Source organism: Phalaenopsis equestris, unplaced genomic scaffold (assembly GCF_001263595.1).
Source record: "Phalaenopsis equestris unplaced genomic scaffold, ASM126359v1 Scaffold001146, whole genome shotgun sequence".
Lineage (NCBI taxonomy): Eukaryota > Viridiplantae > Streptophyta > Magnoliopsida > Asparagales > Orchidaceae > Phalaenopsis > Phalaenopsis equestris.
In genome coordinates this window covers 304,385-376,473 of record NW_018165585.1, presented here as the reverse complement: position 1 = coordinate 376,473, position 72,089 = coordinate 304,385, and the positions used below count along the sequence as shown (strand labels likewise).

General features: G+C 32.8%; 1 protein-coding gene across 7 annotated transcripts; it reads right to left on the bottom strand.

Annotated features, from left to right (window-relative positions):
- Positions 1-37,012: 37,012 nt before the first annotated feature.
- Positions 37,013-61,489, bottom strand: LOC110033357 (splicing factor U2af small subunit B-like). 7 transcript variants are annotated; one of them, XR_002294935.1, is made up of 8 exons: positions 61,097-61,489; positions 50,512-50,598; positions 50,345-50,426; positions 50,070-50,196; positions 49,575-49,993; positions 49,447-49,457; positions 42,461-42,558; positions 37,013-37,344 (listed from the first exon to the last, which is right to left on the bottom strand). XR_002294935.1 is itself a non-coding variant. In XM_020737299.1 (7 exons), the coding sequence occupies exons 1-5, from the start codon at positions 61,331-61,333 to the stop codon at positions 49,591-49,593; spliced, it is 936 nt and encodes a 311-aa protein (XP_020592958.1). In that variant the 5' UTR covers positions 61,334-61,489; the 3' UTR covers positions 37,013-37,344; positions 49,444-49,457; positions 49,575-49,590. The 7 variants fall into 7 exon arrangements, 6 of the variants coding, with proteins under 6 accessions (XP_020592958.1, XP_020592956.1, XP_020592954.1 ...); XM_020737299.1 differs by lacking the exon at positions 42,461-42,558 and having other exon boundaries at positions 49,444-49,457; XM_020737297.1 differs by lacking the exon at positions 42,461-42,558.
- Positions 61,490-72,089: the final 10,600 nt, after the last annotated feature.

Below are 72,089 nucleotides of genomic sequence, written 5' to 3'. Positions count from 1 at the left end.
AAGTGTAATAAAGGTCCTTCCTTAAGTTGATTCAAGTGAAGCCAATTTTTTATTAGGCATCTCCATAAGCTTCTCCTCACCCATTTTTTTTATTTTTCTTTTCTTCTTTTTTTCCTTTTAGGATCTTCTTAATCATTTTTTTTTTTCAGGTGAGGATTACTATATCTGGATAGCCTTTAATAGTTTTGAACTTCACTATCCTTTTCTTAAAGTCAAAACTCCACACCTCTCCTTACTTAATAAAGTCATACTAGTTTATGATTTTTTATAAAGCCTCATTCCTTTCTTTTTACATAAAATTATAAATTCTTAACACCTCAAAAATACAATTTTCCTTTAATTAAAATAGAAAAACATAGTCTTATCCTATCATACCAAATATCTTTTAACTTTAGAATTAACCTTCATTATTAAAAACTTTTTACCTAAATTTACTATAATATTTATAAACATAAGTATAGTCATTTAAAGTTAAATCTTAATATCCCAGGTCATGTTAAATTAATTTTGAGAAATATAGTTACTTAAGGACAAATAAAATTTAGTTTTCTCTATTTCCAAGGAAATTTTTCTTTTCCCCCAAACTTAAATTTTTAAATGAAATTTTTAAATGATTTTAAAAATTAAATGATTTTAAAAATATTTTAGTACAATTTTTTTGTTGGTGAAAGAAAACAGTAAATGCATGAAAATAAAAACTAACCTGTAGAGGATTTCTGAACATAAAATCCATTTAGTATACTGCAAGTACTAACTGTAAAATTACAGATAGGCTTTAAAGCATTAAATAAAAAATAATATATTCTAAAGAACTTGGTGGTAATTAGAATAGAAATACTAAAACTGAAAAACAAAAACAAAAAAATTCTACACATTCAATAAGCTCAAACTGAAAATACTAAAATAAAAATTAAAAAGTAAAAGGTCTACTTTTATTATTACAAATTACAGGTCCACAACACAACATAAAAATCTTAAATCCAAAAAGTCTCAAATAAAAGTGCTCATCCAAAAAGTCTCAAATAAAAGTGCAACACAGTACAAACAAATATACAAACAACACATAATATCAAATCAAACTTAAACTAAACTATCAGTACTCATCTCCTTCCTCACCATCATTATCATCATCTTCTTCTTCTCCTTCTCTTGCCTCTTCATCTTCATCATGAATGGGAGTAAAGGGAACAAAGCTGGGGCAAGCAGGAAATTTCACATTAGGTTCACCCATGAAGTGTCTAACCATAGCATTTTGAAAATCTATATCATGATGAACTCTCCTATGCTGATATTCATCATTATATGCATTCCTTGCTTCTATCTCTCCCAATTGAGTCTGTATATTAATGATATCATATTTTTGAATCATGAGTTGGTCCATAATACCTTCCAATGATGCAGAACTAGAAGTAGATGCCCCTACAGCGGCCCATCCCTTCTTCCACTTCTAGACTCAACAAACGATTATACACTTTGAATCATGTGCCTCCCAATTGGATTCTAAGGTTGTAGTCTCTCTTCATTTCTATGGGATTCAACTCCTGATTGTTCACATAGAGTGAAAATCAGGGCAGGATATCCTAAGCCTCCAACAGTAACACTACCAGCAATACTCCGAGCGTGATGAACTATAAGCACACCAACGTCTATTGCCTTCATGTTCTGAATGCAATAGTTCAACACAGCTCCATCCTTTGTAACATCAGCAAGATGATTTGTAGGTAAAATTCTTGTAGAGATGAAGTGATGCCATACTTTGGACTGAATTGTCAACATGGAAGCAGGGAAGTTAACTATTTTGTTATTCTTTATCTTCCACTCCCCTCTATCATCAGTCAGAAAGGCAATGACTTCTTTTAGTGATGAATCAGTGATAACAAAAGCGACATATTCATCATGGAAGACATTCCTCAGCCCATATAATGTTTTAATCCTTTCAGTGGTAAACTCAAATTGCGTACCTCTCACCAGAATATGATCTCCTGCAGTGAACCTTAGGTTGGCATAGAACTCCCAAACCATTGGGACGATTGCTACAGTAGTGAAGTAGCAAAATTTCTCCCAATTTCTAGAAAGAATTAACATTTCAACCTCGCCTCCCTGGTTTTCAAACGCCCTTTCCTGGATCAATCTCTGGGCCTCAATTTGTGTATTGTAATAGTGTTGAGCCTTGAAATTAACAAACTTTTGAAAATTAACAAACTTTTGAGCATACAAACTTTTGAGCATCAAATTTGCCTGATGTTCTTCCTCTTTTTTTTTTTGTGGAGAGCCATCTAAGATTCTAGGAAAATCTAAATAAATTCCAAAATAAATTACTAAATCACAAATCTAACTCTCTGAGCAAGATTATTTGGTAAGAAACTTTTCAACATCAGTTTTCTTCAAGCATTTTCTTCAAAAATCCCATTTTTTGGATCTCCCAAAATCCATGGTGAAATTCAAAAATTTCTAAGTTAAAGTGAAGCTCAAGTGAAGCTCTTACCAAAGTGAAGCTCTTACCAAGACAAGATGAAATCTATGATTTTTGGCCTCCAAATCCTTTTCCTTAGCCTGCAATGTGATGCCCTAGACTATAAGTTGGAGGTGGAAGACGACCAAGCGGCAAAATGGAGGTTTTTCGTGCGATTTTGCAGTTTTTTTAGGCAATCTGGCGTCTTCGGACCTTTGGCGCACCACGCGCCAAATCTGGTGCATCATGCGCCAAGGCTCTGTAAGTTGGCATTTCACGCGCTAAAGCGTATTTTTGCCAGACCTCAGTTTCTGTGGAAATTTTCTCCGTATCACTTTATGTTGACCTCTATTTGACTCAAATAAACCTTTCTAAGCATAATTAAACATCAAACTAACACCAAATTTTTACAAACAACACAATACTCATATTTATATATGACATCCATGTTATTACAAACTAACATTTTTCAAGCCAACACATAACAAATTCAGTGTTCTAAAGCAAACCAACATCCTAACCTTGAAATCTAAACATTAAAATTCAAGGCAATAAACATAGATAGTGCAACAATAGAAAGTAAAGTTAAGTAAAGGTAATCAAATAGAAAGTAAAGTTAATCAAACATAACAAACTAAAACAAATAATACTAGACAAAATGTTTCGTGTTTAACTCAACTCTTCACTCTCACTTCACTCTCATCCTTCTGGATATCTCCCATAGACTGGTAGTGCACATACAAATTGTAGAAGGGCCTAAATGGAAATTCAACAGTTAAGTTTTTCTCCTCAATCCACGCATGCTTCTTGAACATACGTATCAGACCATCTTCAATACGCCTTGTATGTTCAATATGTTCCTTAAGTCTCCAATCCAAGTGATCTAGCATTTTAGAAATATTCTCAATTGCATGCTTAAGATTACGCACCTCTTTCTCTATCTTCTTGATTCTCTTTGAAAGTCCACTTGAGATGTAGTAGGGCTGAAAAAATGATGAATTTTGGGATCCTTGATTCATTAGTACATTCATATCATTTTCATCTCTCATTCCAATGCAACAGCAGAATCTATCAGCTTCCAAGGTAGTAGTACTTTCTCCCAACTTTCATAACGCACTTGCAATTGACTGCAGAGTTGGAAAATAGTAGATGGATGTCCCAATCCAGTTGCAGATCCATTCACAATCAAAATCAAAACTAACTTTACAATTATGGCTCGAATATCACCAGGTTTTTTAGTTCGAATACAATAGTTCAGGACAACACTCTCCTTAGTGACCTTACTAATTTTCATCGTAGGCAGTAATTTCGAGGAAATGAAGAAATGCCATTCCTTTGAAGTAGGATTTAACAATGATGAAGAAAAACTTACATTCCCATCATCTCAGGCTTCCCAATTAGCATCTTCATTTGTAAGGTAATGTAGAGTCGATCCATGTTGTCTCTTGTAGAGGTAAAATTTACATAGTGGCAGACAGACATGTTCTCGATCATAAGCATTTTGTTGACTCTTGAAGGAGTCAACTGCACAAACCTGCCTCGCACGTAGATCATTCCTTGGTTGATCCCATGAAGATTTTCATAAAATTCTTTCACCATATGGATGACTACAGTGACAGTAGTGTAGCAAAGCACTTCCAAATGCCTCTGCGCAATAACTTCTTTGACTCGAGTATTTAGTGTGTTGAATCCTCGATTCATAAATTCTCTCTCTTTGATAAGCCTCTTCTTCACTAAAACTCAATCATGCAACTTCTGTGCGTTGAAACTGATGAACTTTCTTTGGTTGAAAATTCCAAATATAGCAGAGTCTCTAGAGTGGGAAGCCATAGAAATTGAAAAGTGGTGACTCTTCCCTTGTTTCCCCCCCTAAAATATGTCTTGGAGTCGGTTTTTAGGAGTTATTTGAAGGTTTCCCAGCCAAAAATTGCCCAAATCTGCCATTTGAAACGTTTAAGTCACTTTTGTCTTCGTGACATTCGTGACACATCGTGCGCCGTTCTGGCGCATCATGCGCCGATCTGGCGCATCATGCGTCAGCTCCCTGAAATTCAGCGCATCATGTGCTAGTTCCAAAATTTTGGTCGTTTCGATTTTGATCAAATAAATTCTTAGTCTTTCCACAACATTAAGCAACCAAATATTTTTCTAAACATTTTTTGCTCAAATACACAGATTACATAAAGACATAAACATAAACTTACATATAAGATTTTAAACAAAAGCTCAAAAATCAACGTAAACAATGATATATATGGGTTGCCTCCCATCAAACGTTTGGTTTAATGTACGGTTGGTTTAATGGCGTCAGCCCAACATTCCCAGTCTCATTCTGGGTGATCCAACATGATAGTCTCTTTAACATTTTGTCTTTGACCATCAAAATAAGGTTTCAATTCTGCCCATTCACTTTAAATATTCTTCCAATCTTGGGTTCTTTAATATTGACTGCTGCATAGCGATAGACTTTTATAATTTCGAATAGCCCTTTTCACCTAAACTTCAATTTTCCAGGAAATAATTTCAATCTTGTATTATATAATAAAACATCCTGTCCAGGTTCAAATTCTCTTTTCACTATCTTATGATCATGTCATTCTTTCGTTTTTTTCCTTATAAATCATCGCATTATCATAAGATTCATTCTTAATTTCCTCAAGCTCATTCAATTGCAATAATATTTTCTCACCAGCTTTTTTCAAATTGAAATTAAATTAATTTATTACCTAATAAGCTTTATGTTCCAATTCAACTGTCAAGTGACAACTCTTCCCAAAATTAACCTACATGGGGAAATTCCTATAGGTGTCTTATATGTTGTCATGTATGCCCATAATGTAGTATCTAATCTAATAGACCAATCCATTTTGTTAGGATTAATACTCTACTCCAAAATTATTTTAATTTCACAATTAGATACTTTCATTAAACCACTAGTCTAGGGATGATAAGCAGTTGTAATTTTATGTATTATATTATATTTTTGCACCATCAATAATGATTATTCTTGGCATTCCATATCTTGTAAAAATATTTTTAATTAAAAATTTTCAAACACTCCGAGTACCACATCTAGGTAAAGCGATTGCTTCCATCTATTTTGAAACATAATCAATATTATGCAAAAAAAATCCATATTGTAATTTTTTTCGAGCAGTTCTATCATTCCCAAAATGTCCTTCAAATTCACAATCATGACATTTTTGAATAATCTCCTGAATTTCTTTGCAAAGCACACATTAAATTTACATTGTTTATACAAATGAGGATCATCCAAAAAATAAGATTTTGCATCAAAAATGAATTTCTTTTCCTGTTTTTTTGTCAGTCCATATGGTAAAATACCACTCAAAATATAATTCACAATGTCAGCATACCAAGGTATTTCTCATCCTTTTGCAGCATAAAGTTGTTCATCAGGAAAAGTATCTTTAATCTCTCTCTCCAAATCAAATATTTCTTCATGTTCTAACCTTGATAGATGATCAGTTATTTGAACATCAGTCCCCTTGCTATCAACTACTACAAAATCAAACTCTTGCATCAGAAGTATCCATCTAATTAATCTTAGTTTTGTATCCTTCTTTGCATCAAATATTTAATAGCAGAATGGTTAGTATGCACAACATATTCAGTTCCAATCAAATATGATCTAAACTTAAGCATCAGAAGTATCCATCTAATTAATCTTAGTTTTGTATCCTTCTTTTGCATCAAATACAATGACTAATAACTCTCTTTCAGTGGTGGTATATTAATATGAGCAATTATTAAGAGTCTTGCTAGCATAATATATGACCTTGAAAATCTTATCTTATTCCTGCCCTAAAACAACTCCAATTGCATAATCACTAGCATCACACATTAATTCAAAAGGTTTCTCCCAGTCTATTGAAACAATTATAGGTGCAGTGATCAATTTTTTTCTTTAAAGTTTCAAATGCTTTAAGGCAATCTTGGTTAAAGTTAAACTTGCTTCTTTTTCTAGAAGTTGGCATAAAGGCTTAGTAAATTGTGAAAAAATTTTGATATATCGCCTGTAAAATCAAATGGTTAGAATCACATATTGATTTTATGAATGAGAATGTATGTCATGGGGTTGAGTGCAAATAAATAGGAAAATAAACTTTTTAAGGGTGTAGAATTTGAGAGCTTTAGTGTGATAGACTAAAGGCCTCAATTTGATTTATAGTTTTAGGTTTTGATACGAGATGTTAGACCCCAAGTGGAGGGAGAAGAGGGAACTCTAGAGTGAGAGCTAGTATCTTCCCTACCTAACCAGTCTTTAGGACTATTCAAACTATAGATTAGCCAATGTTCTTTATAGCATCTCTAGTAAGGTAAAAGTATATTATTGCTCCTGTTTGACACAACACATTTAGCATACTTTCACAACAGAATTTTTATACTTATTACTGATTCATGAAAATAAAAAAGATATTCTATTTATATAACATTCATCTTGCAAATATTTATTTACGTTAATTAGTCGTTAATTAGTTGGTTACTTTATTTTCATAAATCAAAAATTATAAAAAGAATCAAATTTTAATTCCTATTATAGTCTCTTAAATTTAAGTAAGAATATTTTGCTAAGTAGATTTTTGTCACTAAATTTTCTAGCTTTCTTAAGTGCATATTGTTAGTCTGCCCTGTGGGTTTGATATTCGGGGTTAATCAAAAAGTCCTATATTACTTGATAATGATAATACTTGATAATATATTACTTGATAATGATAAGTATACTTGCATAGTATCCCATATTTAAATATTATAATTGTATTCTTATTTGTTTCATAGTGGAAGACTTACTTAGCTTTTGCTTTGAATCAAGTTTTTGACTAAATCAAATTTTTGACTTTATTGCAAATTAAGAATAATTATTAAGGAAATTAAGCATATAATCACATACATCGCAATTTCAATCACATACATCGCATTTTACATCTATATAGAAAGTCAGGATCAAGTTTTTGGCACTGTTGCTGGGGAGTTAAGTAACAGAAATTTGCAAAATTTTCAAAAGAATTTTTAGAAAGCAAAAATTTCTATTTTCATAAAGTTTTATTAAAACTTTAAGATTTATTATAGGAATATTTTTGTGTTATTTTTATATATTAAGTTCATGTTCGTGTGTTTTATTTTATTTTATTTTATTTTATTTTATTTATATGTATTTTATAGTAATGTATGCGTAGTTCAGGTTCCACAGGACTTGTGCCTTACGATTCTAAATTAGAAAGAACTATTATAAAAATTAAAAAATTAAAATTACTGAAAATTTTCAAGAAATGACAAATCAAAATAATCAAAATGTTGAAGAATTTAGACCTTTAAGAGACTATGCAAACCCTATGATGGATGAACTTCATTGTAGTATTCAAAAACCCAGTATAATAGCTAATTCATTGGAACTTAAATCTATTATTATCCAAATGGTACCAAATAATCAATTTGGGAGAGCACCAACTGAAGATCCAAATTTACATCTTGCCAATTTTCTAGAATTGTGTGCTACATTTAAATATAATGGTGTATCAGATGATGCTATTAGAGTTAGATTATTTCCTTTCTCTTTGAGGGAAAAAACTAAGATATGGTTATATTCGTTATCACCTGGATCTATCAAAACTTGGAGTGATTTAGCGCAGAAATTCCTTGCTAAATATTTTCTACCATCAAAAACTCTGGAGCTTAGAAATGATATTACATCCTTTTGCCTGTTTGAAGGGGAATCTATTTATGAAGCATGGGAATGATTTAAAGAACTCTTAAGAAAGTGTAGAACTCTTAAGAAAGCTCTTAAGAAAGCGTCCACACCATGTTATACAAGATTGGTTAATAATTCAAACATTTTACAAGGGATTAGTTGGATCTCTTAGATTTATTATCGATGTTGCTGCTGATGGTTCATTGATGTCAAAACCATTTCATGATGCTTATGCTTTAATTGAAAAAATGGCTACAAATAATTTTCAATGGCCTTCTGAAAGGGTAAATCTTAAGAAAGTAGCAAATATTAATGAAACTGATGTTTTTGCCATGTTAGCAAATCAAGTTGCTGCAATATCAAAGAAGTTAGACCAATTTGGAATGATATTTTCTCAACCAATTTCCATGATTAAAGAGAATTCATTAAGCCAAATGGTAGATTCTCAAGCATCATTAGAGACTTTAAATGTCATAAACAACAAGTAGAATAACTGGGACAAATGGCAAATTCATTAAGTAACAGATCCCAAGGAAAATTTCCTAATAATACAGAAGTAAATCTGAAAAAGCAGAATAAAGAGCAAGTAAAAGCGGTTCAACTCACAAGCAAAAGAGAATTGGAAGATAGAGTTCAAAAAGAGACTGATGTAGAGAGATAAGAGATTGAAGAACCAAAAGAGGATGCTCATAAAGGTTTAGAAAGACCTGTTTTTCCACTTAAAGTTGACTTGGAAAAACCACCACCTCCATTTCCTCATAGGCTTCGACAACAAAAGTTGGATAAGCAATTTTCAATTTTTTTCAAAATTTATGGAAATATTTAAGGAGCTTACAATTAATATTCCATTTGCTCAAGCCTTAGAACAAATGTCAAGCTATATAAAGTTCATGAAGGATATTCTTAACAGAAATAGAAAGCTCAACAGAAAAGGAAGTTTGAATATAATAAGATTGTTGCACTTAGTGAGGAGTGCAGTGCTAAAACTAGTGCAGTGCTAAAGCTGAGAAAAAGCTTCCTGAAAAGCTTAAAGATCCTGGTAGCCTTACAATTTCATGTGCAATAGGAGACAAATTTCATGGGAGAGCTTTATGTGATTTAGGAGCAAGCATCAACCTTATGTCATTATCAATATTTAAAATATTGGATTAGGAGAAATATCCCCTACTAATGTAACTCTGCATCTAGCAGATCGTTCAATAACATATCCTAAGGGAGTTATAGAAGATGTCCTAGTGAAAGTGGGTCCATTTATCTTTCCTATTGATTTCATTATGCTAGATATGGAGGAAGATAAGGAGATACCTATCATTTTGGAGAGACCTTTTCTAGCCACTGGAAGGGCAATGATAGATGCGCAGAAACAAGAATTAACTATGCGCATCAATGATCAAACCATTACATTTAATACTTCTAAAACAATGAAATACCCTGCAAAAGGTAAAGATAATGAATGTTATAGAATGGATGTGATAAGATATTTAAGTGAATGACATTTCAAAGCAACTATTGAAGAAAAATCTAAAGTTAAAGAATTGGAACACGAACAAGAAGAGGAATTAGATCAATATAAAGATTTATATAAGGAAGATTCAAAATATAGTTCGAGAAAGTTTTGAAGTTTTAGACATGACAGAAAAAGATAAATCTTTTTGTCCATCAATTGAAATTTCTCCTGAGCTTGAGTTGAAGTTGCTTTCTGAACATTTAAAGTATACCTTTTTAGTTGATTTCTCTACATTACCTATTATAATTTCCTTAAAATTAACTCTAGAAGAAGAAGAGAGTTTTATGAAAACTTTAAGGAGTTATAAGAAAGCTATAAGAAAGCTTGAACAATTGCTGATATAAAAGGAATCAGTCCTTCAATTTGTATGCATAGAATTCATATGGAAGAGAACTATAAACCCAGGGCTGATCATCAAAAGAGATTGAATCCTATTATGAAAGAAGTTGTTAAGAAATAAATTCTAAAGTTGTTAGATGCTAGAATTATCTACCCTATTTTAGATAGTGCATGGGCTAATCTAATTCATTGTGTTCCTAAGAAAGGAGGAGTGAATGTGACTTTGAATGAACATGTTGAGTTAATACCAAAAATACAAGTCACAAGATGGTGAATATGCATTGATTATAGAAAATTAAATCTCACCACTAGAAAAGATCATTTTCCACTACCCTTTCTAGATCAAATGCTTGATAGACTAGTTGAGCATAAATACTTTTATTTTCTGGATGGATATACTGGTTATCACCAAATACAAATAGTACCTGAGGATAAAGAGAAAACAACTTTTACCAGTCCTTATGGTACATTTGCTTTTAGAAGAATGCCCTTTGATTTATGTAATGCACCTATTAAATTTCAAAAATGCATGACGGCTATTTTTTGTGATTTAATTGAAAAAGGGATTGAAGTTTTTATGGATAATTTTTCAGTGTTTGGAACTTTATTTGAATAATGTTTAGAACATTAATCAAAAGTTTTATGCCTGTGAAGAAACAAATTTAGTTCTTAATTGGACAAAATGTCAATTTATGGTAGTAGGAGGAATAGTTTTGGGACATCAAATTCCAGAAAATGGTATGAAAGTAGACCCTGCAAAAATTCAAGTGATCACTAATTTACCTCACTCAACAAGTGTGAAGGAAATTAGGAGTTTTTTAGGACATGCTGGATTCTACAGGTGGTATATTAAACACTTTCATAAATTGTTAAGCCTCTATGTCATTTACTTGAAAAAGACGTAATTGTTAATTTTGATAAAGAGGGCCTAAAAGCTTTTGAATTGTTAAAAGAAAAATTAGTAACTACACCTATTATTGTTTCACCGTAGTGGGAAAACCTTTTGAATTGATGTGTTATGCTAGTGATTATGCAATTAGAGTTGTTTTAGGACAAAAGCATGATAAGATTTTCAACGTTATCTACTATGCTAGTAGAACTCTTAATGAAGCTCAAATTAATTGTACCACAACTAAGAAAGAGTTATTAGCAGTAGTATATACTTTTGATAAATTTAGATCATACTTAATTGGAATTAAATGTGTTGTGCATATAAATCATTCTGCTATTAAATATATAATGAAAAAGAAGGATGCAAAACCAAGATTGATAAGATGGGTTCTTCTTTTGCAATAATTTGACTTTGAAATAGTAGATAGGAATGGAGCTGAGAATCAAATTGCTAACCATTTGTCCAGACTTGAATTAGAGAAACCATTCAGTTTTGAAAAAGAGATTAATGAACATTTTCTAGTTCTAGATGAAGAATTGTTCAATGTTAATGAGTGGGGTGTTCCATGGTATGCCGACATTGTGAATTTTATTGTTAGTGATATTATACCTATGGAATGACCTACCAATAGAAGAGGAATTTTTTATCTGAAGCTAAGACTTGTTTTTAAGATGACCTGTTTTTATATAAATAAGAAAATAATATAATTATTAGAAGATGTGTGCCTTTAGAATAAACTAATGAAATTATCTAAAAATGTGAAATTATCTAATAAACTAATGAAATTATCTAAAAATGTCATAATTCTAATTTTTTAGGACATTTTGGTGTTAATAAAATAGCATACAAAATTTTACAATCTGAATTTTATTGGCCTACAATCCTTACAGATGTGATCCCTGAGAAAATATAGTTGTGTAAAATTTATAAAGTTGACCACGCTTTACAACGGTGCCAAAAACTCGATGTGGTATTTAATGAATAATAACATTCATCACTTAATATTGGGATTATATGCAAGTATACATATCATTATCAAGTAATATAAGACTTTCTAGTTAAGTCCCAAATATCAATCCCATGAGGAAGGTTTAAATTTGAAATGATAAATTAACTAGAAAATTCATAGAAATAAAACGAATTTACTATCACTAATTTTGAATGTTTGAGATACTATCTAATCTAAATTGTTAACTACTGGCAAAATTTTAATGCAAAGTTTAAAACATTAACTACTAAACTATGTTTATGTGATGAAGTTTTCTAATATGAAAAAGCATCTTTTCCACTACAATGAGTTTTTGGTGAAATGAGATGAGATAAATGGTTTAAATATGTATTGTGCCAAACAGGAGCAATTTTAATTCTCTACCCTGATTCAGTGTTATAGAAAATCATTGGCTAATCAAAGGTTTAGTCCCTAAATGCATGGCTAGGTTAGGAGGATACTAGCTCCCACTCCAGAGCTCTCACTTCCCTTCCCCTCAAGGATAACTTTTGCTTTAGTTATTAAACACTAAGATCGAATTTGGGATTCTAGTCTGTCACCCTAAAATCTCCAATTCTACACCCAACAATGTATATTTCCATATTTATTTGCACTTAATTTTATGAACAAAATACTCCTTCATGGACTTAAATGTGATTCTCACTCTGTTGTAGAACACATACTCCATTTCCCGGATCATATGTTTCACAACATATTTTAACAATTCAATTGGCTAGATCAAAAAGTAATTTAAGATCGGAGTTAAAAAACCGTCACAATTTATTTTATATTTTAACATTTGGCACATCCAAATTATCTTTTCATTTCACCATATCTCAAAGTAGAAAGAAAGATAAAGGAAACTACTCAAATTTCATGACAAAGATACAACTAAACAAAAATTTCATATATAAAAGGAAGTTTATACAACAATAATAAACAAACAACACTTATCTGGAACTCTTTCTCAAAACAAATCCCTTGAGCCTCTCTTAGGAAATGTAGGAAAAAGAAATCTCTCACTTCTCTCCTTCTCCGACACTCTTAGAGAGTAATTCACACTTAAACTCACCAAAAAAACTCAAAACTATATAGAAAATAAATCACTAATGGTGTAGAATGGAGTGGAAGGATGTAAAGTGGCACGAAGGGGGGTGAAGAAATGTGAAGAGCGAGCGGAAAAGTGCGAAGAGATATGAAGGGGGTCTTTTTTGATCAATTTTGGCTCTAAGTAGAGCCTATGGTCGGTTTTCCAATAGGTGCATCCAAAAAACTCTTCAAAAATCGTCCAAATTCGTCGAATCTTTTAGAAACAGGGCCTGCACCAACACTGGCACCATTGGCGTCCATTCTGGTGCTGTTGGCACCAATGACCATTTAATTTAATTTGTGTTCTCTGTCAAATGGCATTGTCAGCACACAGTTTGGCACCGTTGGTGCCGAAAAATTTTTCAAAAACTCCATTTTCACTCCAAATTTCATTTTTTGTTTCCTTTTTGCTCCAAGTCCTAAAAATCAAAAACCTGCAAAAAACATGAAAAATATCTTCATTTAAAGTGTAATATCACAAAAAATGAGTATAAAATATGGGTCTAAAATTGCATATATTTTTGGTGTATCAAAATCCTCCAAACTTAAATGTTACTTGTCCTCAAGTAACTCTTTTACTACATAAAAATTTGACTAATGGCAAAGATTTTAACTTCTAGATTTCTATATTTTAGTCCACTAAATACAATAGCATAAATTAAGAAAAATGTAAAATAACTCCAGTTAATACTAAAGGTATAAGAATATCTAGCAGTCAAGTCTAAGATTTATGATTCTCCACTCTTATCAAGGAAAATAACAAATTATTCATATTAAAGCCACTTAGAATATCCATATGAAAAAGAACTTCATGAAACTTTACTAGTAAATATGCTAATATTGAATTATAAGTTTAGAAAATGTATCCAAGTCTTCTTCTTTGAGTTGATTCAAGTGAAGTGTGAATCCAGTTTTAATTAGGCATCTCCTCAAGCTTCTCCCCACACATTTTCTTTTAACTTTTCTTTTTATTTTCTTTTTCTTTTATTTTTTCAATCCTTTTTCTTTTCTTTTTTTTATGTGAATATTACTATATCTAGATAGCCTTGAATGATTTTGAACTTCACTATCCTCTACTTAAAGTTAAAAACTTTTTATATTCCTTCACTTTATAAATTTATATTAGCTTTATAAATTTTTCATAAAGTGTTAGTCTTTTCTTCTTATATGAATCTCTAAGATTTTAATACTTCAAAAATACAAATTCATTTACTTACAATAGCAAAACATGGTCTCATGTTATCATGCCAAATATCTTATTCTTTAAAATTAACCTTTATTATTAAAATTTTTTACTTAATTTTACTATATATTTAGAAACATAAATATAGTTATCAAAAGTTACCCACTAATGCCAAAGGTCATGTTAAATTTTAAAATATTTTGAAAATATAACTAATTGAGGACAAATTAAATTAACTTTCTTTCAATTAAATTAACTTTCTTTCTTTTAAAAAGGAATTTTTCTTCCCCCCAAACTTAAATTTTTAAAAGATTTATTATGAAGAACTGAAAAAATAAAGGGTGAAAGAAAACATTTAATGGATAAAGAAAAGATTTACCTGTTGAAGGTTCTAATTTGAAACTTAACTCTGAAATATTGCAGTTGCTAATATGAAAAGCTACAAGACTTAAAACATTAAATAACACATAATACATATAAAAATTTGCTGAGAAAGGGTTAACTACAAATACATTCAACAAAGTACTAAAAACTATCAATAGTACTAAAAAGGTTCCCAATTTAAAAACAGTCTCACAAATCTACAATTCACAATTCAACATAACATTTAAAATAAAGTGTTTCACTCTAAAAACAAACAGTCTAAATAATAAAGTACAATCAAACATAAACTAAAAAAAAAATCTAACTAAAGCATCACCAATCATCGTCTTCTTCTTCTTCTTCGTCCACATCCAAATTTTGCTGCTGATATGGGGAAAAAACAGGGTGAGTAGGAAACCGAACTGAGTGATCACCCCTCATGTATCTGACCAACGCGTCATCATAAGCAGCATCATATTCAAACTTTTGTCTTGTCAAATCATCATTGTGAGCAAATTTGTTGTGAGAATTTCTGGCCTCCATATTTTCCATTCTACTATCCAATCTCAAGATATCTCCCTGTTGGATCATCATCTACTCCATATGTTCCTAGATAGTAGGGGTACTAGAAGTAGTACTTGAAGTAGAAGGAATATCCCTGGTCCTACTTCCAAATCTCCATCTAACATGAGATTCATAATGAGATTCTAACATGAGATTCATAAGTCTTTATATTGGCAAGCCCAATAGGTTTTAGAGGTTCAATTCTCTCCTCGTTCACTTTAAAGTCAACTCCTGTTTGTTCACATAGTGTGAAGATTAGAGGTGAAGATTAGAGCAGGACAGGATGTGCTAAACCACCAGTAGTCTCTCCCAAAGCAATAGATCGAGTATTCCTATAAATAATATAGCCTACATCTATCCTTCTCATCTTCTGGATACAGAAGTTCAAGATGGCTCTCTCATTTGTAACCTCACTATGTTGATTTGTTGGTATCATTCTACTAGAAATTCTACCAGAAATAAAGTAGTGTCAGGCCTTAGATACTACATTTAACATAGAAAGAGGAAAATTTGCCTTAACACCATTCTTCACCTTCCAAGCTCATCTTCCATCAGTAATAAAAGAAATAACTTCATCTAAGGCCTCATTCGTAGCAGAAAATGATTTGTATTGACAGTTATACACATCTTCTAACTGATAAAATTCATTAATTTTCCTTGGAGTAAACTCCACCATTTTCCCATGAACAAACACTTAGTCTTCAGAAGTCTCCTTAAAATTGGCAGAACTCCATCACTACACCAATAGTAGACTCGGCAGAAAAGTAACAAAAGTTCTCCCACTGTTGAGCATTGATTTATCTTTCAACTTCTCCACCCAAATTTTTTAATCCTCGATCCGGAATCACTTTTTAGTTGTAAGTAAACTATTGAAGCAAATGTTGGCCTTATAATTGACAAAATTATGATCATCAAAATTCACCTTTCTCTTTCCTTTGCTCATTCGTGGTGCCATGGTAATCTACAAAAATTTTATAAAATCAAAATAAATCCCAAAAATTCCAAAAATCACAATGTGGAACGTTTTAAACTTAAATCTACTAACTAAGAGTTCTTCATTAAAGGATTTTCTTAAAATCTTTCAAAAAAATTCCTTCCAAAAAGATTTCAAAGTTTTGGATCTTGATAATGTAAAATAAATCCTTGGTGAAAATAAAAAAATTTGAGTTCAAAGTGTAGCTCTTACCTAGAGAAGATGAAATCTGAACTTTGTTTTCCTTAAAATTGCCTCAAATTCGAGCAATAGCAAGCCTTAGGTGTAAAAACCGCAGGTTGAAGGTGACAAAAAGTTAAAAATGGTGCTTTATTGTGCAAATCACAAATTTCAAGGGTGTTTGGGTGGTTTTTGGGTCGACGGCGCCGTCTGCGCCAATGGCCAAAAATTTATTTTTCTGTTTTCACTAATTTCAATTTTCTTTCAATTTACTCCAAAGTCTATTTAGTCTTTTTGAACACTAATTTTCATCTTAAAATAATTCACAAATAAAGATTTTCACAAATAACACCAAACTAACTTTTATATATGAAAATACACTTTTTACAAATACATTTTTCTAATCACACTTTGACATCCATAAAACAAATATAAAGCAAACTAAATTATAATTCAGCGTCGAAATCAAGCCACAACACTAGAATGCTGACACAAAATTGTACACACAATCAAAGTCAATAGAGTTCTAAAGCAAAGTAAAGTAAAGTAAATCAAATTCACACAATTACATTAAATAAAAAATTACTTTAAAGTATTAGAGAATCCAACTTCTTCAATTATTCTGCTTCATCTTTAGTATTTTCTCCTCCTCTAATATCTCTCGTAGATTGGTAATGGACGTACAAATTGTAGAAGGGTTGGTACGGGAATTGATCAGTCAATTTTCATCAATCCATCCATTTTTCTTGAACATGTACACCCATCCTGCTTCAATTGTTCCAGTATGATCAAAGTTCTCATTCATCCTCCAATCTAGGTGATCGAAAAGGCAGTTAAGATTTCCTATTGCATTCTTAATACTCTGAAGTTCTCTTTCTATTTTCTTCAATTTTCTTCTCCAAAGATATTGAACTTCCAACTGTTTATGGCATCAATGGTGTTGAAGCATGTGATGAATGATCCAAAATAATATCTAATGCTTCATTTCCATTCCCAATATAATTATCATCAATAGGAATCATGGGCTCCCAAGGTTATAAAACTTTCTCCCAACTTTCATATGGAACTTGAGATTGGCTGCAAAGTAAGAAAATTGTAGAAAGATGCCCCAGTCCATATATTGGCCCATTCAAAATAATACCCATAACAGCTTTAAAAATAATTGATCCCACATCAATGGGTTTTTTCATTTGAATGCAATAGTTTAAAATGGCACGTTCTCTTGTAACTCTACTAATCTTCATGGTAGGGAGTAATTTGTAATCTTCATGGTAGGGAGTAATTTTACAGATATGAAGAAATGTCATTGTTTTGATATTGGATTAAGCACTGACGCAAAGAAACTAACATATCCCTCATCTCTGATTTTCCAATTATCATTCTCATCCATTAGAAAATTAAATACATCTTGCATCATATCTCTCGTCGACATAAAATTTGTGTAATGATAGATTGGAATGTTTTCTGTCATAAACAAATCATTAATTCGAGCCGGAGTAAATGGTACAGCCTTACCTCGAATGAAAATGACTCCATGGGTAATTCCATGTAAGTTTGCATAGAATTCCTTTACCATAAGTACAACAACTACAGTGGTAGTGCAGTGGTAGTGTAGCATAGAACTTCCCAACACCTATGTGCAATGATTTTCTTAATCTGTGAACTTGGATTACTCAATCCATGATTGACAAAGCCTCTCTCTTTGATAAGTCTCTTTCCATAATGACTTTGTCGCATAATTTTTGCATGTCAAAACTGATAAACTTTCTTCTATTAAAAACTCCATACCTTGAACTATTGCTAGAATTGAAAGCTATAGAATTCAAAATTAGGAAGTTTCTGGTTGTCTAAGGTAGTTTTAGGCCTTTAAAAACACCTCTCGGTGGTTATTTAGGAGCAAAGTCCCGCCAAAATCTACCAAATTTGCTCTGAAAGTGCGAAATTGCTTGAGACGTCATCGGCACTCCTGATGGCGTTGTCGGTACCATGGTCCATATAGGAGAGCACCGTCGGCGCCCATTCTGGCGCTAAAGGCCAAAATCATGTTTTTTTTTATTTTTTTTGTTCAATTCGATTCCAAATTTTCCTCCAATACCAATATTTATCTTAATTTATGATATATAAAATTGTGTAGGACCCAAAAATATTATCATTTCTTAAAAACACTTATTAAACAAAATAGTAATATATAGATATATAGATTTATATATAGGTTGCCTCCCACAAAGCTCTTAATGTTGTCAGCTTGACGTACCATTGTTTAATCAAGATGACTTAACATCAAAACTTCTTCAAATTGTGGTATGTGTCCTTCATAATAATATTTCAATCGATGTCCATTAACTTTAAATTACTTTCCAATTTTAGGATCTTTAATAACAACAGTTCCATAATGGTAGACTTTAACCACTTTAAATGGTCATAACCATCTGGATTTCAGTTTTCCTAGAAATAATCTCAATCTTGTATTATATAATAAATCTTTTTATCCAGGTTCAAACTTCTTTTTAATAACCTTCCGATCATGTCATATTTTCTTTTTCTCTTTATAGATTTGTGTATTATCATATGCTTCATTTCTAATCTCCTCAAGTTTAATTAGTTGCAATAATATTTTCTTACAAACATTTTTTAGATTAAAATTAAATTTTTTAAAAGCCTAAAACGCTTTATGCTCCAATTCTACTGGTAAGTGCCATGTTTTTCCAAAAATAAGTCTATATGAGGACATTCCTATGTGAGTCTTATAAGCAGATATGTATGCCCATAATGCAGTACCTAATCTAGCAGACCAATCTAATTTATAAGGATTTACAGCTTTTTCTAAAATTTGTTTTATTTCAATATTTGATATTTTTGCTAAACCGCTGGTCTGAGGATGATAAGCAGTAAAGAATCTATGCATAATATCCTATTTTTTAATTACTTTTTTTATTCTCTTATTCCTAAAATGAGACCCTCCATCAGTAATAATTACTCTCAGCATTCTATATCTTGTAAAAATATTTTTATTTAAAAAATTTAGAAACACTCTGAGCATCACTTTTAGGTACAGCAACAGCTTCAATCCATTTGGGCATATAATCAACAACAAGTAATATATATAAATTTCTAAATGAAGGCATAAATGGTCCCATAAAATCTAATCCCTACACATCAAAAATTTCAACTTCCAATGTGTAATTTAGAGGCATTTCATTTCTTCTAGAAATATTTTCTATTCGTTGACATCCATCGCATGTTTTAATATATTCATTAACATCTCTAAAAAGAGTAGACAAATAAAATCTAGCTTACAAAATTTTATATGCAATTCTATTTCTTCCAAAATGTCTTTCAAATTTAGAATCATGACATCTTTCAATTATTTGTTGAGTTTCTTCATAAAGCACACACCTCCTAATAATTAGATCTTTACATTGTTTATATAAATATGGGTCATCCCAAAAATAGAATTTAGAATCATATATAAATTTTATATAAATTTCTTTAACTGTTGTGTTGATTCTTAATATCCGGTGGTAAAATATCACTTACAATATAATTTACTATATTAACATACCACGGTATATTTATTTCATCAATATTATATAATTCGTCATAAGGGAAATTTTCTAAAACTTCATTTGCAAAATTGGTTAATATTTATTTTTCTAGTCTAGAAAAATGATCAGTTATTTGATTATCATTTCCATTTCTATCAACTATGGTAAAATCAAATTCTTGCAATAGAAGTATCCATCTAATTAATCTTGGTTTAGCATCCTTCTTTTGCATCAAGTATTTGATAGCAGAATGATCTGTATGCACTATACATTTTGTTCCAATCAAGAAAGAAATTTTATCAAAGGCATAGAAAATAGCTAATAACTCTCTTTCAATAGTAGTGTAATTAATTTGAGCATAATTAATTATTAATTTGAGCATTATTTAGAGTTTTACTAGCACAATATATTACTTTAAAACTTTGTTGTGTCTTTGTCCTAAAACAGCTCCAATAGCATAACCACTAGCATCATACATTATTTCAAATGGTTTCCTCCAATCAGATGGGACTATTATAGGTGTAGTGATTAATTTTTCTTTCAATAATTCAGATGCTTTTATGCATTCCTCATTAAAATTAAATTTTGTATCTTTTTCTAAAAGTTGGCATAATAGCTTACTTATTTTTAAAATTTTTTTATGTAATGCCTGTAAAAACCAACATGTCCTAGAAAACTTCTTACCCCTCAACAATTCCTCCTGCAACCATAAATTGACATTTTTTCCAAATTATTTATAGGTTGATTTGTCACATAATTCTATAACTTTTTCCTAAATTATTTAAACATAATTCAAATGAAGTCCTGAATACAAGAAAATCATCCATAAATACTTACATTCCATGTTCAATCAAATTGCTAAAAATTGGCATCATAAATCTTTGAAATGTCGCAGATGCATTGCATAGTCCAAAAGACATTCTACGAAAAGCAAATTTTCCATAAGGGCTTGTAAATATTGTCTTCTCTTGATCCTCAAGAGGAATTACAATTTGATGATAACTGATATATCCATTTAAAAATTAGTAATATCAGTTTCCAACCAATCTATCCAACATTTGGTCTACAAAGGGTAAAGGAAAGTGATCTTTCTTGGTTGCCATGTTTAATTTTGTATAGTCTATATAAATTTGCCAACCAGTAACTTCCCTTATTGTAATTAATTCATTTTTCTCATTTACTTCAACGGTCAATCCTCCTTTCTTTGGAACATAGTGAATTGTGCTCACCCAAGCACTGTTTGAAATAGGATAAATAATTCCAACATCTAACCATTTTAAGACTTTTTTCTTAACAACTTCTTTCATTACTAGGTTCAATCTTCTCTTAGGATCAACTTTAGGTTCATATTGTTCATCTATTAGAATTTGTGCATCAAATAGAAGGACTATTTTTTTTTATATCTTTTCAACATTTCTATTATTTTTTGTTCTTCAATTTCAGTTAACTCAAAAGATACAATAACAGGCAATGTAGATGAATCTCTTAAAAACATATATTTTAAATGGGCAAGTAATACTTTCAGTTCAAGTTCAGGTGGTTTAATACTTGAAGGAATAAGATTTTTGTTATCATTTTCTAATAAATCTAAAGTTTCAAATTTGTTTTGAATATAATCTAAATTTTATTTTTTTTATTTCATTCTCATATTCAGTAAATTCTTCTTGCCTTAACTTTTCTTCAAACTTTTTCTTAAATTGCTCATTACTTAGATAATCAGTAACTTCCATCCTAAAACATTCATTATTCATACATTCATTATCTTTTTCTATTGCAGAATATTTCATAACTTTTGCAATACTAAATGTTACTTCTTGAGCATCACTCTTATTATTAATTATCTTTTTTGCACATCTATCACAACTCTCCTTGTTGCAAGAAATGGTTTCCCCAAAATAGTAGGAATCTATTTATCTTCCTCCATATCTAATACCATAAAGTTTACAGGAAAAATAAATTTACCACTTTTACTAATTCATCTTATATAACTCCTTTAGGATAGGTAATTGATCGATCAGCTAATTTAAGAGTTACAGTAGTAGGGGAAATCTCTCCTAAATCTAACCGTTTAAAAATCGATAGAGGCATAAGATTGATACTCGCTCCTAAATCACATAAGGCTTGTCCAAAAAACTTTTCACCAACTGCACAAGGTATAGTAAAACTACCAGGATCTTTTAACTTTTCAGGAAGCTTTTTCTGAATAATAGCGCTACAATCTTCACTGAGTGCAACGGTCTCATGGTCTGCAAACTTCCTTTTCTTGTTTAATATATCTTTCATAAATTTTACATAACTTGGCATTAGTTCCAAAGCCTCAATGAAAGGAATGTTTATCATTAACTTTTTAAGGACTTCCAAAAATTTTGTAAATTTTTGTCTTTATTCTTCTACTTTAATCATTGTGGAAAAGGAGGTAATGATTTTCTAAAGGAACTTGTATTTGTTCTTTTTCATTATGGTCAATTTCAAGCTCTTCCTTCTCCCCATCAACTTCAGTCAACTTCAGTTTCCCATCAACTTCAGTTTCTCTTTGGATTCTTGTTTCAACCTCTTTTCCACTTCGTAATTGAATAGCTTTAATTTGCTCCTTATTTTGATCTTTTGGATTAACTTCCACAACATTTAGAAGATTTTCTAAAGGTCTATTACTAATTGCAGTAGCAATATGTCCTAATTGATTTTCAAAATTTCTAATATCAGCCCCTTGAATTTGTATTTGATTTCCCATATTCAACATTACTTCTTCCATCGTCAACTTCTTTTCCTTAACTTGTGGGTTAGGGTTAGAGTTAAATCTAGGATAATAATAAGGTCGATAATTAGGATTTCCTTGACTATTTAAATTTCTTGAGGGTTTCATTGAATTGTTATAATTATTCTAACTAAAATTAGGGTGACTTTTCCATCCATGGTTGTAATAGTTAGAATAGGGATTATTATTTCAATTATTTATAGTATTTAAAGTTTCATAAGATGATTGAGTATCAATTATTTACCCTAGTGAATTTTCCTCTAATACAGGTGGCATTTGAGAATAGTTAACTCAAATTTGATAAATCTTCTTTGATATAGCACCAATTTGAGATGCTAAAATAGAAATTGCATCAGAGTCATGAATACTAGCTACTCTCTTAGGATTTACCCGTTCAGAGGGCCATTGAAAATTGTTAGTAGTCATTTCTTCTATTAAAGAGTATGTTTCATCAAAAGATTTTGACATTAGTGATCCACCTGCAGCAGCATCTATAATAGATCTAAGTGATCCTCCTAATCTATTGTAAAAAGTTTAAATTATTAACCAATCTGGTAAAGCATGGTGTGGACATTTTAAGGAGATCCTTAAATTTTTCCCAGGCTTCATGTATGGATTCCCCTTCAAACTGACAAAAAAGTTGTAATATTGTTTCTAAGCTTAGCAGTTTTCGAGGGTCGAAAATATTTAGCCAAAAATTTTGGTGATAGTTCTTCCCAAGTTCTAATAGATCTAGGTGCTAATGAATTTAACCAAGCTTTAGCTTTATCCCTTAATGAAAAAAGAAAAGTTCTAAGCCTAACAGCATCATTAGACACTCCATATTTAAAAGTTACACAAATTTCAAGAAAACAAGCAAGATGTAAGTTAAGGATCTTCAGTAAGTGTTCCTCCAAACTGATTATTTTGTACCATTTAGATAATAGCAGGTTTAATCTCAAATGAATTAGCAGCAACATTAGGATTTTGAATAGTTAAGTTCGGATTAGCATAATCTTTTAAAGGTCTTTATCGATTTTCATTTATTTGATTATCTAAGTTATTTGCCATTTTGTTCAAATTTTTAATTTTTTTTGTTGTTTTTGAATTTTTCTAATAGTACGTTCTAATTCTGAATCGTAAGGTACTAAACATTTAAATCCAATATTTCGCATAACCAAATATAATAAGCAAAGAAAAATTTCTTAAAAAATACTCTTAAAAATATAGTTATATATAATTTTTTGGATTTTTTATTTTATATATATTTTTGATATTTTGTATTTTTATATCTCTAAATTTCCTAATTTACCAAATCTATTTAATTTGTCATTACCTTCCCCGGCAACGGCGCCAAAAACTTGATCCCAAAGAAAATATAGTTGTGTAAAATTTGTAAAGTTGACTCTGCTTTACAACGACACTTAATGTTGGGATTCCACGTAAGTATATGTATCGTTATCAAGTAATATAAGACTTTCTATTTAAGTCCCAAATATCGATCCCACAAGGAAGGTTTAAATTTGAAATGATAAATTAACTAGGAAATTCACAGAAATAAAACAAAATTATTGTCACTAATTTTGAATGTTTAAGATACTATGTATACTAAATTATTAACTACTGGCAAAATTTTAATGCAAATTTTAAAATAGTAACTACTAAACTATGTTTATGTGATGAAGTATTCTAAAATGAAAAAGCATCTTTCCCACTACAATGAGTTTTTTGTAAAATGAGATAAGATAAATGGTTTAAATATGTATTTTGTCAAATATGACCAATTTTAATTCTTTAGCCTGATTCAATGTTATAGAAAATCATTGGTTAATCATAGGTTTAGTCCCTAAATTAGTGGCTAGGTTAGGAGAGGTTAGGAGGACACTGGCTCCCACTCCAGAGCTCCCACTTCCCTTCCCCTGAAGGCTAACTCTCGCTTTAGTTCTTAAACAATAAGATCAAATTGAAAATTCTAGTCTATCACCCTAAAAATATCCAATTCTACACCCAACAATATATATTTCCTTATTTATTTACACTTAATTTCATGCACAAAATACTCTTTCATGGAATTAAATGTGATTCTCACTCTTTTGCGGAACTCGTTTTCTTAATGTTTGGTTTGAATCTTTTGTTGTGTTCGTCAAAATCTACATCAATTCAATTGGTCATATCAAAAAGTAAATTAAGGTCGGAGTTGAAAAATCATCACAATTAAGGGCCAATTTATTTTATATTGACAATTTATTTTATATTGTAACATTGGCACATCCAATTTATCTCTTTATTTCACCATATCTCAAAGTAGAGAGAAAGATAAAGGAAACTACTCATACTTCATGAGAAATATACAAAAAAGCATAAATTTTATATATAAAAAGAAGTTTATACAAAAATAATAAACAAACAACACTTATCTGAAACTCCTTCTCAAAGCAAATCCCTTGTAGCCTCTCTTAGGAAATGTAGGAAGAAAAAATCTCACACTTCTCTCCCTCTCTGACACTCTTAGAGAGTAATTCACATTTAAACTCACCACAAAAACTCAAAACTGTATAGAAAATAAAGCATTAATGGTGTGGAATGGACTGGAAGGATCCAAAGTGGCATGAAGGGGGGCGAAGAAATGCGAAGAGTGAAAGGAGGAGTGTGAAGAGATGTGAAGGGGGTATTTTCTAATCAATTTTGGCTCTAAATAGAGCCTACAATCATTTTTTCAATAGTTGCATCCAAAAACTCTTCAAAAAGCGTCCAAATTTGTCGAATCTTCTAGAAACAGGGTCTGTACAGACACTGGCGTCGTCAGCGCCCATTCTGGAGTCATCGATGCGAGTGGTCATTTAATTTAATTCATGTTCTCTAACAAACAGTGTCGTTGGTGCCCAGTCTAGCGACATCGGCGCTAAAAAAATTTTCAAAAACTCTATTTTGAGTCCAAATTTCATCTTTTTTTGCTTCATTTTTGCTTCAAGTCCTAAAAATCAACAACCTGCAGCAAAACATGAAAAATATCTTCCTTTAAAGTGCAATATCACCAAAAATGAGTATAAAATATGGGTCTAAAAATGCATATATTTTTGGTGTATCAATATGTTAACGCTTATAACAAAACTTGTGATCGATGTCAACGAGTAGGCAATATTTTTAGGAGGAATGAGATGCCCCTCAATTATGTGTTAGAAGATGAGATATTTGATGTTTTGGGATTAGATTTCATTGGACCATTTATACCATCTTTTGGAAGTTTATATATATTGTTAGCAGTAGTTTATATTACTCTTTTATTCTGTTTCTTGTTTTTTTATCCGTCTTTAGATCTGTATTTTCTTGTGTTCCTACCTCAGCTCTATTTTTTTATCGTCTTTGTCTTTTGTTCCTTCGTGACTTCGAATTTATTTTTCTCGTTTCTATTTTTTATCTCGGTTTCCTGTGTTTTCAATTTTTGCAGGAGTCTTTTTTCTTGCTCTTTGTTGTGCTTTTATGTTTGTGTCTAGGTGAGGTACTTTGTTTCTTTTGTTTTGTTGGATAAGACTTTTGTGGAGGCTCTCTCGGGGAGCCAATCCGCTAAGGTCAACGATACAGGTTTTTTTCCTCAAAAGTTTCATGATGCTTTGTTGACGGGCTGTAATTACAATTTTATTTGGAAAATAGGAAATAAAAATGGTAAATTTGCTATGTTCATTTCTGATGATGAACCAATATTCTTGCATCTTCAACTAGACATGTTTTTGCTGGGAAGTTTTTATTTGGGCATCCTAAGTTTGAGTTGATTCATAAGGATTTTGATGATATGAAACTAACGGGGTTTTGGAAAATAGGTTTGCTAGATGGGCGTCATATCCTTATTCAGTTGGCTAACAATGAGGATTATACCCGGTTGTTTTCTAGCAGGGTCATTAAAATTGTTGGTGTCCCCATGAAAATCTTGAAGTGGACTAAAGATTTCAATCATAAGGAGGAACCCCCTACGATCCCGGTATGGGTGCGTTTCCCGGGCTTAAGGTTTCACTTGTTCAATCATGAGATCTTATTCTCCCTTGTTGCGGCATACGGAAAACCTTTGAAAATGGATGGTCCCACATATCTATTAAACAAACCCTCGGAGGCTCGTGTTTTGGTTGAATGTGATATTACTCAACCTTTTTGTGACGAGATATGGATTGGGTCTGAATTTAAAGGCTACTGGCAAAAGGTGGTTTTAGAAAATTCTCCTTACTGTTCATATTGTCGAATGTTTGACCATATTCCTACGCACTATTATAGATCACACCCACAATTAAAAAAGAACACGTCTCCTCAATTCACTGAAGTTAGGCAACCTGTTGAGACTGCGGGGCCTACAGATGAAATTATACGGGCCAATCAACTTTCCCTTCAGCAGCCTTCTGTTGCTTTTAATGTGATTATGCCTCCTATTAGTGATGTTGAGAACAACGATTCTTTTCTTGTTGAGAATTTTGATAATGTGTCTAATCTCCCTTCTGTTACGCTCCAAAACGTGGCTCCTTCTTCTATTATTTGTGTTAGAAATGATGATTTGAACAACTCTCCTATCCCGGTTGAAAATGTTGAAAATATTGATAATGAGATAGAAAACAACTCTTGAGTTCATGTTGAAAATTCTGAAAGCATTGGAAAAGTTGCTGAAATGAATTCTAATATTCTTCGTGTTGATGAGGAGAATAGCTTTACCTCTTCTTCTCTTGAAAAAGAGGGCAATGATCGTTTGGAATTTGGCTCTGTTCATTGTCAAAAAAATAATTTAATTCAGGTTGATTTTTCTGTTGTTAAGAATTTTTTAAAGGTGGAATGGATGGTTCAAAAGGCTAGTAAGAAAAAAAGTAAACAGAATAATGAGCTTTTACATCTTGATAAAGATAATATCATTTTTGATGGTAGGTCTCTCTCGGATGGTGATCTGGTCGGCACCTCTTCTAGAAATTCTAGAAGGGGTCGTGCGAGCAAAATGTTTAACATAATGTGTTGAAATATTAGGGGAGTCAGGGACCCTTCCTCCCTTAATAGATTAAAGCACTTATGTATGGTCATAATATTTTTATTGTTCTCGAGCCTCTCGTATCTACTAATAAAGATTGTATTTGTAGGAGTTTTAAACATTATAGTTTCTTTTATAATAAAAATAAGAAACTTTGAGTTCTTTGGAAGCATAATATTGATCTCACGATTCTTGAGGACGAAGAGCAATTTATTTTGCTTCATTTTAAGCATGACATCTATTCTGCTTGAGTCATTTTTATCTATGCTAGCTCTCTTCTCCAGGATAAATACTATCTGTGGCAGAAACTTTCGATGATGGGGAACATTATTACTGATAACTGGCTGGTGGTGTAAGATTTTAATATGATTATGAAGCCTTCTGAAAGAAGAGGAGGGGGAAGATACAACTATTTGCTTATCAATCATTTTTGTGATATAATTAATGATGTTGGGTTATTTGATATTTGGTTTTACCGGTCCTCCATTTACTTGGAGGCGGGGATCTCTTGCTCAGAGGCTTGATTGTTTCTTTGGCAATCAATATTTCCTTAATCACTTTCATGTCGCTAAAGTTAACCATTTAAATCATGTTGCCTCTGATCATAATCTCATCTTATTACCACTTGCATTCACTGTTAAGCCTTCCACCTATCATTTTAAATTCCTTAACATCTGGAACATCTGGAATGGAACACTCATGAGACTTTTTTAAATCTTGTGCAACAAGTTTGAAATGTTGATTTTGTTGGTAATCCTTGGTTCAACCTATGGCAGCTACATAAAAAGGTTGTTGCGCATTTACGCAAGTGGAATTTAAATGTTTTTGGTAATGTTCACGGAAATGTTAAGGAGGCTCAAGCTCAATTTGGCAAGCTTAAGAAACAAGTTATTTGTTCTGCTCAACATGTTGATGATTTAGCTACTCCCCACTCTAAACTTTTGGAAGCTATTTCTTTGGAGGAAAGTTTTCTTTAGCAAAAAGCTAATGATATCAACTTTTCCTCTGCGGATCGTAATACAAAATATTTTCATGCCTCCATTAAGAATAGGAAGAACATTAATACAATCCTTAAGATTTTTTCCCCTTCCGAGTCTTTTTATACTCAAGATAAGGATATTGGTCAAAGTGCTGTTGATTATTTCAAGGACCTCTTTATGACCACTTATCAGGTTTCTCCGGTCAATACTACTCTTTTTGAAGATGAGCGGGAGTATGTGTCCTCCTTCTCCCTTTGAGAGGTCCCCACTGAGCATGATATTTTATTGGCTTTGAAGGACATTAACGCTAACAAAGCTCCGGGTCTTGATGGCTTTACCTCTTCTTTTTTTGTTTCTTGTTGGGATCTTATCAAGAAGGAAGTCACCCTCGCTGTCTAAAGTTTCTTTTGGGGGGAAGATCCTGGGAATTATTTCACTTCTTCCATGATTGTGCTCATCCCTAAAGGGTAATGATAAGTCCAGTTGGGATAAATATCATCCTATTTCCCTCACCTCTGTCATTTCCAAAGTTTTAAGTAAATTGATGCTTTCTAGACTTCAGCCTATGTTACCTAAGATCATCTCGCTTCATCAGTTTGCTTTTCTTAAGTGCAGGGAAATCACTGATAACATTTTACTTGCTCAAGAGCTTATTGAAGATCTTGATAAAAAATGTTGGGGTGGTAATATGATCTTAAAGCTTGACATTAAAAATGCCTTTGACACTATTAGTTGGGATTTTATCATTAACATTTTGCATGCTCGTGGTTTTCACTATCATTTCATCTCCTTAATTCAACGATGGCTTCAGAATAATCACTACAGTATGATGGTGAATGACAATTCTTACGGTTTCTTCTCTGCCCGGAGAGGCATCAAGCAAGGGGATCCCTTATCTCCTACCATTTTCATCATAGTGTTTGATTACTTCTCTCACCTTTTCAATAATATGCAGCTTAACAAGACGTATACTCACTATAGTCATAAGTCCAAGGTTCTTGTTAGTCATCTCACTTATGCAGATGATGTTATCCTCTTCTCTAATGCTAGTAAATCTACCATCAAGGTGTTAATGAGGGCTCTTGAGGAATTTCTCTTCATCAAGGTGTTAATGAGGGCTCTTGAGGAATTTCAACAAGCTTCTGGGTTACGGTTTAACAAAGAAAAATATAATTTGAAGAATGTGGGAAGAATGTTAAAAGCTCTATTGCCTCTTGGGCTATCTCTTTTTCTTGTTTTCACTTCGCCTCCCTTCCCATTAAATATCTTGGGGTCAACCTTTTGAGGGGGCATCGTCGGCAAACCCAATTAAATGAGGTGGTTGAAAGGATCAAAAATAAAATTAATGATTGGAGGAATATCTTTCTTTCTAATGGGTATCGCCTCACCTTGCTTAAAAGTGTTTTATTTAGTATTCCTTTGTTCTCCTTGCAAATTCTTAATCTCAAGAAGAGTAATCAACTTTGTCTTGAGATACTTTTCAATCGATTTCTTTGGTCGGGTAGTTATTCTAATAAGCATTGGACTTCTTTTCATAAAGTTTGCAAGCCTATATTTGCTGGAGGGTTAGGGCTCAAAAGTCTTAATCAAATATCAAACATTAATATGTGCAAGCTTTGGTTTAAATTTCGCTCCAACGATTCCTTATGGGCTAAATTCCTCTATCATAAATATTGCTCTTACCATCATTCGTTTGTTGTTCAATGGAAGACTGGTGATTCTAGAATTTGGAAAGCCATTCTTAAAATGAGAACTTTGGCCCGTAGTTTTATTTTTTGGGATGTTGGGGAGGGCAAGATTTCGGTTTGGCATTATCAATAGGGGCTTGGTGACAATATCATGTTGCGGCAAAGTACCCCACCTGAGTTAACTATTTCAGATATTTGGCTTCAGAGTAATTAGGATGTCAATAAATATAAAGATCTTTTTGGTGCTCATGAGGTGGCTAAAATTGCTAAACTTCCCATAAGGAATACTATGAAAGACACTCCGCTATGGAAATCTACTGTTGGTTTTTACCCCACCAAAATGCTTTATACTAATATCTATCCTTATAGTGCTTGGAGGTGGAGTCAGGCTATTTGGCACAAGCTTATTTCTCCTTCTATTTCCTTTTTCTTATGGAGATTTTTTGTTAATTTTCTGACTTTGGATGATATTTTGAAGCTTAAAGGTTTGAAAATGGCATCTCAATGTTATTTATGTAAAGAGGACTCTGAAACGATTGCGCATCTTTTTTTTTTTTTTGTTCTTTTGTTGTTGATATTTGGATTATGTTGGGTAACCATTTCAATATAAAATGGCCTTTTTCTTCTACTATTGAGGATTATCTCCATATTTGGAAAATTTTTATTTATGTAAATAAAAATTTGTGTTGGTTTCCATTGGTTTTTCGTTGGTTCATCTGGGTTGCAGGAAATGAAGCTAATTATAGTAACAATTTGATTATGCCTTCGGAATCACTTTGGACAGTGTCTTTATTATTTTGCTTCTCTGATTTGTGCTGCCTCTCCTTTGGAGGCTGAAAGCTGGGCTTTTCTTTTAGTTGTTCAGGTTGGGGCTCTTCTTAAATTTACTAAAATCATTTTTGAGACGGATTCACAAACGCTTTTGGATGAGTTCTACAATATCGCTATGCCTCAATGGGATTTTCTTGCTAATATGAATCGAATTCAATATTTTATTCATAGATACAGTTTAGTTTTTTATTTGTCTTTCGTTTACAGAGAAGGTAACTCTCCTGCTAATTGGTTAGCTCGTTTGGCCAGGAATTCGATTAATGTTAGTTGTGGCACTTTACCCATGTCTCATCTTTGCACCCTTCTGAATGGTGATCTGCTTGATTCTCCTTACCTTAGATGTTAATGCCTGGCTTCGCAATTGGTTTTTTGTTATGGGAAGGATTAGTTTTTTATCACTCTACGGCATTATCCTTTCAATATTATCTTCCGTGCTGGACTTTCTGAGGGATGCATTCAATGTTTTACATTTATACCACCATCTCATTATTTGGTTTTGGCTATTTTTCTGGATGCAAAATTGTTTAAGGTTTTTTGGATATGGATTAGATTTTCCTTTGGGGATGTTTTCTTTGTTTTACATTTATACCACCATTTCTATATTTAGTGATTGGATTAGCTTTTTGGATATGGATATGGGCTATGGAATTGACTAAGGTTTTTTGGACTTCCTCGGGGATGCATTACCTTTATACCACCGTCCCCTTATTTGGTTTTGTCCCCTTATTTGGTTTTGGCTATCCCCTTATTTGGTTTTGGCTATGTTTCTGGATTCACAATTGGATAAGACTATTTGGATATGGCATGCTTTAGCTCCTCCTAGGGGTTGTCTCTTTTGTTTTATAGTTATTATACCATCTTTAAATTTAGTTATCTGGCTATGTTTCGGGATTAGCTCTTATGAGTGGCTTAGAATTTTGGTCATTGGTAATTTTTTGGTTTGTTCCACCACAACTGCTGGAACCATTATCTGAAGGCTAACTCTTATTTATGGTTTTAAGATTTTTTGGCTCGACCTCCTACTAATCTTTGTTATTTTGTTGATGCTAACGGCACAATTTGTGAGGCTTTTATGGATGCATGTCATCATTTCTAAGGCGATTATTGTAATGACTTCCAGATGGTGTAACTTTTTCTCTTGTCAGGAAAGGAGCTGCTCGAAGATTTCTATTTTGGGTCACCTATTTTTTGGTTTTGATGTACCTTTTCGTTTTTCCTTATTTTTTTTGCGTTGTGTTGTACTATGGATTTTGGAACCCCTAGGATTATAAAGTATTTTTGTTTTTTAGTTGGGGATCTTCTATCCCTCCCTTATTTTGTAACCTTTTTAAGTTTTAAAACATAAGGAGCAACGAGTTACTCTTTTACTAAAAAATATATATACTGTTAGCAGTAAACTATGTATCCAAATGGATAGAAGTTGTTGCTTTACCTTGATGTGATGCTCAAAGTGTTGAAAATTTTGTAAGAACAAACATATTTTGTAGATTTGGGATGCCGAGAATAATCATATCTGACGGGGGAAGTCATTTCAAGAATGCAATAATGGAGAAGTTATTAAGGAAATATAATATAAACTGTAGATTTGCTACTGCTTATCATCCTCAGATAATTTGTTTGGTTGAATTATCCAATCGTGAAATTTAAAGAATATTGGAAAAATATGGGAATCCAACCAAAATGGATTGGTCAGTCAAAATTGACTATGCTTTGTGGACTTATAGGACTGCATACAGAACTCCTATAGAAATGTCCCCATACTGGCTAATATATGGGAAAGATTGTCACTTACCAGTTGAACTTGAGCATAAAGCATATTGGGCAATTAAAGAGTTTAGTTACAATTTAAAAGATGCTGGTGAGAAAAGTTTATTGCAATTGAATGAGCATGAAGAGATAAGGAATGAATCTTATGAAAGTGTTAAAATTTACAAAGAAAAGATGAAGATGTGGCATAATCAGAGGATTCTTAGTAAAAATTTTCAGTCAGGGCAACAAGTTTTGCTTTACAATGCAATTTTAAGATTATTTCCAAGCAAACTTAAGTATAGGTGGATGGGCCCATTTGTTATGATGAAAATTTATCCCTATGAAGCTGTGGATATCGAAGATCCTAAAACTAATAAAATTTTCGAAGTGAATGGTCACAAGTTGAAATCCTACTTTTTAGGTGACCAATTTAAATTAAATGATTTTATGATGTTGGGTCAACCAGTATCAGCACTGGTTACGTCGGGCTGACGATGTTAAACTAAGCGCTCTGTGAAAGGCAACCCATAGTTATCTGTGTCTATTTTTATTATTATGTTGTTGAGTGTAATTTAGAAAATTTTGATAGTATTTTTTATTATATATTAAGTTAATGATTATTCTAAGACCTTTAGAGATGACTTAGACATGTTAAAATGAATATTTAAACATTAAGTTGATTTGTGTTAAATTGAGCATTGGCGCTTAAGCACCAATATCTGGCGCTTAAGCGCGGTAGTTTAAAAACAAGTGTAAATTTTGGTTTTGAGAAGTTTTAACTGAGATTTGGTTGGCTTTGACGTGGGAGACAGTTCTAAGATGTGTCTAAGAGTTATAGGAAGAGATTGGAGCCTATAAATAGAAGGGTTATGTAAGGATTTTTATCAAAATTTAATTCTAACCCTAAATCCTAAGTGAAAATAAGAGAGTTTTGGAAAAATGTCAACTTGGGAGAGTGATTTAAAGAAGAAGGAGGAAGCAATGAGAAAAAATTTTATTAGTCAAAGTGCGCATGAGTTATATAATGGTTTCCTTGTCGTTAGTATCAAACGGATAGTGGAGAAAATCACTAAGATTGAGGCTGACATGGCTTCAGTTGAAGCAACAATGATTGAAGTTAATGTGCATTTGGATCATATGGGTGGGCAACTTAAGATGCAGTTTAGCCTACCAGTTTTATAGAAGAAGCGAACAAGGCTATGTATCTGAAGAACAAGTGGATTGAAGAAGATTCAACCAGAGTTATTAATCACCGTCCGTTCTTTCAGATATACATTCCAAATGTTGAAGGAGAGACTAATGAGAGGCCAGGATTCATTCCACCAATTGGAGAATGGAATTAATTTTGTGGTTTAGTGTTTGTGTGTTTAGTCTTTATTTAATTTTAAGTGTGTTTGGTATGTTATTATGTGATAATTATCTAGTGTTTGTGTTAGAATATTTCTCATCCAAGACTATTTGGATTGAGACTTTGTGTATTTAAAAACATTTGTACTTGTTCGTAAATCAATATAAGTGTTTTATTTGTGTGAAATTTTGTGTGAAATTGTGTGAAATTTTGTGTTATTATGTGTTGAATCAAATTAGTTAAGATTGGTGAATCTTGAGTAAGAGGAGAGTTAAGAGAGAAGGAAATAGTATATAAAGTGTTATGAAACCTTGTAGGGTTGGTTGACTTAAGCTAGGAGTGAATTTCACTTAAATTGAAAAATAATCAAAATTTGTTCACTGGTGCCTAAACGCCAAAACCTAAGCTTAAGCGCTATCTATACTGAGATACATATGCCTAAGCGCCAAACCATTTGTGCTTAAGCGCCGGTTCACAAAAATCAGTTCAAGAACGGTTTTAAGTGAAAAATTGGTCCGAAAATACCATTTTTGCACCTTGATTAATCTTCTTCCTCGGACCATTTGCGAATTCTAAGCTAGGGCTCACCATATTTGAAGATTTCTTGGGGATTCGAGGAAAAAATAGCTAGATTTGGTATCCTTGAGGTAAGAGTTTCACTTCTATGCAAAAATTTTTTATTTTCACCATGTATTATGATCACATTCATAAGCTACCCAAAAATCACTATTGATGGTGAAAATTTGAGAAAAATCTATGGAAAAGACATGGATTTGTTAGTTTAAGCTTTTAGGAGTTTAGTTTAGTAATTTAGAGTTGAATGTAGAATTTATTTTGAATTTTATACATTTTTTAAAAATGTCACCAAGAATGAAGAGAGTAAGGGGAAGGCTCTATTTGATTCAAACAAATTTGTTAGTTCAAGAGCTCAGGATCGATACAGTGATGCACTGCAATCAAGAAAATTAATTCCTGAGCGGTGTTTTAAAAGTCTGGGAGGAGTCTTGGAAGATTTGATTGCTCACCGCCAGTGGGAGCGGTTTTGTTATTTTTCTGCTGTCGCAGTGATTTCTGTGTGGGAGTTCTATGTGAAGCTCTCTGAAGCTGCTAAAGAAGGAGTCATGTTAAGGGGGAAGACAGTGCCTTTTCCCCTAAGGTAATTAATCAATTTTATCAATTGCCCCCGAGTAATTTGTGTTTTTATTCAAACTATAATCTTATCTGTGTCATCCGGTGCTCTGTCGACGTGATCTGTTATTCCACATGACACACCTTGACACAATGACCTGCTAGCCAACATTACCCGTGCTCCAACATATTTGTCATTGTAATCTACGTGACCTAGGTGGTCTACTGACACACTACACCAGCACTCTGACTCATTCATCACCATGATTTTGTAACAACCTTACTTGGAGTACCCGCACTCCGATCACTAGTGACCGGCGTGCCTTTCCTGTGCATCTCTAGTGCAGGTAGTAGTCTGACTCCAGCTACTACCAGCCATCACTAGAAACTTTAACATGTTCTTCCTATTTTGTATTACGATCCCACTGGTATACGCAAAAGATTGTTTTGCCGGATCCTGTATTTGATTGAGGACCCTCTTGAGTTCGTCCCAAGTTGTACTCCATCCATCTGTTCCAGTATACGGATCGATTGGGGCGATTGGCTCAGCCGAAATCATATTTATAGAACATTTTTCAGGTTCTTTTAAATATTCTTTCGTGATTATTATGTTTTCTTCTTTAAGGTTTCTCTCGAGCCAGTCTTTAAAGACGAAGTATTTTTCTATAGTGTATCAAGCAACCGATGGTATGAGCAATAATTTGGTTCATTCTTCTTATCCATCTCTTCATGCTCATTTAAGAAATGTTAAATTTCATAAATAAAATAAAATTTAACACGTTTTTGACGTAAGCTTTTCGATCAATTATGCTTCAGGTTTTACCAAGTACATCATTCTCTCACTTGTTTATTTATAGCTTTTATGCTTCATTGCAAGTGATGAAAAACTTTGGCTTATTTATTGAAGATCAAATATTTCTTAAACAAAGTGGAATCCTTCAGAGTGGGCTTGATAAGGGCGCATAAGAAGAGTACAGCTCTGCCCCCAGCCCATTGAGAGATGAATTTAAAATGTAATTACAGATTTTACAAGTTCATACTTTAATTATTAAGCAATCAAAAAAAGCTCTCTTTCTCTCTAATCTCAAATATCTATGTATTTATGTATCGGACACTAAAAACTTTAATTTTTATATTTTAGCCTTCCGCAACATATTCAGCATAATTTTTATTTCAATACCACTTTTGAGTTAATAGTTAAAATCAACTAAGATATTTTTAAAAACTTATAAATTTCTTAATAATCTTCTGAAAATAACCTACTCAAGGAGATGAAAATAGCTAATTTGCTTGAGAACAAATTTGTTTATTTTTTATTTTATTTTCTAGAACATTTATTTAATACATTTTTTATATGATTTTATTTTAATTACTTGAAAATATTTAAAACACTCAACTTTTAAATATTTTTTTTAAAAAAAATTATATTTTAATGAAATATGTCGAAACATTTTTTTTCAAATCAAAACATCAACAAACAAACCTTATATATTTGCCCCTAAGGTAATGTCTAGCATGCCACAACCAAATTCATATGAAACAACTTTTAAGATCAAAAAAGTTCGAACATCACTAGTCCGGTTATCAGAAAATTTGCTCTCTTCTAAGGTGTTCCAAGTTAATAAACTTTGAAAAAACAACCAAATTTAATCCAGCAGCATTGCAAAGTATGTGGCACGCCTCACTTCTATATCAAAGGTAATCATCATAATAGTAGTGGATATTGCAAATAACTAAACAATCTAGCCTGAATAGAACATAAAACAACCCCGAAAAGTAATGATTAAATTAAGAAACAAAGTTCTCTACAAACACGCCATCATATGAGCAGTTTGAATTAAAAGTTAAAAGATAGTTGATGTAAAAGTTTAAAGACACAAAACTAAGCAAACATATAACTCTCCCAAATACTAAACTAGTTCAGATAAGACAATTAGTCCAGATTCAATGGAAAACTAACACAAGCTGTCGGTGCAAATCCTTAGTTCTTAAACCCGGGCAGCAGCATATCACAGACTAATTTGATCAGAAAAAGCAAACCTTAAATGATAGCTCTGCATTGGCTGCCGCTCCTGCTCAAGCCATTCTGCATATGCCCAAAAAACCTGCACAATTCCGTTTAATCTGCATGAAAATTAGGCCGACAAAGGCTCAGGGATACCTGGACCTGCAAAACTCTTTAAAAAAAGTAAGCGAGTCTTCAAAAATGACAACTAAGTTCGCTATCTACACAGGATATGAAAGCACCTGTACAAGAGGTGGAGGCAACCAAGTGTATTAAAAGTGCATCAAAAGGTCAGAACTTCAAAAGAGTGAAGGCTAATAAAGTTTCTTTTAAATCAATCGCTTCAAAGTATCATATTTCTTTTTTTTGCTGAAGAATCAACAGAAAAATATAGAAAGAATACCGGAAGTTCAAATAAGCGTTAAGGCCTATGTAGTTTGATTGGCTGAAAACAAGCAATTTTAACTCTGGACGATTTTTTATTAGCATATCTTAATCAAAATTTGAACATTACGGATCTCAAACTGTTTGAATGCCTTTCAGGTGAGTGCAAAATGAAAATCAATCAAAACTAGTCCTACACTAACTAGAAAGCAAATCCAATAGATTTGATGCCCGTCATGGTTAACAATTTGGTTGAATATTCCAATTTTATTGGATGCCTGTCCCAGAAAAAAAAAACAGCCAAATTAACTTTCATTTGACCAAAGATCTTTGAATTTTAAGTTTTAATTTCCTTTGGTGAAAAGCAAGAACAACCAAGCCTAAGATTTCTAATTTCACGATAAAAGCCCTAAATACAAGGTACCGGACTAAATTCTTTCTGAACCAAATAAACAGCCTGTGATGGCGCAGAGTAGAAGTTCCAACTCTAAATAAAGAGCAAAAACAAAGATGATCTTAGACTTCTTGATATAATTTATTTTAAATCGACTTTCCTATTGTAGCACTATTTATTTCATGTGCTCATTACTAAGCTACACAAAATCTGAAGGCTGGACTAATTATCAATGTAAAATTTTCCCATCTTTTGTTGTTGGCCATGATATCTAATCCACAAGATCAATCATGCTCAAAAACACACAAAACATCATGGAATTGTGAAATTAATTGTACGAGTAGGGCTGTGAAATTGGCTCCAAGAAGTAAATCGCTCGAAAATCAAATCGAAATTTAGCTTTGGATTGAAATCAACTCGAAATAATTAAGCCGAGTTATGAGCCAAGTTAAAAAATTGGTTTTATTTCGATCCAATCTCAATTCATCCTCAGATCGGATCAGGATCGGATCAAAATTGAATGGACGGTGGATATTAATCACATTCGCGAATCGCACTTATAATAAAAAGGCCGAAAAGGCCAAAACCCCAATCGCATAGTTCAACGCCGCCCGAAGCTTCGAAGCCCTAGTTTCGATTTACCTTTCTTGCTCTTCCTCTCCCATCTCCCGCACCGCACCAGAAGGTAAGGTTAACGAACCCCTAAAATTTAGTCTAAAATTTAGTCTCTCTCTCTCTCTCGCTTTCGACTGCATCGCACCACAAAAAATACGTAAGAACTAAGCTTTGAGAAAAGCAAATTGATATTGACTTTTGAAGTTACGACAGCTATTTTACTTCATAGTTCTTGTTTTATTTATTTGCTTCATAGCAACTATTTTACTCCATGGTCTTTTGAGAGCAAATCTCGATTTTTTTGCTAATTCAAACGGATATGAATTTTCAGAGATTTGCAATGAATATATTGAGTTTCGAGTTCGTCAGTATAAGGAACAAAAGTTGGATTCTCAAGATTTATGTCATGATTTATATTTTTGTAGTGATATTAACACTTCATCAAGTAATTGCTGAAATGACTATTAGAAAAAGCTACCCATTTTTAAGATTCAGCTCAAATTTTGTTTGCTTTATTGTATTCATAGTTATTTTTTTATGGCATTTTGTGTTTTTATAGCAAATGATTTCAAAATCATACCAAATGCATTATTAAGGTCTTAACTCTTAACTATTAAGGCTCTAAAATGCTGAGATGAATGGTAAAGGTTGAGTCGATCAACTTTTGAATTTTTTTTAAAGTCTTGTTAAGATAATACATGTGAATGTTAAACTTTATGAGAACTTGAGTGTTGAGTAAACCTTAACCTTGCGGATCATTAACATTAACTGGTTATGTTCCTAGTCTTAAGTTTACTCTAGGATAGGTTCAGTTGAACAAGCTATTTGGTGTAATTCTACTTTACTCAAGCTAGTCCCATGATCATCCTCGACTAAGCAGGCTCATGTACCTGCTGTGTCTGCTAATTAATATCAAAATTATGGAATTTTTCTCTTGCAAAAGCTTAGCATTTGATGTATCTGCTGAGCAAATCGCTTACGAATATAATGCTATTTTAAGGTCTAATAGAACTGCCAGATAGATATGAAGCAGACAAATCACAGCAACTGGAATGGCTGAACATATTTGGATTATTCAAGCAGACAATTACAAATACTACACTTGATGATGGCCTTTCATCTTAATTCTTGGATTTCTAGATACATATATTTGACTTCAGTTTTTTGGCATTTAGTTTCCAATTTGATGGGTTTTTATCAATTAGATATGACGTTTTTCCAGACGGCTCAATTGGGACTTTTCCTTTTATACATATCCTCACATATGTTCGAGTACAAGTTTGTGTTGGTGTAAGGCTTTGATGGAAGATTTACATTCACACCACTATATTCCTATATACTTACATATCTAACACATAGACCCGTTTATTTACATACAAAACACCTGACATATCAATCAAATGATGTGTTCCATACTTTTAAAAGTTAAAATAATAGTATTTGTGGGGTGATAAGAAAGAATTGGCTGCCATAAATGTAAATAAAAAAAATGATGGTCTTAGCCATATAGATTCATAGGAATATGGTTGTATATATGTAAATTCATTGATGATGATCTCAATAGAGAATGAGTTTAGTTTTCAAATATCTATGTTGCCTTTGTTCTCTAGTTTGTCCATTATTCCTGATTTATGTGACTCGAGATGACTGGACTTTTGCTGTTGTATGTTTATTAAAACACGAAATCACTGCTTCTATTGATTTATGATTCCGAAATCACTTATTTCAAATAAAGCTTTTTTGGCTTAGTTTGTATACATGATTGACATATTTTCAAGTTAGAAACATATCAATTTTGATATATATGGTATAAGTCATAATCATAGTGATGGCACAGTCGTATGTCATGTGCATTATTTTAATAATTACACCATACATGATGATTTTCAACTAGCTTGTATAGTTGTATGTTAAACACACTTACATATACTAGACTTAACGGTAGCACTTCTTCTCTTGAGATTTTTGGATACATATATATTACTTTGGTTTTTTGGCATCTAGTTTTCTACTTGATGGATTTTTGTTATTGGAGTTTTTAGCATCTATTTTTCTATTTGGATACATATATTTCACACTAGGAAGTTTTAAAGTATTAAATTTCTAGGTGTTAAATATGCTTGGGTTCCTTTCTTTTAACTATTCTGAGGGTTTTATTGGAAAGATATGCCACATATGCGTCCTTTTTTTACATTGTATTTAAACTTATATTATTTATTGACTTAATGTTGGAAATTTTTAGAGTCAATGACTACTAGATCTCAAAGCAAATCTAATAGTGGTTCGAGTCAACCTATTGGTGTTGCTGATGTAGCAACTACCCAAAATGAAAGTGTAGGTGAAATAGCTTCCATAGAGGAAAAAACACTAAAAGAAGGCTGTCAGAAGTATGACAACAATTTACTGAAATATTAGTCAATAAAAAAAGGAGTTATGTGAAACAAAAAACAGGCACTACATCTCAAATGAGCTGACATTTAAGGACAATCACTACAATCTAATTGTTGGTAAGAAGAAGCAAAATCTTTTTGATCCAATAGCAAAGGATATTCAAGAAACCGAGGCTCTTCCTACTTTATGTGCTTCATCATCTTATGATTATAGCCGTATAAAAAATATTGTGGCAAAGATGATCATTGTTCACGAATAACCGTTCATGCCCTTCACGAATACCCATTCATGACAGTTAAACATCTATGATTTCATATTTTAATGAAATCAATGAATCCCAATTATCGTAAAATTTCCCTATTTGCTATCAAGGAAAAATGTATGAAAGTATGGTATTAGGGAAGAGAAACTTGAAAGAAATTTAGAATCAGTAGTGGTTAGTAATTTTTGGACATTAAGACATATGATTTGTTACATATATCTTAATGTGCATTATATTAGTTCTGATTGGAAGCTGCACATTAGCTTTAATGATTTAGATCCTCCACATAGTGGAGTTGTGATTTCTGAAGCTATTTTTAAAAAGTTTGTTACAATGCAGTTTGCAAAATAAAATAAGTACAATCACTTTGGATAATGCATCATTGAATAATATTGCTGCTAGAAATCTCAAAAGATTGCTTATTAGAAGGTCTGATTTTCTTACCATTGTTGATTTCTTTCATGTTTGTTGTGCTGCTCATATTCTAAACTTAATGGTACAGGATAGTTACAAAAGAAATTGGTAAGACAATTGAGAATATCAAAGAGTCCATATTCTTTATAAAATGATCCACTGATCAATTACATAAATATGGAGAGAACACAGGGCAAATTGGATTATCCACAACAAATGCATCATGCATTGATGTTCCAACACGTTGGAAATCTACATACAAAATGCTTGAGCCTAAATTTTATTATAAATCTATTTTCCTATACATGTTGTGCAGGATCATAATTATGCTTGGTTGTCATTTGATGAAGATTGGGATTACTAAACTACTACACATTTTTTATCGAATCACTGAGATATTGTCATTTCAAGTTTTCCCGCTGCTATTAATCATCTTTCAAATTTAGTACTTAATGAAAAAAATTTGGATGGGGAATGTTTTGCTGATAGTCCTTATCTAAATAGCCTCCTTCCATACTTCCTTCTTGAAAAATTTTTAAACATTAAATTAATTAATTATATCATTAATTTTAATAATAATATAAGCTTTAACATTTATCTAATAAGATTTCAGATCGATCTCCTCCCTTGCACAAAAAAATATTCTTGCTAGCCTCATTGACCTCAAATAAACTAATTTCATATAATATATTAACTATATATATCAATTTAATGTATATTAAATTCTAATGCACAATTTCTAATATAAAAATTTACCTTAACTCACATATTAGAGTTTCAATAGGCTTCAGCTCTCTACTTCACGATCGTAATTCTTCCTCTTCCTCATATAGGAACTTCGTGCCACCTTACACCTATAAATTCAAGGCTTTAATATCTTCGATTCTGATATTAAAAGCACTTAAATCTTACACTTAAATAAAAACTTATATAGAGTGTGTGTGTGTGTGTGTGTGTGTGTGTGTGTGTGTGTGTGTGTGTGTGTGTGTGTGTGTGTGTGTGTGTGTGTGTGTGTGTGTGTGTGTGTGTAACTATAATGCCACTCCATTCCAAAAAATATATAAAAAGTTGCAAAAAAATGCCAAGGGCTAACCCCTGAAATAAAGTGAACCTAAGTTATCCCCATGCAAAAGTAAAAACAAAGGAGGAGGTATTTTCCCAATTGCAACTCTTCTAGTGATAGCGCCTTCTTTGGCCAGCCAATCAGCACCACCATTGCCTTCTCTATAGTTATGAGTCTACACCACATTGACACATTGGAGGCCACAAAAAATTCTGTCAATAAGGGTACCAAGGGGTGTCACTTTTACCCATAAGTATGTCAACCAATAAGAGAGAATCCAACACACAAATTAGGAAACTCCAATTCATCCTAACAGCCAGTTTAATAGCTAGCAATACTGCCCAAGCTTCAAGGTCCAGAAAATTAGCAGCATTACAAAGAACTAAAAAAAAGGCATTTACCATTACAATCTCTAAACACTCTACCAGCTGCAGCTCCTTCCCTACTCCAGCTACCATCAGTGTTTGCTTTAGTCCAGGGGCTTCTTGGTCTCCTCCACACCGCCAATTACATCTTCCATCTTTGCTGAGAGTTAGGTGAGTATTGTAGACCTTTGAAGAAGCCAGTTTTCATCTTACCATAAAGGGCCACCTTTGAGGCATATTTCTTAGAATGTAGGTTATTGTTGTTACGCTTTGAGGAGTTCCATGCCATGCAAAGGAAGAAGAACATAATAAAAGGCATTGTAGACACTAAGTGCTCCTGATTAAAGGCATTGTAGCCACTAAGTGCGCCTGCCAATATAAACCGCAATACACAATGCCCCTAACACCAGAGGCTGGACAAGCAATGGCAAAATAATGCCCATGATAGAATCTGCAAGAAGAAAAACATGACTAGTGGTCTCCTCCTTCTACTTGCACAATATCTTATGTCTAATTTTTATTAAATAATTTAATTAAAAGAGTATTAATTCAACTTATGTCTTGGTCGAATGCCCTAATCACGCACGAGCACCTTCTTCCTCCTGCTCCTCTATGCGTGACAACTGGCTCGACAGAGGCTTCCTATCTCGCCTATTTACTCGATCGGTTCTCCTCCTTCACGCACGAAACATCTGACTTCCTCCTTACCTTCGCACGGTAAGGGCACGATATTGATCCAACGAGGAGTTAAAAAACCTCATCCCTTCCTCTTCTCCTTCCCACAAGCAAGCACCGCAAATGCCATCTTATGCATCTTCTCCTTTGCACGATTCAACAGCCCTAACGCACGCAGAACTCGTTTTGGGGTCTTCTTCTTCATCTAACAGCGAGCACTGCGCCTCTTCTTCCTCTTCCACTGTGATCTCAACGCAACCTAACAGAGCAGCGCACAATCTTCCCTTTCTTCCTAGTTGTTCGATTTGGTTCTCCCTTACTTCCTTTTTCTTCTTGCTCTTCTTCTTCTTCTTCAATTAGGGCTCAAGCTTCTTCCTCACAACTTCGTCTCTTTATTTCTTTGGCTTCTCCAATTGTCTATCTCTCCCTCACTACTCCTATCATGCTCCTGTCTCTATGTTCATTCTCAAAAGAAACATTTCTCTTAATAAGGAAATGTCGAGACGGTGTTCGAACAGACACATCCATCAAATAATTTTCAAGATTTAATTATTTATATACTTATTAAATCGGTTATTACAAATCTATTATCAAAAGGTCCAATAGATAAATAATCTCTATCTGGTGAATGAGCATGACTCTTAATCAATCTAAGTATCTACCGTCGAAAGGTTCCAATAACAAAATAAATTTTGTATGGTGTGCATCGGTGCATGACACTTAAATCTCAATTCAGATGTTTGCTATCACAAAGTCCTAACAGAAAGACAAACATTGTCAACTGAGCATTGGTGAATATACTTGATTTTCAAATCAAAGATCTATCACCAAATGGTCTCAGAAAAGAGGCATGCCTGTTTGAAGATCACATCCACTTGTGGCAAAATTTTGTGTTGATAAGTTGAACGATATGGTAGTTTAACTTCAGAAGTGTCAATGAAAAGAAATACGTTAAGATTGAGATTTTGAAGAATTATTTTTGCTAGTATTTACTATAGTGTTTGACACTATAAGGAGTTATCTTGCTCTCTAAAGACAAGAATACTCTCTTAAAGAACCCCACTATGCATGGTCACTGTCCAATTCGATGATTTAGATGTTCTCATTGTTGAAGCAAAGGCCACTGTGATGTTTGCTAAAGTATCTACATGTGCATTTCAACTTGCACATCAAGAGAAATCTGAGAAAAGAGAACATTAAACTAAGAGCACAACAACAATTGCTCGATCAATTGATCATTCGATAAGTTCTAGTCCTGAAAGTGAGTATTTCTACCTGCAATCAATTCAAAAATCTAAAATGAATTTGAAATAATATATCTAACGGTGGTATTAAATAAAAACATATATTTGGGCTTAATGATTTGAAGCCCCAATTGTTCCCAAGTCAAAAATCTAAAACAAATTTGAGGAATAGATCTACCTTATTTTTTTCTTCCACATAACCCAGCCCCTCTCTTTCCTTCACTTCACACGCAAGGAAATCGAAGGCTCGGTCTCTCTCTCCGCCGTTGGCAACCCTGCATGCAGGCCCACAGACCTCCAACTAACCCGAGCTTCCATTTCTCCAGCCGGTGAAGTCTCCCTCCAATAAGCAGCCCTAACACCAGCGAGCCTCACCCAGAAGCCCCTGTCTCTCGATTTTTCATTACTTCCTCACACTTAATCTGCCACAAATCTCTCTACTCTACCCACATTCACCCCCGCTCCTCATCAATCCCATCTTCTCTTACTCAGTCACAACCCGTCTCCTCTCACACGAACCACTAGCCAAATACTCATCACTGCCGCCAACAAGACATCACACTACAGCTTCGGCTTCATTATTGCACGAATCAGCAACCCTTGCCTCACCTCACTCTCGATTCTCCTCCCCTTTGCTCCACATCTTTGTCTCCTTCAAATAGACCAGCCACAAGCTCCCTCATTCAATTCTTTGGTTTCTCAACCTCGCTCAAACTCCACTAGCAAAGTGTCATTTATGAAGAGAAGCTTGTGTCCTTCGTCAAAAAGACAGAGCCACGGGATATCAATAGCTCAGAGACGATTGAAGCCGCTGCCAAAAAGAAAGAAGGAAGAAGGAAGAAGGAAATTCATTATTTAAAGTAGGAAAATATGCTAAAGACTAAAAGAGATAAGAGAAGGGGGCTAAAGTACGATAGCTCATTCAGTGAAGAGGAGAAGAAGCAGTCCAAGGCATTGAAAATTACCCTGCAATCTTAACAATGCAGCCAGCAAGCTGAAGCTGAAACAATACAAGGAGGCAGAAAAGCTCAGTGCCAAGATGTTCGAGGCAAGAAATTGAAATTTAAAAGACCTTCATAGGAGCACAAGCACACATTCAAACAGCAGCTAAGGATTTTGCAGAGTTAGACATTAATAAAGAGCTTGACGATGATCCAGATAACAGGTATGAAAAGCTGAGCAACATGAAACCATTGAAAATAAAAATTGAAGCTATTTGAGTTGGTGGATATACTCTTGATGACTGACATGTGGCAATTGGTTTGGTATTTGAAAGATCTAGAAAGCTCAAACCAGTGCAAAGAAAATGAGGGGAATCTTGGCTCAAGAAAAAAAAAAAAAAAAGTGCTCGGCACGTTGTCCTGGTCCGAAAAGGAAAAACCTGTTAATATTATGATCTTTCTTTGTAGGTGATTCAAGCCTCATAAATGCTTTTATAAGTGTGGTGGGTTAAAGACCAAACGGGTCATATTGATGCGGCGGAAATGGCTCCCTCTGTGAGTTATTATTTTTAGGCAGGTACACGAAGCCCCATAAAAGCTTTTTTAAGCATGGTGTGTTTTGAAGATCCTTAGGCCACAGTGTCTGCTATGCATATTTTTTCAAGCATCGTAGGAAGGTCTCAGCTTCACGATACAGCCCTCCCAAGCAGAGATGATGCGGCGAGGCTGTCTAAATGCTGCCAGATTATTGTCTGAATGCCATTCCTAGAGGATAATTTATTTGAACTCAGACAAAAATAAAAGCATGAACTATAAATTGAGGATTACATAAACTCAAATCCACAACCTCAATTACGCAAAATCAGATCACAAATGATAATTTATTTGAACTATAGATGGAGGATTGAAATTATTATATAAATCATCTAGAAAAAGAACAAAATTGAGTATAAATAAAATATGCATAAGACATACATGGACTCGATGACTCGTCAACAAGCTCGATTAAAATATGTGGTTATTTGATTATTAAAATAAAGGCTAAATACAAAAATAATATATTATCATAAACACAGAATAAGACCATAAGATACTTAAACACCATCGGATCCACAGTCCAACTGCACAAGCAGGCAAAAGGAATTTCACTAGAAGATTTTGGGCAAAATGTAACATACTCTCACAACCGGATCAACAACCCCAATTACACGAACGAACAAAAGATGAAACTGAAAGCTTAAAAGAAAAATATTTGCACAAAACTTAACAATAACACACTTTTAAAAAATAATAAAGTCTCTTAAAAATCATCCCAAGTAAACAAGCATAAAACACCAGTATGTGCTCTAACCAACGTGTTCAACGCTCAATCATAAAGTCCAAGAACGTTGTGCGTGACATAAAAAAAGTTCAAAATGATCGCATGTGCCCAATCAATCTTTTTAATTCTTAAACTAAAGCGTCTGAGAATGTTACGCAAGTCAATTGTAATGTTGACGCTAAAATTAAATTTGCATTAAGCATGCATGCATTTTTAACCTTTCCAAAAATCTCATTTTTAAATATCAATTTGACAAATGTTAACTATGCATACTTTTGAGAAGGTCGCCCTACTTATAAGGTCAGGCAATAAGTCCAACTTCGCCAAAGTCCAATCCTTCTCCCTACAAAGACCATAGTTGACAAGAGTGAGCCCCCAATCTAACCTCTTCAATATCGAGACTGAAGTTAACAAAAGCTCCAATATAGTAGTATGATCATCCTCACAAGAATTGGATTCAACGTGACTAGTACTTTAATTGAAATTTAAGGAATAATTATTCTCAATGATAGTCGTGTTAATAGTGATATTTTAATAGTAATATTAACTGGAGGAGTATATTTTCAAAATCAAATCTCAAAGTTTTTTTCAAAACTCAAATGATATATATTATACATTTGATCTTATAAAAGCAGGATCGACTAATCAAATCAAATAATTAAATTCCTCAATGATGAGCATATTTATTACACAACTATACCGAAAAGGTTCATTTATATAATTAATATTTTAATTATAAAATTCAAGTTATCTAAGTGAAATTAATCACTTAAAATTTTAAAGTAAAATTCACCCACCCTCAGCAATAGTTTGCTGGTTGGACATATCTAATGTTGACTCAAACTCAAATATAGTCAATGTCATATCAAACAAAATGTTAAATTCATTCTCAATTTAATTTTGTGTCAGTCAGGACATGGTCCGAGTCATCGGACCGTATCATTTTGTTGTCAAATAGTACCACAAAAAAGTAGCTACAAACTGAGTCCTTTGGCCAAATAATTTGTCGCTAAATGAAAATTATATTACGATCACGGTTGTAGTTCGTATGTTTTTCAATGATAGTTTTCCCTTTTAAGTTATGAATCATAGGGTATACTTGATATAACATAAAACCCTTTATAAGCAAAAGTTGACCTAGATTAGTCTCATTAGACAAATATTCATTCAAGGTCTACAAGGTTCCCTTGGACTTAGCAACATATGGTTGCTGACAAAGATCTTTTTGTCAGGTTGAATCGATTGCCTCCACTGACTAAGTAGACTGAGGACAATTACAGCCCAGGATGATGGAACCATAAGATCTTAATAGTGTTCTTCATAACTTCCCCAACATCCGCTTTTAAGCAAACAATGATAATTTCATCATTTTAAAGTTTCAAATTTGTTCCTATCGTATACTAAGTTTGAATACTTAGTGGCTAATGACTAGCTTAATCAAAGTACACTCTCATCATCAAAAGGGGTAATTAGTCATACGGGCTTGCGCCTATGGATGATCAAACGCCATATCTTAATGTCCTCACAAAATGAGAGAGAAATCTCTGGGCAGTGTCTTATCTACTATCTCATCTGTCTTATGAAAAATTTGACCCGAAACCTCTTAGTAAACTCCCGCGTCCTCATTTTCATTTTTTCTTTATATTTCGAGGAAGGTGGAGGTGGTCAAATTTTCAGAGCCCACATTAGTTTATTATGTTTAATATGACACGGACAATCATGCAAATGTTTTTGTTAGGCATAATCTTTTCTCACAAAAAGCTAATGCGTACATCCATTTAATACAATAAGATCATCCTCCAATATATGCAGAACCTGAAAGTAATAGACTGTACGTCACTCAAGCTGAATATAAATAAGACCTTAGAACCTTCAGGAAATTGTTTTCCCCTAGTGTTGGGAAAGAAATATATCATGCAATTCAAAGAAAATATGTTTGAAAGAAAAAAGATTAAAACATTTTAAAAAAAGAAAATTGAAAAGGTCAAAATCTTTGGCTAATTATCTATATTTCTAAAAGAAGGAAGAAAAGAAAGGCCATGCATTAAAATTCTAGAAAATGTAACTGACAATGGAAAGAAAGTTGTAAACAAAACAAAAGGACATTAAAATCCACAGCACAGTACACACCACCTGCACACCACCTGCACAGTGGAAAATGGACTGTAGTAAGCCATCTTTATTTTGATAGCCGGCTTTGCAAACAAAACCCCCACCACCCCCAACAAAATAAAACACCCCAAAAGGAAAGATGGCCAAACCTGAAAAACACATGCTTCAGTAATAATCATCATGATTTTCATATGGCTGCCCATTATTGTTCCCACCATTATGACGGGATCCATTGCTGCCATGGATGTAGGCATTGTTGGCCTTGTTAGCCTGTTCTGCCTGCTCCCTTTCCCTGTTCCATTGCTCAATTTTTGCCCTCCTTTCAGCACTTCCTTCCCTAACCGGGCTCCTATTCTTTCTCCCCCCCGGGCTCCTACTGCGTCCTCTCCTATGAGCAGGGCTTCTGCTCCTAGGTCGCCTCCCTCGATCATCATGTTGCCGATCCCTATCATCATATGGGTGCCTTCTGCGATCTTCATAGCTCCGGTGTCTATGAGGACTATGACTCCTGCTACGACTTCTGCTATGCCTCCGATGAGATCTCCCAAACAACTGTCGCCTTAATTCCCTGACATGATCATCCATCTAAGCTAGAGGAGAAAATACAATAGGCTTGCATATACAATAAGCTTGCATGCATATACCTGCTAATCTTCTTCAAATGCATGAAGTTGCAGTAACCACCCCTGTTACAAGTGTTCTCTTCGTACTGCCTACAGGTAGCCTCACGGAAATCAGTAACTGGAGAGAAATCAACAATAATTGGACGACCTGCAACAAGGCACTCGGTCAGAAAAATACACACACACACACATCGTAGGCTGCATATTTTAATCTAAGAATGTAAATAAAGAGATGGACCACAGCAATGCCTCCATGCTATAAAAGGAAAAAAACAGTTGAGGAAAATGAGAATGACCTGCATAAAACCTGCCAGTCAGATTACGAACTGCATTAGCAGCGTGCTCTTCCTCTCTAAACTGCACATAAACATTACCTACCTGCAAATTAAGCTAGAAGAATGAAATACCGAACAAAATGTTTGCAAACATATGATAAGAAAGAGTCATTTGATACGCTTATTACCATATGATCAGCGAGATTGTCACATACATTCAGGCTCTCAAGTACACCATATTTACTCAGCTCTTCAAATAGATCCTCGTAGAAATTCTGTACACAATCATACCTAATTATCAAATCAAGCTAGCAGAAAGCAGTCCAAAATGCCTTACATACAAAAGATAACAGGAAATACACGGAGAGGGTAAAAAATAATCTTCGTTAAATTGTAACCATATAGCATCATCTTATAATATCGATATGGATATGTAAAGTATATAAATTTTAAGAGACTTATTTATGTTGTATTAATATATTTTCATTCATTTGCCTACTAGCCTAGTAGATAGATCCCATGAGATCTAACATTGACCATTCCAAATAAAAGGAGCTTAGCTTTTCCCTGTATGAGATGATTTGGCTAACACTGCCATTGCTGGCTCCCAAGCCCCAGATATAAAAAGTGGAGGATTGCGTTATGTAATCAAAAACCAACATAAAATTTATCGAAAAATCATAAACATGAATCCTTTAAATCCTTGTATAAATGCTAGGGCATCTCATGAAAGTAACGCGTTGTATGGCCTGAATACAGTAAAAAGTGTGCAAGGGTCGTTATACCTGCACCTGTGTAGTGTCAAATAAGCAAGAGTTCCCACAATCCGAACGGATGCGGGTAAAGAAGTTAGTCCATGAAACTAATATTATGATAGGATATTGGAGTATAAGTACTTTCACAAATAAATTAATAGAAGTATTTAATATTACGCTTTAGAGGAAGATAAATACCTTATGTACTCAAGAAACTAAATGAGTTGGAGAAAATGTTAAAGAGATTAATAGCTTATGTTTTAAACATTAGTATTCAAGCAGTAGTCACACTAAAAATGGTGTAAGTGCAATTATAGATAAATGTTTGAAAGATAATGTTGTAAAAATTAAAAAAATTGGAGATAGAATTATAGCCCTAAAGATTATGGTTGATATTAAGATTTAATATTACAAGTGCTTATGCTCCTCAAGTAGACTTAGATATAGGTTCAAAAGAAAAATCCTGGAATGACCTATAAGAATTAATACAAATAATATCTCTTGAAGAAACAGTTTGTATTAGAGGAGATTCAAATAGACATGTTGGCAGAATGGCACAAGATTTTAAAAATATTCATGGTTGCTACGGTTTTAGAGTGATTAATGAAGAAGATAGAACCATATTAGATTTTGCTTTAGCGTATGATTTTGTTATTATTAAGATTTTGTTTAAGAAAAGATATGAGCATATTATTACTTATAAAAATGGATCTAAAAAAGCACAAATTGATTATTTTCTAATGAGCAAAAAATCCTCCGAGTGTAAATTTTCTAAGATCATTCAAAATGTAAATTTAAGTACTCAACACCAATTATTAGTTATTTTAAGATTAGAAGTTGTAAGATAACGAGAAATCATTCCTATAGAATTAGATGGGAGCACCTAAAAGATAAATAAAATTATTTTTATGAGTAAGCTTCAAGACTTCAAGATTTGGGATGCTCATGAAAAAATTAATTTTATATGGGATAAATTAACAAACATTATCAAATAGGTAATAAAAAATATACTTGGAGAATCAAAAGAAAAAAATTTGTATAAATAAAATTAGTTTGTAAAAGAATAATCATATGCAAAAAAAAAGATAAAATTTAAGTTGTGTTATAAAAATTGGTTTAAATGTAAAGCTTAAAGAATTGGGAAAAATATAAGGTTGTCATAGAGAGTCTAAGAAAATAATTTGTGACGCTTAAAATTCTGCTTTTAATATTTTTTACATATGATTAGATACTAAAGAGGTAAAAAATATATTTAAAAAAATAGACAAACAAAGACAAAAGAAAAGTAAAAATTTAATTCAAGTAAAGTATATTAAAGATGAAAATCAAAAAATATTTTTCATTTCAACATAGGTGGGTGAGATGTTTTAATAAAATTTTTAATGAAATTTCTAAAAATACGATCGACTTTATTTATCTTAATATCGTTAATAATAATAAAATGTTATATTTTTATTGTCGCATTATTAAAAAAGAAATTTAGAGGGCTTTAAAGAAAACCAAGGGTGAAAATCAGTAGGATCTGATGATATCCCAATTGAAATGTGAAAATATTTAGGAAATTTGGAAGTTTCTTGGTTTACTAAACTCTTTAATGTTATTCTATAAACTAAAAAGAAGTATTTCAGTCCAAATTTGTAAGAATAAATAAGATGTGCAAGAGTAGGCAAATTATAAAGAAATTAAGTGGATGTGGCATACTTTAAAATTATGGGAGACGGTAATTGAACATAGGTTAAGACGTGATAAAAAGGTTTCTCATAATCAATTTGGATTTATGTCGGGCAGGTCTACTAATGAAGCTATAAATTTGTTAAGAGATTTGATGGAGAAGTACAGAGAGATTAAAGAGGATCTCTACAAATGATTTGTATTGATTTAGAAAAACTTACGATAAGATTCCAAGAGAAGTCCTTTGGAGAGTTTTAGAGAAGAAAAAAGTTGATAATGACTTATATTCAAGTCATTAAAGATATGTATACTAGAGTAGTTACTTGTGTATAAACAAAAAGAGGATTGATCAAGTATTTTTTTATTTCAATTGAATTACATCAGGGATCGGCTTAAAACCCATATCTTTTTTATTCAGTTATGGATACTCTTATTGGACATTTACAGATAGATGTACCTTAGTGTATGTTTTTCGCTGATGATATCCTTCTTGAGGATAAGACTAGAAAAATAGTTCAGGAAAAACTTCAATTAAAGAGATCAACATTGGAGTCTAAAAGCTTTCATTTAAGTAGAACTAAAACCGAATACATGGAATGTACTTTTAATAGTGATAGCTCTAGTGGCAGTATTGTAACTATAAATGATCAAATCATTAAAAGGTGTGAACATTTCAGATTTCTGGTATATTGTTCAACGTGATGGTGATATAGATGAGGATGTTATTAGTAGAATTCCAGTTAGTAAGTTGAAGTGGACGAATGATTGAAAAGTACTACTTAGATTGAAAGGAAAATTTTATAAAGACAATGGTGAGACCTGCAACTGCAATGCTCTATGGCGCAAAATTTTGGCCTTTAAAAGAGAAGCTCAAAGCAAAGTTGTTAAGTGTTGTTCAGATGAGAATGCTTAGGTGGATGAGTGGCTTGACACTTAGAGACAAAATGTGAAATGAATATATCCATGATAGGCTTAGTGTAGTTCCAGTGACACACAAGATTAGAGAGAATCATCTTAGATGGTTTTGTCTCATTAAACGTCAACAATCTGATGATCCTGTTAGGAGAGTAGATGTTTTAGATTTAACTTATAAGGTAGACCTAAGAAAACTTGGGCATATTGTATAAAAAAAAAATCTTAAGTTATTACAATTAAATGAAAATATGACACTCAATAGAACGCAATGGAGAAAAATGATTCAGTCAACCCCACTTAGTGGGATAAAGGTTTGTTGTTATTATTGTTGTCGATATGACTTGGCTAAGAGGTAGCAATACAATGAGAAAATTTTAAAACATCCAGATCATTTGAGCACCTTTTTTTTTTATTTCAAGTGCACAAGCCCTAGAATATTATCTTCTTATGAAAGAGAAAATTAAATCAGGAACAATAATTGTTCATAAACCTTTCTTCTCATTCATGCCCATTATCTTAGTTGTCACCCCATCTATATTCAAGAGATCGCCAAAAGCGAGCACACTTGTTAGGTCTAATAACCACTATGTCAATATTTAGACGACCAACAACACCCAACTAAAAAAGAAAAGCATCCACCCATGAATGATAATAGCAAATCATGTGTTGAGAGTTTTTGTTGACCAATGATTATTTCTATGCAGAAGTGACCATGAGTGCTTATTCATGCCACAAGTAACGCCCATATATGCATTGGGCCAGAACCTGTACCAATTCAACCATAATCAAACTTAATCTAGGTCAAATCAACATAATTAAAATAAGTAAATTGGGGTAATATTAGGTCAAAACATGCAAAAGCTAGGTACAGTAAGGCAAAAAGGTTAACATGGGCTCAAAATAAATTATGTTGAACTCAAATAAACAAATATAAATCAAATAATTCAATACAAGCAAGCAAAAAGAAGCTTAATCCAGCATCCAAATGATGATCCATGCCCTGAAACAAACTAGATGTTAGAAATGATTTTTTATGCTGGCCTTTCTCATTCCTAAGTTCTCTACCCAAGTACGTCCACTCTCCCAAGGGGAGATTAGCCATGTATTGCCTGTGGGACTCAAAGAGCATAATTTATCCTTCATAAACCATAGAAGGACTAGGAAAAGGCAACAAATCCTTGCTGTTTTGGTGTCACGATACATGTTTCTCAAGGTATAAGGGAGCTATCCTCAAGTCAAACTCTACTCCCTCCTTATCTCTTCTCCCTCTTCATCGCACAACATTGCTCGCCTTATATTCATAAGAGGGTGAGCATTCAACCGTAGAATCTATGCAGAAAGTGCAACTTGTGCTTGACCTTCTCAGTTTATAAGGTGGGCCACCATGTCCCAATTACCCATCTATCAATTTACAACGGTGTGTTTTCTATCCCCGTAAAGCCTAGGGCGGAAGATCCAGCTAGCGTAGTTTTTAGCATGTGTAGAGAACACAACAAGCCTAACTGCTCTGCACTCCATGCATGTCCACCTTTTTTAGGATCAACAGAAGACATCAATAGCATCCCTATCACCCCCTTTACAGTGGGCTATGTACAAACAATACCAAAATTTTCTATGAAATTCCAACTTAAATAAGATGCCACCCATGATCGTAGATACCACATGAAAAAGTTGCTAAAGTTTCATGGACAAAAGGATTTTAACATTTCTAGCTAAGATATTAAATACAACAACAAAGCCTTAATCCCACTACGTGGGGTCGGCTACATGAATCATTTTTGTCCATTGCATCCTATTTAGTGTCATATTTTCATTTAGTTCTGGTAAATTAAGATCATTTTTTATACAATAAGCCCAAGTCTTCCTAGGTCTACCTTTGCCTTTCTTAACGCAAGTCGAATCTAAAATATCTACTCTCCTAATCGGATCATCAGACGGTCGACGTTTAATGTGATCAAACCATCTAAGATAACTTTCTCTAATTTTGTCCGTCACAGGAGCTACACCAACCCTATCACAGATATATTCATTTCGCATTTTGTCTCTAAGTGTAAAGCCACTCATCCACCTAATCATTCTCATCTCGGCAACACTTAACTTATTATTATGCTTCTCTTTTAAAGGCCAACATTCAGCGCCATAGAGCATTGCATGTCTCACCACCGTCTTATAAAATTTTCCTTTCAGTCTAAGCAATACTTTTCTATCACACAAAAGGCCCGAAGGATTCCTACACTTCAACCAACCAACTTGAATTCCACTATTAACATCCCCATCTATATCACCATCGCTTTGAACAACATACCCAAGATATTTAAATCATTCACACCTTTTAATAATTTGATCACCCAAAGTCACACTTCTGTCACTAGAGTTACTACTACTAAAATTACATTCCATGTATTCAGTTTTAGTTCTACTTAAATGAAGGCCTTTAGACTCCAATGTAGACCTCCATAATTCAAGTTTTTTCCTGAGTTTTTTCTCTCGTTTTATCCACGAGAAGGATATCATCAGCAAAAAGCATACACCAAGGTACATCCTTCTGTAGATGTCCAATAAAACCATCCATAACTAAAGCAAAAGGATATGGGCTTAAAGTCGTTCCCTGATGTAATCCAACAAATATAGGAAAATATTTGGTCAATTCTCCTACAGTTTGAACACAAGTAACAGATCTAGTATACATATCCTTAGTGACTTGAATATAAGTCATATCAACACCTTTCTTCTCAAGAACTCTCCAAAGGATATCTCTTGGAACCTTATCGTAAGCTTTTTCTATATCAATAAAAATCAAATGTAGATTCTCCTTATTATCTCTGAACTTCTCCATCAAACCTCTCAATAAATGTATAGCTTTCATGGTAGACCTGCCCGGCATAAATCCAAATTGATTATAAGAAAACTTTGTAATGCGTCTTAAACTATGCTCAATTACCCTCTCCCATAATTTTAAAGTATGACACATCAACTTAATTCCTCTAAAATTTACACACTCTTGTGCATCCCCTTTTTCTTAAAAATGAAGCCCAAATTACTCTTCCTCCACTCCTCATATTAAATGAAAAAAAAAATAATGAAGAACAATAAGACATTTTGATGGCACCAACAAGAAATTACCTTGTTGCTAGCAGACTGCATAAAGGTGGCTAAGCAGAAACCTCTCAACTATTGTCAAAAAATAATAAAAAATAAATGGAATGGAAGAACCTAAGATTTTTATTGATAATCTGAAAATGGGTTTATCATTCAGGTGATCAATGTTAATACACCTAATTTTGCATGCAGGTTTTCTGAAAAAACCCATAAAACAGAAAAGACTTGCGGATTGCTCAGATAATGCAGTGCATTGATTTGTCCAAAATTTGGTACTTAGCTGATTTAGTCAATAATTAAGCCATTTTGATGTTAAACCAACTAATTTGTTTCATAAATGCGGTGTTGAACCAAGTCTCAATTTCTACTTTTTTACTTCTTAAATCTAAGTCCCTCGATCACCTTTATTGATTGATAAAAATGAAGGCCAAAATGGTATGAAAATATGTCTATTGTCCAAAATGAGAAGGTCAATGAAACCATCTTGGAATGTTATCATATTAGCTTAGTAGAAGAGTCAGCAGAGGCTGATGATGATAAGAGGTGCTCCAGCGCCAACCGAGCTGAATGAGTAGCTAGGCAGCGGCAATGCAGACTTAAACCAACAAATGGAGATTGAGGGCACTAACAACGAAGAGAATTTGACCCAACGTTGAATGACTGCATTGAAGATGGATTCTTGAAATGATGAAATAGAGGAGCCCAATAACTAGGAATCAAACAGCTTCTCTGCAGAGTGCTCCTAAGATTGGAGGTTGACGACCTTTGGCTGATAAGGACAGGAGCTGTAGCAGAAAAGTTAATTGCCAAATCAACAACAATCCTTTGAAGAATGGTTGGATGAGCATGCGAGATTTCCACAGTGAAATTGTTGGTGTCAATAACAACTAACTTCTTCAGCAAGGTGGTTGATGCACTGGGTTAATGGCAGAGTGCCGGTTTGAAGTTGGGCAATGTGGGTTTTAAGTGAAGGTGGCATGTATTTATAGCAAGAGTTGACATTGAGTCTCAAGTAGCTACAAACCTTGACATTTGAAAAATTAGAGAGATGGGCATTAGTGGACATATTGTAATGCATGCATACATCTATGTGAATGCACGTGTGTGTGGGTGCTTGCTTGCAAAAGTGGGTGAGCGTGTGCTTGTGTATATGGATGGTGTGTGTATGTGCATGTGTGCATGCACTCAATGTGAGTGTAAGCATACATGTGTGTAAGCATATAAATAAGAAAAAAATAATAGAAAAAGAAAATTATACAATCTCTATAACGAAGACCTCCAATTGAAATGCTATTTTAAGTATTAACTCGAGCTATTTTTATTTATTTGGTCATGGCTAGGGTTGTAAATGAACCAATGCACTCAATGAAAAACTCGAACTCAGCTCGTTTAAGACTCAATCATGTTCGCTCAAATTAGTAAATAAAAAAGCTAGAAAATTTTTTAAAAGCACGAAGCTTAAATAAACTAACCATGAGCACAGTCGAACTTGTTCATTTTCGTTCACGAGCAAACTCGTTTGTTGTTCAATAAGTAGTCTGTTAAATATTCGATATGAAGCTCAATAATACTCGATATTAAGCTCTATAATAACTCGTATAACATATGATAAATTATTGAAATAAAATTTAATTAACTAGATTTTATTTAATTATATATTTAATAGTAATATATTAATATCAATAATACTTTTAGATTAATTATTAATTAGATATTTATTTTATTAATATATAATTATTAATCATACATGTATTTTATTAAATTTTAGGTGTTAGAAGTGACAATACATAAAACTTGTGCGATGTGTATGAAATGCTCCTTAAAATTAACTTTAAACCCCAGAAAACCTCACTTTCCCTCCAGCCTCTCACAGTTTCGTCTCTCATTTCGCCCGAAGCATACGAAACTCTGAATCTCTTGGTCGAGCAAGTAACAAAGGCAATGATGGGATTGTAGCATGCAAGGAACTCAGAAACCCTAGTCTTTGGTACGTCTCCCCTTTCCACTATGCTCCTAAGTACCACCTGATTAACCCTTATATTTCTCATGCTTCTTCGCATCCCACTTCACATGCTTTAACATCTTTAAATACTATAAATTTTCTTTGAAATTTCATCTACTATATTCAAGATTTAAGTCAGAAAGGAGGAGAAAAGGAATTTAAGATCTTGTATGGTTTAAAGTTGTCATTTTGTTGTTTAGAAAATATCCAGGATTTAAGAAAAAATGACAAAGAAATGGGATTTAAGGTCCTTTAGTGCTTTATTTTGTCTTTTCTGTTGATTGGTAGGATTTAGGTTAAAATCTTGTTAGTGCTACTTAATTAATTTAGAGCAAAAAGGAGGAAAAACAGGATTTAAGTTCATGTAAATTTTAAAGTTGTCGTTTTTAGTTGCTTGGTAAATTTTTGGTTAAATCATGCTTAAATGCTATATAAGTCATTCTACTAAACAGACCATAAGTGAGTGATTTAGGACAAAATGGAGGAGAAACAAGATTTAAGATATTGTAAGGTTAAAAGTTTATAATCAATAGATTAATAAGTACGATCATATTTATAAAATTATTTATTGATTTTTTTATATAAAAATCAAGATGCGTGTTTGAATTTTTAGCTCATTTAAATACTCATTCACTTATCGTAAGCAAATCAAGTACAAATCAAATTCAAACATTGAAGAAGTCACGTTTAAACAATATATGAAAGCTCGACACAAGCTCAAGGCGAACATGAACAACTTATAATTATACAAAGTCAAGTCTGAACTATGATATACTCAGCTTGACTCGGCTCAATTACAACCCTAGTCCTGGCACTTAACATGTGTTGTAAGAAATTACAAGTGCTAAGTACGAGGGGTATACCCAGAAATAAACTTGAGCTCTAAAATAGGATAATTCAAATAACCTAATTGAATTATTTTGATGTATTAAGAAAAAAAATCATTACTAAATTGAAAATTGAATCAATAAAAAAATAAATGAAAAAAAAATTAAATAAGCTCAAACACAAGGACCAAGATTCTTCTTCAAACACATGACATATTTCTACATCAAAATTGATTGAATCCTAATTTGTTTTTTATGCAAATTTCCCCTCATGGGCCATTTTCAAAATAATATGTTGGTTTATCTAGGAATGGAAAAATCAAATATATTAATAGGGAAATAAGATTCCAAAAATTTATGCAACAAATCAAATTTTACATGTAAACACCATAAAGAGAACTAGAAGGTACACATCATGGCTCCTCATGTATGCTACTCGATAGCTTTAACTTCTTTGTCAACATCTCACTGGGTTGACAAAGGATGAAAGCATGCTTAGTTCACCCTTGCAAGTTATTCTCCACTCTATCTACAAGATGCAGAAGGATTTCGCTCGCAAATAGGGTTTTGAAATGAATAAAAATTAAAGGCCAATATAATAACAAAATAAAGTGAAGGGTAAGAATGAATTTTGGGACATCACAAAAATGATGAACCATTTTGTCCAAATGTCTAACGTGAAACCAAATCTACAACCAAATTCATCCTCAGGATAAACAATTTAGATTTTGTAAGCACCTCAAAAATAGACTCCAAATCAAACGTATATAAAGTTCTAATTTAGATTTTGCAAAGATTTTTTATTAACATTAAATCCTAATTATTAGATTTCACAGCGCTAGGATAGAATATGGAGGCACTCGCTTTCTAGGAAATGGTTACATGCATTGATTGGGAACCGAACATGGAAGAAAAAAACAAGAGAAAACCTCCCCAATCTTAAGTTCTTTCATACTTGCGCCAGCACCCTTGCTCTTCTCATATTCTTCTTCGTTCTATCACTTCAATTTTTGCATCCATGAACAAACGACTAGTTAGGTTCATATTAGGTCCTAATCCCAAAGGTCTTGGAGTTCGCTAGCCACATCCGACCTTTCTTTACCTTTCCATGACTAAATCTTACGCCAATCTCTTCATCCATTTCCTCATCAATTTATCCACGACGCCTTCCCTGGCTAACTACTATTATCTAATAAGAACGAATATTTGTTGGTTGAATTTATCATGGTGTTTCCCGCGAAGATTCTCAGTTAACATACTACATATTAACATTTTCCTTGCTTGTGGATTTATAAACATGCTGTAACTACTGACCGATGCTCTAGCTCGATAGATTACAAGAAGTAATCATATGTTAGTAAGATCCCATCATTAGTTGTTTTAAAATGGAAAACATGTATCCATTTAGGAAAATACAACAAATTTAATAGTTTATGATACAGAATATAAAGAACAATAAAAACAAATATATAGTAATGAGGTGCACAATTTGCTAGGGTTTGACCTCAAAGTGCTCCTGGATCTTGCGAGGATCCATCGCTTGGGCCTGCGGATCGACGCCTGTGGTAATCATGTCGGGACGCTGGTACATGTTAGAAAGGAGTAGTGTTGGGCTGATGCTCGGCCGGGTGTGTAGCCTAGAACACCGATCCCCATGCCGGCAGGCCCCGATCTTAAAGTAAAAGGGGCAATTCACACGATCCTTTTCCGTCCCGAAAATTGATGCCAAATGCTCTGCCATCGCTTCGAAACCCTAAGGATTGATTGAAAAACGAGAAGATCGCTGCAAGTTTAGGAGTTTTCGGGTAAAGTCGCAAGGATGGAAGAATGGAATTGTGAGTGCGGGACTCGGAGGCTGCACAAATTCGAAAGAAGTTTACATAAAATACCTCACAATTTTTAATCTTAATAAATCTAGCATCCCAACACAAGAGCGCATAGCTCAAAAATGTTTGAGTTCAGGTTAACCGAATAATGTTTTAATCAGATTCAGGTTAGAAATTCTAATGCGCAAAATGGAATTTAATTGGAAGCTCACCGGCTAATCAGAAATTGGCTTGAAACTGATCTGTTAATCTAAAATTAACCCAATATCTATTCAAAATTGACTCAAATTTAATTCAACTTTGGCCTGAATAGTTATTATGTATATGTTAAAGAATAGTGATTCGATCTCGTGTTTGATTTTTCTACCTATTTATGATTGAGGTTGGATTTGGGTCAATAGTTATTATGTTTGATTTTTCTACGTATATATTTACATGCATATCTCAATATAAAATTTCTATATTTATATACATATCACTTTGATGTTTTAAGCATGTGTAGGAAAAAGTGTATTGCACTTTTTAAAAATTACAATTGTGATATTTTTTACATGATATTAACGATGTGAGTGTTGTGTGTATAAATTAAAAAATTAATTAATTAATTAATTAATTAATTAATTAATTAATTAATTAATTAATTAATTAATTAATTACTGAAATTGCTCTGCTAGGGTTTAACCCCTAGCAATGGCGGTTGTTGCTTCTTTGCGCTTTGGTGGATTCTCCATTGCCTTTCCCGCTCATTCATAGTCCTTTTGGTGCACTTTGGAGGTTGGTTCATCTTTTCTAAGTCTTTTGTTACTTTTGAAGTTTCCCAGGTTGCTGGTTTTTCAAACTTTGCAGCTGGTTATTGTTCCTTTGGCTCTTGTTGCATTTCCCTCACTTTCTCCACTTACTATGGAAGCTACACTCACTTAAGTCAACTTTATTAGTAAATCCTCCTTTGCTGAAGTAGTAGGTACGGGTGCTTCTAGCTTGGGAGACAAACTGTTGTTTCCGCAAGCCTACCATGATTCCTTTGAGAGTAATGAGGACTGCCCTTTGCTTAAAAAAGGTTGCAAGAAAAGTGGGAAGCTTGCCCTTATCTTTACTGATGTTGAAGTTACTGAAATCAATAAGAAATGTAAATTTACTCTCACAGAAAAATTTCCTTCGAGACACCCTAAGACGGAGGCAATCAGAAAAACATTTGAAGATTTGAAGCTTTTGGGCTCATGGCAAGTTGGATTGTTTGATGGTAGGCATGTGATGATTCAACTTGTGAAAGAAGAGGACTCTGCTAAGATCTTCTCCAAGGAAATTATGCATATTGAGGGCCAGCCAATGAAAATTCTCAAATGGACACCAGACTTTGATCCTTCACAAGAACCTCCAATCATTCAAATTTTGTTCAAGCTCTTGATCCCTACTTTTATATGTCAATGTGATGTATGCAATTATATTCTTAATTTTTCCTTACTTATAATTCTTACTTTACAACAGTGCCAAAAACTTGATCCCCAGCAATAGCTAGGCAAAAAAACTTGACTTCAAAGCAAATAAGAATATCAAAGCAAATAAGAATAATGAGATACTACGCAAGTATATATATCGTTATCAAGTAATATAGGACTTTTTGATTAAGCCCCGAATATCGAACCCACAGGGACAACTACAATATGCAACTAAAATTAGAAGAAATTAGATAACAAATTCTACTTAGCAAAATATTCTTACTCAACTTTAGATGTTATAATAGGAATGAAAATTCTATTCTTTTTGTAATTTTTTATACTTAAAAGTAAAATAAACAACTCGCTAAATTTAACTAGATATTTATAAGATGAAGATAATATAAATAAAATATATTTTTCTTTATCATGAATCAATAACAATTATATGAATTTTGTTGTGAAAGTATTCAAATTGTATTATGTCAAATAGGAGCAATAATATTCTTTACCCTTACTAAAGATGCTAAAAAGAACATTGACTAATTTAAAGTTTAAATAGTCTTGAAGACGGGTTAGGTAGGGAAGATACTAGCTCTCACTCTAGAGTTTCATCTTCTCCCTCCACCTGGGGGCTAACATCTCGTATCAAAACCTAAAACTATAAATCAAATTGGGGGTTTTAGCCTGTCACTCTAAAGTCCTCTAATTCTACACCCTTTAAAGTTTATTTTCGTATTTATTTGTACTCAATCATATGAATTACATTCTCAACCATACAACCTCATGTGATTCTTACCAATTGTTGGCTGAGACAATGTCATCTCAGATTTTACATGTTCTCACAACAAATATTAACATCTTAATTGGTCAAATCAAGAAGTAAATGAAGTACAAAGTTTAAATTCATCACAACTTCTTCCAACATTAATGACTAATACTTCACACAACTTCCATCCAATACTTAATCACTTATCATTTTAAGGAAAAATATAAAGAAAACTACTCAGAATTCATGGAGAAAACACAACCACACTTAATTTTAAAAATATAATTCATGCAAACAAACAAAAAATCAAAATTTAAACCAGATGTAGTCACAAAGATAAAAATTTATCTCAAATCCTCTGCACCAATTTCTTAATGTTCCTTTGAATTTCTTCTTTCACTTATAATAAAAACTATAACTCAAAATAAAAAAAAGTGGTGGTGGCGGCGGCTATGGGCGGCAGCGGCGGCAACGTGTGGGTGACTGGAATGGGGGTTGTTATCTGCTCGTTCTTCAATCCAAGTCTTCTTTTATAATTTTCCAAAAGGTTTTTTAGTGTCTCTTCAAAATGTGTCCACACTTAATGAATTCCAAGAGTTGTCTCCTTTCAAAAGCCAATTGAATGTATTTTCGTGTCCATTAACTATTCCACGTTTTCACTAAGGGTTGCTTCAAGCACCTCTTCAAAAAATCATCTAAATTCATTTAATTATCAAGTAACTACTTTTGGCGCTTAAGCGTGAGGTGTTGGGTGCTTAGGCGCAACCTTCTCTGTTTCACTAGCGTGTAAGCGCCAGTTCTGGGCGCTTAGGCGCCTTAGTTGAATTACACAGCTTCTTAATTTTTTCTCTAAATTTGATCCTTTTAATTGTACCTGAAAGAAAAACACACAAATACTTTTCATTAACGTGCAATATCTCAAAATATAGATATAAAAATGTGTACATAAAGTCTATATATTTTAGGTGTATCAAAATCCCCCAAACTTAAAATGTTACTTGTCCTTAAGTGACACTTCAATCTTTATAAACCAAAATAGGTAGATTATGTAAATGAGTTTCTTTAGGATATTCTAAAATTTTGATGTAGAAAAATAGTAGTCCAATTCAGAAGAAACATTAGTAGATGAGACCAATGATACGCCTAAAAAATGACAACTTTTTTATATATATTGTATGCTCAATCTCAATGATTTTTAATGATATTACACTTTAAAGGAAGGTATTTTGCATATTTTTAGTTTCAGGGATGAGAAATGGAGTTTTGGAGAAAAATAAGGTTTTGGAGAAAAATAGAAATGGAGTTTTGGAGAAAAATAAGAAAAAACGGTGCAATTTGGAGCAAAAACGAGCAAGAAATAAAATTTTGTCCTACACATTTCGATATGTCTTTCTTTGCTTAATATCATTTACACTTCTCACACTTTTTTTAATGAAATTACACTTTAAAGAAAGGTTTTTTTCATGTTTATTTTGTAGGTCTATATGTTAGGAATGAAACATTACTGAAATGGGGCAAAATAAAGCTAAAACGGAGCAAAACGGAGCAAAACAGTGGAGCTGCTGCAGACTAGCGTCGAAGGTGCCCAGATAGGCGTCAACGACGCTCGAGTCTAGAGAAGTGACGAAAAGTGTCATCGATGGCACCCAGACCGACACCGGCTGCTCCCGGAACAGTTATGGACCAATTTTTGGTGGATTTTGATGTTTTAGAAGGCTCACAAGTGATTCAATCACCCCATGAAGTGATTCAATGCATCTAGACACTTGGAGAAGGCTATTAAATGAAGAGACATGTCTTTTGGATGAATAGATTTGTCTCTTAATAAAAGGAGGGAATTTGTGTCTTTTTAAAAAAGAGGGTTTGGCGCCTCTCATGTGTGTGCGTGTGTGGGGGTTTTTGTGTGTGTGTGTGAGTGTGTGTGAGTGTGTGTGACTGTGTTGTAGAGTAAATTCTTGTGTGTGGAGAGGATTTTCTTGAAGAAGAGAGGATTGTGTGTGGAGAGGATTTTCTTGAAGAATTGTAAGAGGAGAAGAAATGTGAGAGGTTTCTTCTTCATTACACTTCTAAGAGAGAATTTAGGTTTGATTGTAAAGAAAGAAAGTGCTACAGGGGAACTTCGAGGGAATTTCTTGAGGAGTCTAAGATAAGTTGTGTTCTTTCATTTCTTTATTTTGTAAACTTGTTTTTATATATAAAATTTGTGTTTTGTCGTATCTTCCTTATGAGTTCTAAGTAGGCTACTTTATCTTTCCTTCCACTCTGAGATATAATGAAATGAAGAGATAATTTGGATGTGCCATTTTAAAATAAAAAATAAATTGTGAAGATTTTTCTACTCCGTTCTTAATTTACTTCTCGATATGACCAATTGAATTATTAAAATTGAATTATTAAAATCGATATGACCAATTGAATTATTAAAATCTGTTGTGAAACATATGATCTGGTAAATGGAGTATGAGTTCTACAACAGAGTGAGAATCACATTTAATTCCATGGAGATGTTTCATTCATGAAATTAGGTGCAAATAAATAAGGAAATATACATTGTTAGGCATAGAATTGGAGATTTTAGGGTGACAAACTAAAGTCCCCAATTTAATTTTAGTGCTTAAGAACTAAAGCGAGCGTTAGTCTTCAGGGGAAGGAAAGTGGGAGCTCTAGAGTGAGAGTCAGTATCCTCCCAGCCTAACTACAGATTTAGGGATTAAACCTGAGATTACTCAATTATTCTCTATAACACTAAATCAGGGTAGAGAATTAAAATTGTTCTTATTTGACACAATACAAATTCAAACCATTTATTTCTATCATTAACCAAAAATTCATTGTAGTGGGAAGGAAACTTTTTTAAATTTGAACTCTTTGTCACAAAACTTTGTTTAGTCCTAGTAAATTTAACTTTAAAGTTTAGAAATTAATTTAGTAAACTTAATTTCATTAACATACATTAAAACTACTTTAATCAACCTTCTAAACTAATTGCTTATAGTAGTAGACTAGAATTAGCATCCTAAGGGATTTCTTTCATCGCTACTTCGTGGGATCGATACTGGGGTTTTTAAAGAGAGCCCTATATTACTTGAAGAGATACGTGCACTTGCATAGAACTCTTATTGTGTGAACTATTTTATATATTATTTTATATATTTTATATATTTTATATATTTTATATATCATTTCTATTTTGCACATTAAATACTTAATATAAATTGGGTCAAGTTGTTGGCCATATTTTTTGAAAAGCTAAATTACTGAGTAATTTTGGGACAGGTCAAGTTCTTGGCACTGTTACCGTGGATTTAAATTGACATAAAACACGTAGAAAAACAACACACACTAGGGGCGCATTAACCAACTTAGAGTTTAGAAATTTTTAAGGTAAAGAAGTATGAAAATATGAGTTTTTATCTAGTTCAAAAATATTGTAAATTCTCCAAATATAGAGTTTAGGCTTTCTATCTTCTCAACTTAAAAAAATTTATTAAGAATAATTATGTTTACTATATTATATCCTTAAGCTTAAGAATTTCTCAAGCCTTATACTTTAAAAAGATTAGATGTGGAACCAACTTTTTATTAGGTACTAATCCTCAAGTTTCTCCTCTCTTTTTCAACTTTTTTTTTGTGAGGATTACTATATCTGGATAGGCCTTTAATGATTTTGAATTCCACTCCTCCTTTCCTAAAGAAAAGTTTTGATATAAATCTTTTACTTAAAAACATAATAATAGTTTTGAAAATTATTTTTAATAAAACAAATTTAAGTATTGAAAATAAAATTCAAACCCTTCTAAATTTTTAAAAAATACAACTTCTTCCACTAAAGATAGTTAAACAATATTTATTATTTCCATACTATAGGTTTTAACTAAATTCTCTTAGCTCTGGAGAAAACACCATATATATATATATATATATATATATATAAGCAGAAATGAAAACTAAAAAAATTAACAAGCTTACAAGAATTTTTACATCATAAATATATAAGTACAAAAAGTAAAAACAGGAGTAAAAGTTTAATTGAACAAATTTAGATTTATTTTTAACATATAGAGATCATTAGACTTATATGCATTGGAGGATAACATAAAAGCAAACAAACACACTAACATACATTCACAACTACAACATAAATAAAATACCTGGTAGTAAATAAAAAATTTAAAATGAAGTTCTTAAGTGAAAGTTAGTAACATTCTAAACCTTCCTAAAATTTAGGATTAAGTTCAACAAAAAACTAACTAAATGCGCTAGACAACACAGTTATAACAGTTACTACCACAAAAATAAGATATAGCTACTCACAATAATATAAATACATCACAATAGTGTCTAACAAAACGAAACACAAACAAAACAAGCAATCTCAACAAGTACAACTCCAAACAAAATAAAGTACAATATAATTATACCACATAAACTTCACAACAATAAGAAAAATTAAAATATAGTACTCAGTCTAATCTTCCTCCTCCTCATCAGCACACTATCATCACTATGCCAGAAAGGAGTAGGTTCATATGATGGATATTTTGAATATGGAGGGAAAACTACACTCTGGTCACCTCTCATGAGGTTTTCCAAAGATGAGTGAAATTTCTCCTCATAATCACTATGCCTTCTCATATATCCATTCACATGATCTACAAAATTTTCTAAATTTAATACTTTATTTGTGGTATAATTAATGTTATCTAACATTCTTTGCAATAAATGTGACTGTAAATCAGATCTAGAAGTCTGGCATGGTGATGTTGAAGCACATGAGGTAGAAGCACGAGAAATAGAGGCACATGAGCTGCTAGAAAATCTAGAAAATCCACCTCTCCAGTGAAAATCCACCTCTCCAGTCAAAGATCGAGTGATGTGAATAAGACTTCACATTAACACTTGTAATGGGCTTTAGAGGCTGCAGTCTCTTTTCCTCTAACACATGCTTTCTCAAATAATGAAAAGATCAAGGATGTGAATCCCAAACCTGCAGTAGTAGTAGCAAAGGCAAAACTGGTGATAGTCTCATAAATCAGAGCTCCAATGTCAATGGGCTTAAATTGTTGAATGCAATAGTTAAAGGTAGCTCTATGTCGAGTCACTTTGCTGAGGTGGTTGGTTGGTAGCAGACGAGCATAAATAAAATAGTGTCGCGCCTTCGATGTGGCATCTAACTTTGACGTGGGGAAGTTGACTCTTTTTTCATTAATGATCTTCCATATTCCTCTTCCCTCGGTCAATGATGATATAATCTCGTCCAACTCCTCATCAGTCAAACTATAGTTTGAATAAAAACATGACGTACTAAGGGGCAATTGGTAGAACAATTTATTACCTCTGGGGAGAAAGGCACTTGTTTTCCTTGAACCATGAACCTATCTTCTTCAGCTTCAGGGAGATTCACATAGAACTCCCAAACAACAGAAATCACAGCCACAACAGAAAAACAACAAAAAACACTCTCACTATCAGCGAACTATCAAATCTTCGGTCAAATATATAATGTACCAAAATACATGGTGAAAGTAAAAAATTCTTACATAAAAGTGACGCTCTTACCTTAAGAAGATCAAATCTAACAAATGTGGCTTGAATCCACCAAGAAATTTACACTTTAGAGGATGCCCTAGCTCTCAAAATCATGAAAAACGAAGGTAGGAGACTAAGTTGGAGTAAAAATGGAGGTTTTCGACCTAAAATTTAACCTTAAACCGTTTGCGATCCAGTTTACATGAATCGACACTTAAGCGCGACTTGTTCAGCGCTTAGGCGCCTACCTCTCAGGTTAGCCAGTGCTTAAGCATAGGGTCTTGGCGCTTAGGCGCCAGTGCACAAATTTTGATATTTTTTATTTAAGTAAAATGCACTTCTAGCCTAAGTTAGCCACCTCTAAATGGTTTTATAAATCTTTAATAACTATTTTATTCCCCTTCAACTCTCCTCTTTCTCAAGATTCACCAATCTTAACTAATTCAATTCAACATAAAATAACATAATATTTCACTCAAACAAACACTTATATTAATTCATAAAAAAATACAAACCTTTACGATACATAAATTCTCAATCCAAAGAGGCTTGGATGAGATAATTCCTAAGCACAAACACTAAACAAACTTAGCATTTAAAACACATAAAATAAACTTAACACTGACAAACAAACACTACAGATAAGAACTTATTTCCACTCTCCTTCCAGTGGAACGAATTATGACCTATCATTAGTCTCTCCTTAGGTATTTGTAATATAAATCTGATAGAACAGACAGTGATGAAGAACTTTAGTCGAGTCTTCTTCAATCCATTTGTTTTTCAAATACATAGTCTTGTGTGCTTCTTCAACAAAATTGGTATGGGTAAATTTTATCTTAAGTTACCATCCAATATGCTCCAATTATGCATTAACTTCCATCACTTTTGCTTCAATTAAAGTCACGTCAGCCTCAATTTTAGTGATTTTCTTCGCTATTCCTTCTATACAAACGACTAGAATACCGTTGTATAACACTTGCGCACTTTGACTAATGAACTTCTTCTTCATAGCTTCCTCCTTCTTCTTCATATAACTCTCCCAAGATGACATATTTCTAAGATCTCTCACTCTTCACTTAGAATTTAGGGTTAAATTGAAGTGAGGTAAGAATTCTCTTCATTCACTTCTATTTATAGGCATTAGATCAAGCCTAAAACTACTATACAATTTTTCAGACCACTAACCCACATTAAAACTCACTAAACCATGTTTAAAACTTTAAGAAACATAATTGAGCATGTTTAGTAAACTGTCGCACTTAAGCGTTGAATGTTGGCGCTTAAGCGCTGGTGCTTAATTTAGCACATTTCAACTTAACATCCAAATACTCATTCTAACATGTCTAAGTCATCTATTAAGGTATAAGAATCATTACTAAATCATTCTATATTCAAAATACTAGCAAAATTTTTTAAATCAAACACAACAACATAACATTCAAAATAAATGCACAAATAACTATGGGTGCCTCCCATAAAGCGCTTGGTTTAACATCATCAGCAACGTAATCGGCTCTTATTCTGGTTGACCCAACATCATAAGATAATTTAATTTAAGTTCATCCCCTAAAAAGTAGGGATTTAGCCTGTGAACATTCACTTTGAATATTTCCTCAGCTTCAGGATCTTTAATATCTACAACTCCATAAAGATAAACTTTTATCACAACAAATGGGCCCATCCACCTAGACTTAAGTTTGCCTGAAAATAATCTTAACCTTGCATTATATAGTGAAACTTGTTGTCTTGGCTCAAAATGTTTAGTAAGAATCCTCCAATCATGCCACATCTTCATCACCAATCATGCCACATCTTCATCATCATCATTTCTTTATAAAACTTAGCACTCTCATAAGATTCATTTCTTATCTCTTCAAGCTCATTTAATTATAATAGTCTTTTCTCACTAGCATCCTTTAAATTATAATTAAATTCTTTAATATCCCAATATTCTTTATGCTCAAGTTCAACTAATAAATGAAAATTTTTCCCAAATACTAACATGTATGGGAACATTCTTATAGAATTTCTTTATACAGTCATATAAGCTCACAAAGCATAATCAAGTTTGACTTACCAATTCATTTTGTTGGATTCACATATTTTTCCAATATTCTTTTAATTTCATGATTGGATAATTCAGGCAAACTACTTGTCTGAGGATGAAAAGCAGTAGCAATTTGATGGTTGATATGATATTTTCTTAATAATTTCTCCATTATTGCATTTTTGAAATGACTTCCCCCATCAGTTATGATCACTCTTGACATCCTAAAGCTACAAAATATGTTCGTTCTTAAAAAATTTACAACACTTTTAGCATCACATTGAGGTAAAGAAAAAACTTCTATCCATTTGGATACATAATCTACTGCTATCAATATATATAAATTTATGAAAAATGATATAAATTGTCCCATGAAATCTAATCGTCAAACATCAAATATCTCAACTTCCAACACATAATTGAGGGGCATCTCATTTCTCCTAGAAATATTGCCTGCCTAGAAATATTGCCTGCTCGTTAGCCTGCTCGTTAACATCGATCACATGTTTTGATATAAGCATTAACATCTCTAACGATTGTAGGCTAATAAAATTTAGATTGCAAAATTTTATAGGTTGTTTTATCAACACCAAACTGTCCCCTAAAATCAGAATTATGATATTTTTGGATAATTCCATAAGTTTCTTCTAAAGACGCACATCTTCGAATAATTAGATCATTTCCTTGTTTATACAAAAAATGGGTCATCCCAAAAATAAGTCTTAGCTTTAGATAAAAATTTCTTCTACTATTATTATGTCATTCCGTAGGGTATAATATCACTAACAACAAAGTTTACGATGTCGGCATACCATGGAACACACAACTCATTAATACTGAACAATTTTTTATCTGGAAAATGTTCATTAATTTTTTTTTCAAAATAGAAT

Excerpts from the sequence above, each read along its gene's own strand:
- LOC110033357 (XM_020737299.1), bottom strand. The coding sequence starts at position 61,333 with ATGGCAGAGCATTTGGCATCAATTTTCGGGACGGAAAAGGATCGTGTG. Across the intron at positions 50,599-61,096 it reads AGATCCAGGAGCACTTTGAG|AATTTCTACGAGGATCTATT; the intron begins GTCAAACCCTAG and ends GATTGTGTACAG. Across the intron at positions 49,994-50,069 it reads CATTTGAAGAAGATTAGCAG|GGAATTAAGGCGACAGTTGT; the intron begins GTATATGCATGC and ends TGATCATGTCAG.